Source organism: Lissotriton vulgaris, chromosome 3_1 (assembly GCF_964263255.1).
Source record: "Lissotriton vulgaris chromosome 3_1, aLisVul1.2, whole genome shotgun sequence".
Lineage (NCBI taxonomy): Eukaryota > Metazoa > Chordata > Amphibia > Caudata > Salamandridae > Lissotriton > Lissotriton vulgaris.
In genome coordinates this window covers 219,375,414-219,447,502 of record NC_141689.1, presented here as the reverse complement: position 1 = coordinate 219,447,502, position 72,089 = coordinate 219,375,414, and positions in this window count along the sequence as shown.

Sequence of the window (72,089 nt, the reverse complement as noted above, 5' to 3'; positions counted from 1 at the left end):
ATTATTTCACATCTGCTGCCCCTACTTAGTGCAGCTCAAATCATTGATCCTTTATGATTGAATCTTTGTGTCTGATCCAATGATTACTGTTGTACTTGTTGCCAGCACCAACCATTCCCGGAGGGCTGGCTTACACTCACTCCACACGCATGACAGACTTCACTGGACATGTGACCCTGGTAATAAAAAGGAGTAGAGCGCAAGTGCCCGTACCCAGTTCCACTATCTATCTGTGTCAGTGTGTTCATTATGTATGCAACATGCTGCCCCTGGGCCCTACCACATTTCATTGTGCTCTGGACAGCGTATGGAACCATCTTACCTTTGACAGAGAGGGAAAACTTTAGTTATGTAACTTTGTCTCAGTCATTGTACAAATACGTACGTAGAGACTGGATCATTAGAGTACTGCAAGGAGAGTGTATAGTGAATTTATAAGTCCAATAGTGATTGTATAAGTACATATGTTGGCGCAGCTTAACTCTGACAACAAGCTTGTCTCTAATTGGCTGCCCTCCATGTGCCAAAAACTGAAACTTGAACTTTCCATGGCCCTGTATTGCTACAGCTGCAACACTCCACTGAATGTGCAATAAACATTCATATCCACACAGATGTGTCATGTCCACCATCTTTCATGTGTTGAACTATAGATGAATGGAGGGTCAGTAAGTCCCCATACCTTCCATGTTGGCCATGTTGTAGGACTTGGCTCACAGAGTGACACATTGGGGCTTGTGACCCGGGTGACAGCAGCACTACAACACAGACATCTGTATCAGTTGATTCCTCATAACGACGGAGCCATGCCCATAGCTCCGGAGTCATTCTTCACAGCCTCATGCAGTACTGGTATACGCCTAGCCAGCCCACTCTGCTTATGCTTGCAGTGAAGGATAACAACGCTACATGGCCCAGATTTTCATTGTAGTAAGCTGCTGGTCACAGTTGTCAGTATGCCAGAGCCACTTCTTCACGGCTGGTATACACCCATACCACACCTATCCAGCACAGGTGTCACAGGACACGTGACCATCCCAATAAAAAAAACCATTTGCATGTGCTCTATGCCATTTTAGAGTTGCTCACAGGGGTTGCACTGTGGCCGGCAAAGGCACACCCCCACAGAATGGTGAATTTCGGTCCACTGAGGTAGGTGCTGAGCAGGTGTGCAGCCTGCGTTGATGGCCCTGTCAGGCTCCACCTTCCAGAATCTTCAGGATTGTGCTGATGCTCAAATGGGGTACACCTCCTGACGGCCCCAAGTCTGGAATGTGTATACACACAGACTGTTGGATAGTCAATCGAGGGTAGGAAAGGGTAGGAACAGCGGGGAGGGAGATCTGGGTGAGACAAAACAATAAAACACAAGATAAGTGTATGACCATATGCCTGTCTTTTCTTATAACCCGTGTCCCCACTTATTAAATCCTAACTATCTTGCTTCCTACATGTGAAGGAAAAAAGGTAATCTTTTGATGTCAGAAGAGAGTAGGGTGAATGCACGGTTTTCACATACTCTAATAAATGAAAAGAGAAGAGACTGGTATGGGACCCTTATTTCTACCTCTCTCCTGGAATAGAACATAAAGAACAACCAGGATAAGATAAAGTACGTAACAGGCAATGATAATGCTACTTAACAGTGCACTCTGTGACATGTTGGTTCATCCAAGTGTCCACAAAGAATTAGTGCAATCCTGATTAGGCAAATTCTCTTGGCTGTGCTGTGAGTGGATAACTCAAAAGCCATGAATCAAAATGATTCCCAAGAACTGAATACATAAAGTAATACAAAACAAAGCTCCCCGCAAGAGACCGAGTGAACACAGATCTCGTCCAACGGGAGAGCGTATTTCCACTAAATGAGGTTTAACAAAACACCTCCCCTGCACAAGACTGCACCTAGCCGGCCCCTGTCAACGGGAGAGATGAACTTCCTCCACCGGGGGAGTTCGTAGGACAGACCAGCCCTTCCCCGCAAGAGACAGCACCAGCAGTCTCACCAACAAGGAGGCTAAGAAATGAAGATGATTTTCGGCACAGGCGATATCCCATCCAGGAATCAAGGATATAGAGAATAAGGAAACCGCACTCTTACCGCTCTTTGGAAGGCTGAAAATACTGAAGGAGAATGTCTGGGCGTAATCGAACTATTCAAGGCCTGACAGGCCCATCCCGGTGGTCCGGACACCTCATGTTTTGTGTGCCCTGCCGGACCGCAATGTAGGCCTGAGCCATGGAACAGTGTACCCTCACTGAACACTGAGTTAGTGGCACCGCAAGCACTGAGCGGGTGTGCAACCTGCAATGATGATGGGTGCACTAGTATGTCCTCTGCCATGGCAAAATCAAGATGCAGCACCAAATGTAAGACTTGTTGGCTTGCGGAGCGGGGCTGCATGATGTGGAGGGAGCCCTGTTGGCGAAAAGGTGAGCAGTGAGGCCTTGGTGCGCAGCGGTGGGCATATACCTCTGGGTGGGAGTGGATGGGGTGCAGCAGCCTGGATGCATAAAGGCGGCACAGCGATTTAGTCGTACGCAGTCGTATACACTCTGCCATTATTAATTCTGTACTATGTTTCAGATGTGGAAGCTTAAGGGCTCCACTAGGTCCTGGCACATGGTTGGAGACACAGCTGTGGCTTAAAGGTGATCTCTGATGGTTTTGTCCACAGTGTGGGCACTCACTGTCCCTCCTCATCTCTTCCTTTCTCTCCCTCACACTCTTTCTCTCTCTCTTCCTCCGACGCTGTTTTCTGTTTCTCTCTATCTTCCTCTCTCTTTCTTTCTCTCTCACTCTTCCTCTGTTTCTCTCTTCTTCTTCCTCACACTCTTTCTCTCTTCCTCTCTCTCACTGTTTTTCTCTCTCTCTTTGTCTCTCTCACTCTTTCTCTCTGTCTTCCTCTCACTTTCTTTCTTTTCCTCTCTCTCTCTTCCTCTCACTCTTACTGTTTCTCTCATTGTCTCTGTCTTCCTCTCACTCTTTCTTTCTTTTTCTCTCTCTCTTCCTCTCTCTCACAATGTTTCTGTCTTTCTCTCTCTCTCTCTTCCTCTCTCTCTAACTCTTTCTATCTCTCTTTCTCGCTCTCACTCTTCCTCTGTTTCGCACACTCTCTGTTTCTCTCTCTCTTTGTCTCTCTCACTCTTTCTCTCTGTCTTCCTCTCACTCCTTCTTTCCTTGTATTCTCTCTCTCTTCCTCTCACTCTCACTGTTTCTCTCTTTCTCAGTGTCTTCTCTCACTCTTTCTTTCTCTCTCTCTCTCTTCCTCACTCCTTTGATGGATGCATGACGCACAATTTTATCTTGCTTTTTATCTAACAGGCTGTGATTCGCGAATTTATGTCCCCCCAATACGGAACTCCCGTCACTCAGTGCCACCAGAGCTGAACTCGTGTGGAACCTGCGATAATGCGAGGCCATCATGACAATGAACACCCACTCTGAATTCTGCACTCTGCTTTACCGAGAGTATGTAACGCCTCAGAAGGTTGCATCGGCACATGGTTGGCCTTCGTACACACATGCCGGTGGCGGAAGGTGAGCAGAGAGGCTTCTTTCCGCAGCAGCGGGCAGTCACCTCTGGGCAGTGGGAGTGGATGGGGTGCAGCAGCCTGAGTGAGCAGCGGTAAAACAGAGAATTAAGCGTGTGCAGTTGTATGTAATCTTCAATTACTAATTCTATACTATCTTTCAGATGACTAAACTTGAGGGTGCACTTTGTCCCAGCATGTGGTTGGAGACACACTGGTGGTGGAAAGGTGAGCTGCGAAGATTTTCTCCAGTGTCAATACTCCCTTTCCCTATCCCTCTCCCTCTCCATCTCTTCTTTTCTCTCTTATACACTTTCTCTCCTTCGCTGTCCTTTCCTATCTTTCTCATTATTTCTCTCTCTTCCTCTCTCTCCCTCTTTCTCTCTCTCTTCCTCTCTCTCACAGTTTCTCCCTCTCTTCCTCTCTCTCTCACACTGTTTCTCTCTTTAGCTCTTCCTTGTATCTCACTCTTTCTCTCTCTCACTCTCTCTTTCTTCCTCTCTCTCACACTGTTTCTCTTTCTCTCAGTCTCTCTCTCACTCTTTCTCTTTCTCTGTCTTTTCCTCTCGCTCACTCTTTCTCTTCCTCTCTCTCACTCTTTCTCTCTCTCTTCCTCTCTCTCACTCTTTCTTACTCTCTCTTCATCTTTCTCTCTCTTCCTCTCTCTCACATCGTTTCTCTCTTCCTTGAATCGCACTCTTTCTCTCCTTCTCTCTCTCACTCTTTCTCTCTTTCTCTCGCTTCCTCTCTCTCACTCTTTCTCTCTCTCTCCCCCTCTCTCTCGCTCTGTTTCTCTGTTTCTCTCTTCCTTGTATCTCACTCTTTCTCTCTTTCTCGCTCTCACTCTTCCTCTCTTTCTCTTTCTTCCTCTCTCTCTCACTCACTCTTTCTTTCTCTCTCTCTTCCTCTCTCTCTCTGTCTTGCAAGCTGCTATTCACAAATGGTCCAGTGATGACACGCCATGGCTGTAAATAGTTTTATTTGATGTGGTTTAGTTTTAATAAAATGTTGTATATGTAAATCCATACATGACTAAGATTTGTCCAACCTCACAAGCATCTTCTTATTAATAATTGTACGACATTACCCAATTTTTTATGTTCTAGATTCCCTAACGTGACTGTCACATTTCTTCGTAGGGGTGAGGGGGGATGGTGGACAAGGAGCAGCTGCTGGGGGATGTTGGAGCAGTGTTGGGTGTCCAACCTGCATGATTGTTGCCTCCATTGCTTCCGTTCTCACAGACTTGCAAGCTGGTGGCTGGTTTGTAGATGAAGGGCTGAGAGCCGACTAGCTGACTCGTAGAGGGAGAGCTGCGGCCCGTCAGTTAGCAGAGGGAGAGCTGCAGGCCAGCTAGCAGGTACAGGGAAAGGTGCGGGCCGTCGGCTTCTTAACGGATAGCTGCCTAACAGTGATGTGGGGAGAGGGAGAGTGAAGGGGGAATCTCACAGAGAGAGACCTTCAGTATATTTCCAGTCTTGGCTTCACAGATACAACTGCGGGCCAGAGAAGTCGCACCCGAAGAGCTGCGAGCCGACAAATGGTTTACAGAGGTAGACTTGCGGGACCGAGAAGGTTGTTGGGGGTATGCTGGTGATGTGGGAAGAGGGTGCGTTACCTGTTGATGTGGGGGGACACAGCGTGAAAGGGGTATCTCACACAGACAGAGCTTCGGTATGTTTTCAGAGATGCCTCGGACAGATGCCAGCTGACGGACTAAATCACAAATGGCTTTTCAATGCTCATATAGTATGACTTATTAACAGTTCGCACCTAAGCTCACAGAGGGACAACTGCGGCCCGTGGGCTCAACTCCCAGAGGGAGAGCTATGGGCCATCTGCTCCCAAAGGAACAGCTGCATAGTAGCTCACAGAGGTAGAGGCACAGCAGCGTACTAGCTAGCAAAGGTAGAGAGCTGCGAGCCGACGGACTTGCTTCTAAAGGCATAGCTGCAAAGTGGTGATGTTGGGCAGAGGGAACATGAAAGGTTTATCTCGTACAGACAGAGCTCTGGTATATTAAATTGCCCCCCGGGGCCTTTCTTTTTCATTTTCACTCGATGCGAGGCACAAGGTGGCTGCTGACACATCCTAGTTTGAAGTGTTAGCATTCAACAACAGCGACCTGGCATTGTTGGGCACTTTCAACAAATAGTGTTTATGAATACGTAGGATTACTTATAGGGCGATATATTTATCTATTCCAAAAATCAGTAGATCTATGTCAATAACTCTGACCTAATCACCCGTGCCATACTAATTTATTTTTTTTATTCCCACAGTAGGGGGAAGTACCAGTCAGCAGACAGTTCACTCAGCCAGCACCAATTAACAAATGGATATGTGTATATCACAAAGACAGAAAGGTACAGAAAAGTGTAGATAAATGGGAAAGTATCTTACACGCGCACTACCAGAGGAGCTACTGGCAGGTTCTCACCAGCTTGCCCACGTTCTTATCATCATCCATGACTTTCTGATATAAAGTAAACAAGTGTCCAGTGCGAGAAAGGTGTGAAAAAATTAAAAAGAAAATCAAGACCCCAGGAAGAGAGAGACAGAAGAAGTCTCAATTAAAAATGGGTACAAGTCACAGAGGCACTCCTAGCTTTTTATTCCACAGCGTGAGTTGGCCCAATGTTGAAAACACAGCATGTTGTTAACCACTTTGAGGATGGCCAACATGTTTCATTGCCTTTTCACGAGTAACAGCAAATTCATCAGGGCAACCGAGGGCAGGGATCACCTCCCCGGACCTTTGTACTTCAAAGTAGAGTGACTGAAAAACATACAAAGAAAAATCAACAGCGACTGGTAAATCATGAGAAACACCACCCATTTCTATCTGTTGATTCAGAACAGGTAGTCATGCAAGCATGGAATTTACTACAATATTAGCTTGCCCACGTTCTTATAATCATCCATGACTTTCTGATATAAAGTAAACAAATGTCCAGTGCGAGGAAGGTGTGAAAAAATGAAAAAAGAAAAGCAAGACCCCAGGAAGAGAGAGACACAAGAAGTCTAAAATAAAAATGGGTACAACTGTGAAGTAGTGTGGCTCACTGGTTAGAGGCGGCAGAGCCGAGAGCAGAGGACGGCCCGGGACCAGGGTTCGATTCCCGGCGCGGCAGGTTTCTGGACCAGGGTCAGCGGACTCGATAATTCTCTCGCCTCGGTGCCCACTTTGATCAGCGATCACACTCGGCAACTCTGGGCATTAGCTTGCCTCATCTTCACTAACGGCCCCACCAGACCGCTGGGGATGCCTGGTCTCACCCTGGAGATACCCATTAAGGGACCATCTCTCAGGGAAACCAGGAAGGGTTTCGCAGCGGTCGAAGCGCCTTGGGACCCTACGGGTAAGTAGTGCGCTATATAAATGCCTATACATTACATTACATTACATTACATTTACAACTCACAGACGCACTCCTAGCTTTTTATTCCACAGCGTGAGTTGGCCCAATGTTAAAAACACAGCATGTTGTTAACCACTTTGAGGATGGCCAACATATTTCATTGCCTTTTCACGAGTAACAGCAAATTCATCAGGGCAACCGAGGTCAGCGATCACCTCCCTGGACCTTTGTACATCAAAGAAGAGTGACTGACAAACATACAAAGAAAAATCTACAGCGACTGGTAAATCATGAGAAACACCACCCATTTCTATCTGTTGATTCAGAACAGGTAGTCATGCAAACATGGCATTTACTACAACATTAGCTTGCCAACGTTCTTATAATCATCCTTGACTTTCTCATATAAAGTAAACAAGTGTCCAGTGCGAGAAAGCTGTGAAAACATTGAAAAAGAAAAGCAAGACCCCAGGAAGAGAGTGACACAAGAAGTCTCAAATAAAAATGGGTACAACTCACAGACGCACTCCTAGCTTTTTATTCCACAGCGTGAGTTGGCCCAATGTTAAAAATACAGCATGTTGTTAACCACTTTGAGGATGGCCAGCATGTTTCATTGTCTTTTCACGAGCAATGGCAACGTCATCAGGGCAAGCAAGGTCAGCGATCACCTCCCTGGACCTTTGTACATCAAAAAAGAGTGACTGACAAACATACAAGGAAAAATCAACAGCGACTGGTAAATCATTAGAAACACCACCCATTTTTATCTGTTGATTCAGAACAGGTAGTCATGCAAACATGGAATTTACTACAATATTAGCTTGCCCACGTTCTTATCATCATCCATGACTTTCTCATATAAAGTAAACAAGTGTCCAGTGCAAGAAAGGTGTTAACAAATTGAAAAAGAAAAGCAAGACCCCAGGAAGAGAGAGACACAAGAAGTCTCAAATAAAAATGGGTTCAACTCACAGACGCACTCCTAGCTTTTTATTGCACAGCGTGAGTTGGCCCAATGTTAAAAACACAGCATTTTGTAAACCACTTTGAGGATGGCCAACATGTTTCATTGCCTTTTCACGAGTAACGGCAAATTCATCAGGGCAACCGAGGTCATTGATCACCTCCCTGGAACTTTGTACATAAAAGAAGAGTGACTGACAAATATACAAAGAAAAATCAACAGCAACTGGTAAATCATGAGAAACACCACCCATTTCTATCTGTTGACTCAGAACAGGTAGTCATGCAAACATGGAATTTACTACAATATTAGCCACAAGTCCAATATTTACAGTAAATATTTACCTAGTGAGAAACAATGGGCCCACATACCAGCTCTCACTTAGTTATGGGGGTGTGTGTCATCTCTACTTTTCTCCCCTTTGGTAGGCACCTCTGTTGCTCACACCTTCATCCGGTGGAAACAGACACATAAAACTCCACTCACAACTTTGTAATGTTTTGATTATCTTCATACAAGTTTGGGTTATACAGGTCTTCCCAGTCATGAATCCGTACTTCATGTCACGCACACTTAGTTTAAACAATTAATCTTCAAATGAGTTTGCCCGTAACTGAGTCTTTTATAAGCACCATCAGACTCGACACCGAAAACAATGTTATCTCTTTCATTCACGAGTAACTCTAATCCATCTCTTTTTATCTCATTGCTGTGTTCTTTGCACTACGTCTTACTGCAAAAATTCCGGATCTTTAAAAATATACCTCCCTCACTAATTAGCAAAGTCATCCTAGAAACACTTTTCACACTTACGTGTGCCGTAAGCCTTCTTTACTTCTCGTATTCATTCACCATCCAATCAAGAGCAACCAATCTCACAGCATACTCTCACCGTGTAAAATGTAACTGCACGCGGTCAATTGTAGCAGCGTTTTGCTGGGCTGCGCGTGTCCTCAATTTAAAACCGAAATCGGAACTCCTCCTTCCATACCACGTCACCGCAGCGGTCACATGACCACCGTTGAGAATTCTCACCAGTGCGTTGAATAACGCGTTGCTAACGACGCAGCCATCTTGAACTGTACAGCTACATATACCGATAAAGTATACCTGTAACACAACCCATCATTAAGTACACATTGTGCTCTTTCAAATTTAGGCATACAGTGTTTTCAAGATACACCAATTGTTATCCTCAATGTTCACCTTTCATGTCATTGCGTCAACCATCCCACACATGTCGAGGGCGCTCAAGACCATGCAGGTATGCCATGCTGCTCTCACCAGGCAATGACAATTCAACACTGATGACGTATGTTGTGAAGCTCTGGATGGCATAACTATTCATCAATGTGGCCCCCCTAAATTGCCGCCAACAGCAATATGCACAAACACTATACCTGAGGGCCCAAGGCATTTAGCTAATGTAATTGCGAACACAAAGACCCAGCCAACCAAGACCGGTGGCCAAGTTGTTTAAATATTATGACTAGTACAAAGCCTTGCATCTTCATTCGACCCGGCCAAAGTGTTCACGTTCGAGACAAGGGTGGAGTTCAAGCAGACCCAACATTATTGTCCGCAACGGAGCAACAATCTACAGGATTCCAATCACTGTCTACTTATCTTATTCCACTCAATTTGTTCAGTAATGCCAATTTGATCAGCCTTCTCGGAATAAATCCAATGTGCCTCTTTCAAAGCAAGAGTTTTTTCAATGTTGCTGGAATTACCCATTACCTTCTCCCATTTCACTGCTCTGTGGTCATGTTGTTTTTCTCGGTACTGTTGGACCAGTCCAGTGGTCAACTTTCTATTTTTAATGGTACTGAGATGCTCTTGCACCCTGACTTTAATTTTTCTAGTAGTGAGACCGATATAATGCAGCCCCCACTGGCATATTAATCTTTAGATGACGTTCACAGAGGTGCAATTGCTGAACCTATTAAGGTACCATGTTCTTCTGTTTTGCAGCTGCACACTCATGGTTTTTTCTGTCAACTCACACACAGAGCACCCCCCACATGGGTAGTGCCCTGATGGAATAGAGGTGTTCACCATCCGCTGCAAATGCCTCGTATGGACAAGCCTGTCCTTCAGATTCTGGGCATGCTTAAAAGTTAACCTAGGTTGCAGCATCCGATAATCATTGGTAGACAGCAAGGACCAATGCTTCCTTATCGCCTGGCGGATCTTCATAGACAGGGGATCATAAGTCAGTACAACTGGCAAACAGTCATTTCATTCTTTCATGTTCTTTTCAAGGAAAGCCTCCCATGGGGTGTTGTGCGCCCTCTTACGGACTCTGTTGACAACCCTCCTAGGATATGAACGCTGCACCAGTCTTTAAGTAAAACTCTCAGATTGTTGCAAGTAGTCAACATTGTAGTAACAATTCCTCCGATATCGAAGAAATTGCCCCACCAGGAGTTTGTCCCTCAAAGCTCTGGGTGAAATTATTGATAATGCAACAAAGAATTCTTGTCTGTAGGTTTCTGATGCACACTTGAAGTTAGTTTGTTGTTATTCACTCCATTTTCCAGATCAAGATATGTTGCCTTTGCATTACTTATGCTCCATATAAATTTCAAACAGTCATCACGACTGTTCAGCCACTCCAAACATCTGAGGAGATGGCTCAGAGGACCTGACCATACACACAAGACATCATCAATATACCTCTTCCAGAGGCAAATATGACTCTGGAAGGGGTTAGATGCATGGTGTAGATGATGATCTTCAAACTGGCCTACATAAATGCAGGCAAGACTGGGAGCAAAAATTGCGCCCATTGATGTACCAGATGTCTACAAAAATAGCTCATTCTTGTAGCAGAAATAATTGCAGGTCAAGGCAATCTCAATACACTGCTTCACAAAGGACTCTGGGGTGTCGTAAAACCACTCCTGGGCCCCAAGAGCATGTGCTGCTGCCACCAGCATTGCCTCTTGGGTATGCTAGTTTACAGAGATTCAATGTTGATTGTCACTAAAAACTAATGTGACGGGTCAAAGTCCATATCTTGGATAATATTCAAGATATCAGTTGTGTCCTGCACATAGGAAGGTTGTGTCAACACTGACTCTCTTAAAAAGAAATCAGCAAACTGAGAGAGCGGCTGTAACACAGAAGAGATCCCCAAAACTATTGGGCATCCAGGTGGTGGACGTTGCGCCTTATGAATTTTGGGCAGGATGTAAAATGCAGGTGTTCTAGGCTTTACTTTTATTAAAAAGTCTGCCCCTTCACTGGTTATCCATTTCTTTTCTTTGACTTGTCCAATCATAGTTGTAATTAAGCATGGGCGGAAAATCCATTCCGCTCGCGGATTTTGCGGATTTTTGGTAAATTCGCAATCCGTGAACTCTCGCGAATTTACCGAAAATCCGCAAATTTGCACGCCGCGGATTTTTTTTCTTGGTGATACAATATTGCGGCGTGCGGCATTCACTTACCGTCATTCAGCGTTTGCCAAGTTGTTTCTCTCGATATTTTGCGAGTGCTGCGCCATTTTGGATCTTGCTGCGGGATCCCACGGGAGTTTGGCGACGCATCGCGAGAGTGCGCAATTGCGAACATGTAGGTGCGGCGGCCAGCAACAAACTCGCACTTGCGAAATCACAAAATTTGCAATTCTGCACAAGAAATCCACTAGCAAGCAGCACAGACCTTCTGAAAATGATGATTTTTATCAGAATAACTCCTCAGGTTGACATTTGCCTGCACTTTTTTGGATTTGAGGCCTTTTGACTTTCTTTGGATCACTTTTGGATTAGAAATCAACTTTCACAAGTAAGTTTGTTTGGGGCATTACAGTTGCTGTTCTGCAGAAAAATGAGTTTTGAAAAACTGAAAGCACTCAGCAGGTGCAAAAGTTAACTCATCATTAGTAACCATTCCCTGTAGTACTTCCTGAGGGGTCCCTCCAGAGTTCAGTTGCCTATGTTTGATTGGGGCATTACAGTTGCTGTTCTGCAGAAAAACGAGTTTTGCAAAACTGAAAGCACTCAGCAGGTGCAAAAGTTCAAACTCATCATTAGTAACCATTCCCTGTAGTGCTTCCTGACTGGGGCCCCTCCAGAGTTCAGTTGCTAGTTGCAACAATTCTTTGACCCTGCTCTGACCCTCCCAGCAGGCTCATAGAATAGCTACAAGTAGGCCACAAAGGGCCTGGAAAAATAATTGCACTGCAACAGAAAGCAAATTACAGATAAGGAAGCAGGTGCCAGACTGGAATTTTAAAACAGTGACACATTAATAAATCAACCCCAAATTAATTCATGTCAGTTGAAGCAGGGCAGGTATGCTTGCTTTCCCCCCCATAATCTACAGTGATGAACCAGAGGGTGGCATTGATGTACCAGAGGGTGGCAAGGATGAAACAGAGGGTGGCAGTGGTGAAACAGAGGGTGCTGGGAACCTGTGATGATGAACCAGACGTAGAAACAACATAGCCGCAACCGTTGCGAGCCGACAAGTAAGTTCACAATTGCGAACTGGTACAAAACCCTCGCGAACTGGCAGAAACCCTTGCGGACACAAAAAAAAATCCGCAAATTCACGAGAATTCACGGATTATGCGGATTGCGAGTTCACAAATACACAAATTCGCGAATGCCAGATTCGCAAAATTCGCCCATGCTTAGTTGTAATCACATCAAGGAGTTCCTCAGTGGGGTCTTGCCGCAACCGTTGATAGTTTTTCTTATCCTGTAATAACCCCCTTACTTCAATATCTTAGTCCACGGTGTCATTAGGACTATCGCCCCACCTTTATCGGCTGACTTTATTGTCAGTGGGGCATTATCTTGTAGGGACTTAACCGCTTGCCATTCATTCTGACTCATGTTGGTGGAAGTATGCTGCTCCTGTGATTCTTCCAGCAGCTTTATTTCATCCAGCACTTTCCTCTCAAACTCAAAACCTTCAGGACCAACCAGGGAACTGGGTGGAAACAATCTGAAGCACGGTGAAGAGTGGTGGAAAAGATTGAGGGGGTGGGTGTCGGGTTCCTTATTGGCAAATAGCTTTTTGATTTTTATCTTCTTCATGACTTCCTGTATCTCCATTCTACATTTGAAGGGTATATGACGTGGGGTAGGGACATACCCCAGGCGTTTAGTAAGCACCCACCATTCATCCGATGTTAGTTGATGATCAGACAAGTTAACTATGATGTTGTTCAAATCAGGGTTCTGCCTCTGCTCCTGGTCAGCCGTGGTGAGAACATCTGCCATGTCTGTGCCTGATTCTGGAGGGCCCTGCCTCTGCACCTCGTTCCTCCCCCTCTGTTTCCCCTTTGGGTTGGGCTAAAAAAGAGCATAACAGCATTCCCAAATCCTGATTTGTCTGTACTTGGGGGTTAAATCTCACCCTCCCTTGGTCTGAGGCCTGCGCCCCCTCGTCTTCCTCGCTCGATGTGTTGTCAAAAGTCCAGTTTTGGAGGGTGCACCTAGCTTGTACTCGGCCACCCCGCTGATATCTATTTTGTGGTACCTGCTTGCTTCCTTTCTGGTAGTACTTATCTTCAATATAGGGAAGGGACCACTCATGTGAGTATCTTTCTAAAATTCTCCAAAGACCTTTAATCTTTTGATTTACCATGTTATCCTTGTATTCACTCAGATCATCCTGAATTCTCTGGAGCGGCTCCTTTGCATCCACAATGGCCGAGTCTGATTTTTTATTCTCCTTTAACTCCAGAATCTCTCTCAGCAGTTCCTCACTCAGTCTTTTAGCAGTCTGAATGATTAAAATCAACCAAATCCCTGGTACATTTGTTGGTAATAAAGCTCCAATCTACCCGGAACTGCTTATATTCCGGGAAAATAAACTAGTGTGGGCCGTGCCTGCTCGATAATACTCAGTCATCAAAGCCTCATGTAAGGCCACTCTCACTTTTCGCTTCTTAACATTAATTAATTTTTCTTATTCCTCTCTCGCTGAGGTGGTATTCGAGAGACCGGAATCAGGAAACAGTGAAGGCCCAGAAAGTATAGCAGCGATCTGGTCATCGGTGAATGCTAGACAACTTCTGTCCACATCATACAATTATCAGTCACATTGTTTGCTGTCGCCACAGATAATGCTATCAAACACAAAAATTCTGAGAAATAACCACACCTGTCTGAAATACAAAACTAAAAGGGGTGGGTGTTCACAAACCGTAACCTTAAAAAACCCTCACTCAAAGGTGAAGCTCTCACGGCTGATCTGCCGTTCACATACTGTAATTCAACAAGAAGCTGAAGAGGGAAACTAAATGCCAGGCCCCCCTCCAGTCAACATATGATGGGCACTTCCAACAAATAGTGTGTATGAATACCTAGGATTACTTATAGGGCAATATATTTATCTATTCCCCAAATCAGTAGTTCTATGTCATGAACTCTGACCTATTCCCCCGTGCCTTACCAAATATTTCAAACAACAATTCCAACAGTAGGGAGAAGTACCAGTCAGCCAGCACCAATCAACATATGGGTATGCATTTATCACAAAACTCTCCCTCACCATTTCTTCCTTTCTGTCACTCACACTCTTTCTCTCTCTCTCACTCTCACTCTCTATCTCTTCCTTTTTCTCTCTCACACTCTTTCTTTTTCTGTCTCTTCCTTGCTCTCTCATTCTTTCTCTTCCTCTCTTTCTTCCTTTCTGTCTCACTCTTTCTCTCTCTCTTACACTGTTTTTCTCTTTCTCTCTCTCTTCCCTGTATATCACTCTTTCTCTCTTTTATTCTGTATCTCTCTTTCCCTATCTTCCTCTCTCTCTCTCACTCTTTCTTTCTTTGTCTCTCTCGCTCTCTCTCCTTTGATGGACACATGAGGCACAATCTTATTTTGCTCTTTTGTCTTGCAGACTGTGATTCACAAATGGTCCAGGCATGACACGCCATGGCCATACCTAGTTCTTTGTGTAAATAAAATGTTTTATATGTAAATCCATACATGACTGTGATTCTTATTTGTCCAACCTCACATGCATCTTTTTAATTATAATTGTGTGCCATCAGCCAATTTGTAACATTCCAGATTTCCTAAGGTTGCTGTCACATTTGTTTGTGGGGGGTTAGAGGGAGAGTGAGTGTTGACACTGTGGAGAAAATCCTCACAACTCACCTTTCTGCCACCAGTGTGTCTCCAACCACGTGCAGGGACATAGTGCAGCCCTCAAGTTTAGCCATCTGAACATAGTATAAAATCAGTAATGGCAGAGTACATACAAGTGCAGATGCGTAATTATCTGTTTCGCCCCTGGGCACCCAGGCCGCTGCACCCCATTGACTTCCACCGCCCAAAGGTGCCTATCCACCCTGCACATTCAGGCTGCTGCACCCCATGAACTCCTGCCGCTCAAAGGTGTCTGCCTGCCTCTGCGCACCTAGGCTGCTGTACCCCGTGCCCTCCCACTGCCCAGAGGTGTCTGCCCGCTGCTGTGCACCCAGGCTGCGGTACCCCATCCACTCCCAGTGCCCAGAGGTGACTGTCCTTTCCGCGCACTCAGACTGGAGCACCCCATCCACCATACCTAGAGGTGTTTGCCCACTCCTGTGCACCCAGGCTGCTGTACCCCATCCACTGCCACTGCTCAGAGGTGTCTGCCCACTCTTGTGCACCCAGGCTGTTGCACACTATCCACTCCCACCACCCAGAGGTGACTGCCCGCTGCTGCGGAAACAAGCCTCTCTGCTCACCTTCCACCACCAGCGTATGTGTAAGAGGGAAGCCAATGCAGACATGCGGTTAAGCGGAGCTCACAATTCAGAGAGAGTGTTGATTGCCAGGATGGCAAGGCATTGTCACAGGCTGCACACCAGTCCAGCTCTGGTGGTACTAACTCAGTGGAAGTGAAGTTATCGCCTCGTGGCAAGAGGTCCGTGTTGGGGGGGGTCGTCAATCGATGAAGCACAGCCTGTTAGACAAAAAGCTAGATAAGATTGTGCGTCATGCGTCCATCAAAGGAGAGAGAGAGATAGCGAGAGAAAGAGTGAGAAAGAAGAAGAGAGAGAGAGAGAAAGGAAGAGTGTGAGAGAGAGGAAGATAGACAGAAACAGTGAGAGAGGGGAAGAGAGAGAGAAAGAGAGAAACGGAGGAACAGTGAAAGAGGGAAAAAGAGAGTGAGAAACAGTGAGAAACAGTGAGTAAGGGAGGAAGAGAGAGAGAAAGAGAGAAACAGTGTGAGAGAGAGGAAGAGAGAGAGAAAATGTGTGAAGGAGAGAAAGAAAGAGATGGAGAGAGACAGTGAGTGCCCACACTGTGGGCAAAACCCTCCCAGCTCACCTTTCTGCTACCTGTGTGTCTCCAACCACGTGCGGGGACACAGTGAAGCCCTCAAGCTCACTCATCTGAAACATCTTACAGAATCAGTAATGGCAGAGTACATACGACTGTGCACGACTAAATTGCTGTGCCGCCTTTGTGCATCCACTGCCCATAGGTGTCTGCCTGCGGCTGCGCACCCAGGCTGCTGCACCACATCCACTCCCACTGCTCAGAGGTGACTGCCCGCCACTGCGCACCCAGGCTGCTGCACCACATCCACTTCCACTGCCTGAAGGTGTCTGTCTGCCGCTGCGACCCAGGCTGCTGCACCATATCCACTCCCACTGCCCGGAGGTGACTGCCCGCCGCTGTGCAAACAAGGCTCTCTGCTCACCTTTCGCAAACTGCGTGTAGAAAAGAGGGCCTACCATCTGCCGCTGCAAGCCCCAAGCCGGGGGCCCGCAGACAGGGCACCCTGTATATCATGCAGCCCTGTTCCGCAGGCCACCAGGTCTCACATTTGGTGCTGCATCTTGATTTCACCATGGCAGAGGATATACCAGTGCACCCGCTATCATCGCAGGTTGCACATCTGCTCAGCCCTTGCTGTGGCGCTAACTCTTTGACCAGTGAGGCCACACCACGTGGTGGTAGGCCCCTGCTGTTCGATGACTCAGGCCTACACTACGGTCCAGTAGTGCACACAAAAGCTAACCTGTCTGGACCGCCTGGACGGTTCCATCACCGCAGCCTGCACACTTGCTCAGCACTTACAATGCCTCTCCTACCTCAGCACACTGAAAGTCACCATCTGGTGGCGGTGTGCCAGTGCCGGCTGCAGTGCATCCGGTGCCGCCAAGTCTAAAATGGAAATGGCGTGGAGTACGTTGTTTATGTTTATGTTTGGGAAATTTGTATTGCGCACAAATACCCTAGGGTGTCTCGGCGCATGGGACAGTAACCAGCCTAACACAACGAGGACGCTACTGATTAAATAACCAGGTCTTTAGTTGTTTCCTAAAGATTAGGAGAGTGGGGCAGCTTCTGATAGAAATGGGAAGAGAGTTCCATAATTTTGCGGTGGCCACAAGAAATCGTCTGTCTCCCCAAGATGATGTTTTTGTCCGAGGGACAGGAAGACGAAGGGCTGTAGAAGAGCAAAGAGTTCTTGTGGGGGTGTAAATGTGGAAGGCATCCACAAGAAACTGAGGTCCTGAGTTGTGAATGGCCTTGTAGGCGATGCAAAGGGCCTTGAACTTGATCCGGTTTCGGACCTTAAGCCAATGGAGATGGCGAATGGCGTTCGTGATTGATTTAAATTTGGGAATCCGGAGTAACACCCTAACTGCAGCATTCTGCACCGACTGGAGTTTATTCAGTACCTTCTCTTGGGCATTAAGAAGGAGTGCGTTGCAGTAGTTGATTCTTTTTATTGGCAAGGTCACGTGTCCTGTGATGCCTATACTTGTTGAGTGTGATGTGGGTGTAAACCAGCCGTCACGGAGTGGCTGTGGCCTACTGACAACTAGACCTGTGAGTAGCAGATCACTACAATGAAAATCTGGGCCATGTAGCGTTGTTGTTCCTCCCTGTGCACGTAAGCGGAGTTGGTTAGCCTGGCATATGCCAGTCCTGCATTAAGCTGTGAAGAATGACTCCGGAGCTCTGGGTGTGGTTCTGTCCTGGGCTGTATGAGGAATCAACTGATGCAGGTGTCTGTGTTGTAGTGCTGCCGCCACCCGGGCAGCAAACACCAATATGTCACCCTGTGACCCAAGACCCAAAACATGGCCAACATGGAAGGTAGGGGAATCACTGACCCTACATTCATCCATACTTCCACACATGAAAGATCGTGCACATGACACATCTGTGTGGATATGAATGTTTATTGCACATTCAGTGGAGTGTTGCAGCTGTAGCAATGCAGGGCCATGCAAAGCCCAAATTTCCATTTTTGGCACATGAAGGGCAGCCAATAAAGGCCAAGCTCGTGCTCGGGGTTAGGCTCCGCCAAAAGATGTACTTATCCAATAACTCCGCCAAATCCGAGGCACTCATAAATTCACAATACACTCTCCTTGCAGTACTCTAATGATCCAGTCTCTACCTATGTACTTATACAATGACCGAGACAAAGCTACATATCCAAAGTTTTCCCCACTGCCAGAGGTAACATGGTTGCGAGCACTGTGCACAGCAGAATGTAATGTGGTAGGGCCCAGGGGCAGTATCATGCATACATAAAGAACACACAGACACATGTAGATAGATAGTGGAGCTGGCTACATGCACATGTGCCCGGCCCCTTTTTTATTACCAGAGTCACATGTCCAGTGACGCCTATGCTGAATACGTGTGGGGTGAGTGTAAGCCAGCCATCAGGGAATGGTTCATGCTGGCAAAAACTACAACAGTGATCGTCAGATCACACACAGAGATTCAATCATAAAGGGTTCATGACTTGTGGTGCACTAAGGTAGGGGCACCAAATCTTAAATCCCACACAAATGATTGTATCGTAAAGGGTCTATGACTTGTGGTGCACTGAGGTAGGGGCACCAGAGATGAGCACGCTCATGTGAAGAAATTGTTAATGTCCCTTCGGGATATTCCTGCTGCCTGAGGTGACATTGTTGCGTCCAGTGTCCATGAGTTGTGATGCACAGATTTATTGGCAGCTTTTAAGCTCAGCGTGTGTGCAGCCAGCAATGATGGTGTGTCCTTGCAGGTCAGGATTGTACTGGATATGTGTGAGACCTACTGACTGAAGTGTAGGCCGGAGGCAGCGGTCAGCAAGGGTCCACAGCCACGTGGCATTGACTTGAGCTGCACAGTTAGTGGCACCTGAAGCGCTCAGCGTGTGCGCAGTGAGCGATGATGCGTTGTCCAGGCTGGCCGACCTGGATGCAATGTCTGTTGCCTAGTGGACTCTGCAATGAATGAATCAAGACTGAATTTGAATTGTGAACCCTGCTGACCACAGTGTAGGCCGAAGGCCTTAGCCAGCAAGGGCACAGAGACACATGGCGTTGACTGGAGCTGCACAGAGTTAGTGGCACCTGAAGCACTCAGTGTGTGCGCAGCCAGCGATGATGCACTGTCCGGGCGGGCCGCACTGGAAGCAGTGTCTGTTGCCTACTGGATTCTGCAATTAATGAATCAAGACAGAATTTAAATTGTGAGTCCTGCTGACCGCAGTGTAGGCAGGAGGCAGCGGTCAGCAAGGGCCCACAGCCATGTGGCAATGACATGAGCTGCACAGTTAGTGAAACCTGAAGCACTCAGTGTGTGCGCAGACAGCGATGATGCGTGGTCCGGGCGGGCCGTACTGGGAGCAATATCTTTTGCCTAATGAATTCTGCCTCACTAAGGCCATGTGGTGGTGACTTGTGGAGGGAATGGTGCGTCGTCCGGGTGGGTCGCAGTGTATGCAATGTCTTTTGCCTACTGGACTCAGCAATTAATAAATGAAGACTCAATTTTAATTGTGAGCCCTGCTGACCACAGTGCATGCCAGAGGCAGCGGTCAGCAAGGGCACACAGCCACTTGGCATTGACTTGGAGTGCACAGAGTTAGTGGCACCTGAAGCACTCAGCGTGTGCACAGCCAGCGACTCTGCAATTAATAAATCAAGACTAAACTTGAATTTTGAGCCCTGCTGACCACAGTGTAGGGGAATGGAACAAAAGATGAAATATATATGGAATACATTGTGGAAATATTGGGTCTTCTGAGTACAATCTTGTATTTAGAAATTAGCACTTAAAAATCCTTAGAATTTCACTGAAATAAGCACAAGTTTCTGGAACGTTATAGTTAGCTGCCTACTGGACTCTGCAATTAATGATACAAGACTGAATTTTAATTGCGAGCCCTGCTGACCGCAGTGTAGGCCGTAGGCAGTGGTCAGCAAGGGCCCACAGCCATGTGGCGTTCAATAGAGCTGCACAGAGTGGCACCTGAAGCACTCAGCGATCATGTGTGGCCTGGGCGGGCCACATTGGGAGCAATGTTTTTTGCCTAATGAATTCTGCCTCAATAAAGCCACGTGGTGGTGACTTGTGGTGCACTGAGTTAGTGGCACGTGAAGCACTCAGCGTGTGCACAGCCAGCGATGATGCGTGGTCCGGGCGAGCTGCACTGGTATCAATGTCTTTTGCCTACTGGACTGATTCATCTGCGATCCCGACTCAATCTGAATTGTGAGCCCTGCTGACCGCAGTGTAGGCCGGAGGCAGCAGTCAGCAAGGACACACAGCCAGGTGACAGTGACTTGAGCTGCACAGAGTTAGTGGCGCCTGAAGCATTTAGTGTGTGCACAGCCAGTGATGAAGCTTCGTCACTCTAGGTCATTGAAAACAATGGGGTGAACCCAAGAAATCAATAGGACCTGGGTAACTGTATATGTATAAGGAAAGTGGTCCTAGACACAAATTTAAAACACGGCTAGTGATGTGAGTCTTACTTTTTCACAATACACAAATAGTCAGACTGAATCTGAACATACAAACACATGGAGATGTATTATTAGCTTAATTCAGCTCAAAAAAGGCAAAAAATGCAGAAAACCCAACACAACAGTATTGTAGCAAATTCTACTGCAGTTTATTTACAAGTTCATAAAAAATTTGGCAAAAAGAGAGGAAAGAAAAGGATGGTGCTCGAGTAGAGAGAAGTGTAAGTATAGATTTACAGTGATTCAGTGCAAAAGGGAATTATTTGTACATTGCACATATGAAGCCTACCCATTCACAATTTATATACAATATTATACAGGGGGACAGGGAGGGGCAGGTGTAGGCTTAAAAAACAACGGGGGGATCGTCGACGTTTCGACCCTGGCGCAATAAGGGAAGGTCACGACCTCTGCTGCGGGTCTTCTTCAGGACGGAGGTGGGGACAGGGGGCGGGGAAGCACCAATTGTACGTGGTACAAGCCGGTCGCGAAAGACGGAAGCTACGCTCTGATTTGACTTGTGAACTACGGTCTGGCCGCCCCACGTCCTGTTAATATTGGGGATATCTCCGTGTTATTAAGGAATTAATTGAACTTAACTTAGTTCCCGCAACTGCCGGTACAATGTCCACCGTGCCACCGGACTAGGCACGATTGAATCGAATGCCCATTGTGTACATATTGGTACTCCACTGAACCCTTATTTTGTGCCAAATTTCTCAGCCAGAGGTGCATCGCCCAACTGATCTGGAATTGCGACACCTTATCATTCTCAATTGAGGACTTTAACTCCAATGACCAAAGTTCGGACAATGAATCCCTAGGCAGAGCCTCTTCAAACAATTCGATAAGTAGCTCTGAGGACCACACACCAAGAAGGGGTGGATTTAATAATCGATCACAAAGATCCAGGAGGGGCAATCGATGGCAAAGACCTTTTTACCCAAACATGAACATGCCCCATTTTCAAGCCTACATGCCACCATATGGAGGATGGATGACACCATACAACTATGGAATGCAACAGATGCCACAACTAGGCAATGAACACCATCCAGGCCAACAGGGACAACAACAACAACAACAGCCGCCTTTTTTAGGCAGGGGCCAAAACCAATTCAGAGGAAGGAAGAAATCCATAGTCTGGCAAGATCAGCAGAGGAATGTCCAAACAAGAAGCATGTCGTCTGCTCAACCGAGCACGAGCAAAACCAACACACGCTAATAGTCAACATTGCCAATATAGAGCTAACAGAAGATCAAAGGAATGTCCTGGAAAAAGGGCTGGGATTTGTCCCCACTCCACCAATTGATAACTTCAAGCTAAAATGTGAATTAGCGGAATTTTGCCGCACTTTGAAACTGAAAGCGTTTTTTGCCGACAAACCCTTCTCACCATCTGAAGGCGACACCAATTTAAGAAAGAGATCCACCTTTAACCCTCCAGCTGGCAGTATACCACCTGAAATTCACACGTTTGAACAGGCATTACTTGAAGGTATAGACGAATTGACCACAAAAAAGAAACCACACTTTCAAAACCTGAGTAAGAGTGAACGACAGGCTCTTAAAGCCCTAGAATCTAACACAGACTTTATTCTGAAACCGGCAGATAAAGGGGGAGGGATCGTGATCCTCAGCCAAGAGGGTTATGATTTGCAATGCCTCTCCCTCCTCTCAGATACCAAGTACTACGAGATAATCGAGGAGGATCCCACAGAAAGGCTCCAGAACACAATCAACATAATGATCAATGAAGCTGAAACCAACAGGTGGATCACTGGGAAGGAAGCTGACTATCTTTGTACTAAGGAACCCAAAATCCCCTTTTTTTATTCCTTACCCAAAACCCACAAAAACAGATCACCTCCACCAGGACGCCCTATCGTGGCTGGCATAGGGTCACTGCTCGAACCCCTGTCGAAATTCGCAGACGAGTTCCTTAAACCAATAGTGCAAAAGACACCCACCTACCTTAAAGATACACGCGACCTACTAGTACAAATCAAAGATATACCATTTGATCAGAATACCATGCTCCTGGTAGGTCTCGACGTAGAGTCATTGTACACCAGCCTGCCCCAAGACGACACCCTACAAATGCTGGAAGATGTCCTCTACAAGGAAGACTGGGAATACCACACTCCCAGACACTTTATCTTACAGTGTTGCCAACTTGCACTAAAAGAGAATTTCTTCGAATACAACGGCACGTTGTACCTACAAAAACATGGGACATCGATGGGCAGTGCCTTTGCCCCCTCGGTGGCAGGATTGTACGTCAGCAATTTCGAACAACAGTTTGTGCTTAATGAGGTAAATCCGTTCTCTTCCAGTATTTTATACTGGAAGAGATACATTGATGACATCCTCCTCATTTGGGACATCAAACTTGATCTTGATCCTTTTCTGAAGTGGTTAAATGCAAAAGACCCGTGGTTAAAATTTACACACATGGCTAACAACGCATCTATTGACTTCCTCGATCTCACAATCTTTGCAGAAGACAACCAATTAAAAACGAAGACATTCACCAAACCTACTGCCAAAAACAGTTTATTATCTTACAAAAGTCATCACCCCAAACCTCTTAGGGACAATTTGCCCTATAGTCAATTTCTACGTCTTAAAAGAAACTGCAAAAGACCCGTGGTTAAAATTTACACACATGGCTAACAACGCATCTATTGACTTCCTCGATCTCACAATCTTTGCAGAAGACAACCAATTAAAAACGAAGACATTCACCAAACCTACTGCCAAAAACAGTTTATTATCTTACAAAAGTCATCACCCCAAACCTCTTAGGGACAATTTGCTCTATAGTCAATTTCTACGTCTTAAAAGAAACTGCACTAAGACCGAGGACTATCAAGCACAAGCAAAAGATCTGTGTAAAAAACTGAAACAGAGAGACTACACACATAGGACCATCCAGAAATGCATGAAACGTGCCAACCATCAACCGAGGGAGTGCCTTCTTCAAACTTATCCAAAAGACCCCATCCCTGATCTAACAACATGCGTTACTACTTTTTGTCCATCTTCTTATGAAGTCCAGAAATTAGTAAACAAGAATTGGAAAATTCTTAATACTGGGAAGTTTAATTGGCCAAAACCACGTTTCGCAAATAGGAGAACAAAAAACCTGAGAGACACTCTGGTCCACACCCGGCCACGAAAAACATACAGACAAGAAACCATCAGGAACATCTCCATGTCTCCGGTCAGTGGACACTACCCCTGTGGCAACTGCACAGCCTGCCAATTCACTACCCACACTAAACAGTTACAATTATCAAAGACCTTGAATTGGACCCAGAAACAACATACCAATTGTAACTCCTCCTGTGTCATCTACCTGGTTAACTGCCCATGTAAAAAACAATACATAGGTATGACATGTCGCAAAATCAAGATCAGAATAGGGGAACACCGCAGCAATATTCGCCTGAAAAAAACTACCACAAAACTATGTGCCCACTTCCTAGAGGAAGGACATTCATGTGATGACATCAAGTGGACGGTCATAGAAATGCTGACCGAAAAAACCCCCAATGCAGAAAGAATTCTGCACGAAAAAGAACAACGGTGGGTGGACCGTTTGAAAACCAACATCACTGGGATGAATGATAATGTCCCCTGGCACCAGTTTGCGGTTCACTGAATACATCCCAGGCTTTGAGGTTACACTTTCCCCCCTCAACTCTGAGGCATGTTTATCCTACTCTGTATCCTTTTTATTCTCTGATTACGAAACAATCTCTCCTGTGAAGTGTTCCACACCGCTGTGAATGATGGCGCTGCTCCGGTTTTCTAAACTTGGGCAATTATGTAGTTTACTCACAAACAGTCCCTAACCCAGGGTAACTATACAATATACTCGCAACTTAGTCCTGAACCCATGGCAGTTGTGGAGTTTTCTAGTTCTCTAGTTTTCTTGGAAAACAGTCCATGTTGCTTTATTCATAATCATATTTTCATATTTTCTTCTTTCCCTGACGACACTGTGTACATAACAACTGATCAGGTTCTCGTGTATCACCCTAATAAAGTTTTTTCAAAAAACGCAGCCTTAAAACCCGCCCCCGGACGCTAGCCTGATGTCCGGGGGCAGAGTCAGCACAAGCGGTGCAGGATCCCAGACACGCGGGTAATGGCGGTTTGCGTGTCTCTGTCGGTATTCTTTAACTTCTTTTCCGACGAGGTAAGAGTACTCTAACCTGCTTACACCTGTTTTTCTTCAGCTCTGAACCCCGATAGAAGCAGTAATCTCCACATAAGGGGGTAAGTGCTAAACTAGAGCGTCCGTCTGACGCGTCTTTTCTACCGAAGTGTATTAGGGTCAGGGGCACCGCGTTTTCCATTAACAGCGCATATTTATCTGTAGCAACACGTACTTTTTGCCTTGGTATCAGTAGAAATAGACTCTTCACCTTTGAGTATGCATGATGGGGTATCTTTCATCGGAGGCATATATATTTATATATGTATATCCTCTACAAAATTCATATACAATATAACGCTATATAAAACACTATACACCTCAAAAGTTCTGTTTATCGCTCTCTACCTTCCGCTCTCTCCTCTACTCCACCAAAGGAGGCTCCTTTTGTTTAGAAATTAAAATGTGAAGTGTTTAGCTAATTATGCCCTGCTGTAGTAGTTAAGACAAATGCTTACTATTGTGCCTACCTCATTTGAGCATTGTGTATGAAAGTTTTTGCACAACATGTCTGTTTGTATTGTCTCTTACAGGCTTATACATACCCGAGTGGTTCAAATAATTTTCGACCCTCAATTGCACTGAACTCCACTAAACACGTGTGAGTAGAACTTCTATGTTTGTTTGTCCCTTTTTGTCCTGACGAAAGCCCCGTAGACTCCTTTGAGCCAAGGGGGGCTGAAACATGTCGACACCCACGTAAAATTATACTTCCAGATCCCTTAACTTGATCTAGGTTAAGTACCCATTGGTTTTATCATAAGATCAACACCATTTATTAAATCTCACAAGGCGCTGATCTTATTTTTAACAGCAATTTTTCGATTTTTCTTTGCACGAAAATTTTTTTCTCTGGTCACTGCAATCCAGACCAGAGGAGCATCTGGCTGAGGCAGGCACCCACACTACCTATGGTACCCAATGATAACTGCCAACGAACCACAATGTAGGGGCGGAGGAACGATATATACCGCAAAACCTATTTACATTGGGTCTTTTGAGGGTACCATAGTTTTTCCAACCAATGGTCTGGACTTGTTACAAGTGTCCATTTCTTCACTTGATTAACTCTGTGACACTGTAGTAATCAGCACCATGTACATTTGCTATGCCGATTACATACACAAGGAAATGATGAACGGAGTGCTGAAACTTTTAGGCACTCACCCTCAGTCACAGATTTGGGTTGAATCCATCATCGTTCTTTAGCTCACTTCACCACCCCATTTCAGACCCAGCTATATGTGAATCAGTCTTGACCCTGTACCTCATAATAATAATAATAATAATAAAGGATTTTATAAAGCGCCTGGTGACGCCATCTCGGCGTGTCCCCGCGCTGTGGAGAGAGTAGCAGGAGAAAGTGAGAGACCTATAGGGTAAAGAGGTGGATTTTTAAAAGTCTCCTAAATAAGGTCTCTGTCTCTGCCAGTCTGATGTACAGAGGAAGAGAGTTCCAATTTTTGGCCGCCAGCGCACGAAAGGAGCGCCCTGCCATTCTGGCTTTGTTTATCCGGGGGGCACTCAGAAGCCCGGTACCCTTGGAGCGCAATTCTCTGTTGGGCACATAGGGGATCGCAAGATCCTTCAGGTATTCAGGGGCTACCTGAGAGGTTATCCTGTAACATATTAGGAGCGCTTTGAACAGGATCCTCTTTTTTATGGGGAGCCAGTGAAGGGCATCCAGGGCGGGCTTGGAGGCAGCTCTTTTGGGTAGCCTGAGGACCAACCGGGCAGCCGTGTTCTGGAGAACCTGCAGCTTTCTGATGTTCTTCTCGGTAGTCCCTAAGAGTAGAACATTACCGTAATCGATACGGGAGGTGACTAGAGCTTAGGTCATCGTGCGTCTAGCCTCTAAAGGAAGAAGGTCCAGGGTACGGTTTAAGGTCTTCAGTACACCAAAGCATTTCCCTGCTAGCTTCTGGACGTGGCTATCAAAGGAGAGTCTGGGATCAACCCATACACCCAAGTTCTTTGCTTCCTTGCAAGGAGAAGGTATAGGGCCTAGACAAGGCGGCCACCAGTCCAGGGTCCAACTAGCCGTGTTACCCCCTATCACAAGAACCTCTGTTTTAGAGCCATTGAGCTTCAGGCAGTGTTGGTTCATCCAGCCTGCAAGCTCCTGCATGCAAGTTTTAAAATTAGCAGCAGCCAGGGTGGGTGCCTGGGATAGGGAGATGAGGAGTTGGGTATCGTCGGCATAAGATTCTAATTTTATGCCGTACGATTGAACCACCTCCGGCAGCGGGGCCATATAAAGGTTGGGAACAGTCCAGCCCGAAATGCCAAGCCAGGTCTTCTCTGGACTGGAAACAAGCATCCTGGGACCGGTATTGGGGTAACACCCCTCATCAGCCTGGCTATATTGAATCCAGGGGCAAAGTGAGCAAGGGACCCACGTCTGGGCATACCTGGTCAACTTAGGGCAAGCAAAGCAAACACGAAGAGATGATGGATGGAGCACTAAAACTTTTAGGCAACCACTGTTAGTCACAGATCTGGGTTGAATCCATCATCGTTCTTTAGCTCACTTCGCCACCCCAGTTGTGACCCAGCTTGTGAGACTTGGCCCTTTCCCCAGAAATTTTTCGCTTTTTATCCCCTTTTAATTTAGAATGCCCCTATTGAAACAACAGAGTGTAGGTCTTGTGTAGTGGAGAAGGGCCTGTGTAGTGTAAAACTAGTGTTAAAGTACAGGTACTTCCTACCCCTAACATGGCCGCCACAGACCACTGCTGCAGCAGCGTGGTTTAGAGGGCGCATTCTAGTAGCCAGGGGCAGGCTGGAACCCTCAGGCAATGTATCCATCTTAGCCTGCCAGCCTGTCCACAGGTAGAATGGTGGAACCTCCGGAAGCCTCTGGAACCTTCTGGAAGAGGTGAGGTGACACCAACTGACACCAACTGACACTATCAACTGTCAACTGGCACTATAAAAGGAAAGGGAGGGAACTTTCCTGGGGAGAAGAAGGAGAGAAGCTGAGGGGAAGACCTGGGGAAGTACCTCCGCAGGAGGATAGGCAATGGGGGTCAGGGCAGGGTCTTATGATGCTGGAATGACAGGGCCTAGTGTGCTGCTTTGCAAGTGTTGAGGTATCCTGTTCCCCCCCCACTGACCTAGCCCCGCGGCAGGGAACCCCCAGGGACCACTTGAGGGGATTGGCTGAGGAGATCCAACACCAGCCACCAACTTAACCCCCTTCAAGGAAACAAGAACCCAACTGCTATTTACAAGGGCGCGAGAAACAGCTGCGCCAAGAAGAAATTAAGGAACCAGTAACCAAGAAACTAAGGGCGCAAGAAACATCCCGCCAAGAAGAAAACCAAATCACCACAGGACTTTTGAGGAACCCAACAGGTATTGGCGCTGTGTCGCTCCCTGTGCCCCCTGACGCCACCTGGGGTTCCTGCGCTAACCTGCCACTGCTGTGTGGCTTGTCCTGTGAGCTGCCTCTATTTTAAAGCAACTGCTGATGAAGCGCCAACCTAGAAACTGCCTAAGCGCTACATTGCCCTTCAAGCGCTTGACTGGTGAAGAATTGCTGTGTCCTGTGGGAGCACTGTGAATTGCCTGCAGGGCTGTGGAAGTTGCCCCCCTGTAAAGCGCTGTGAAGTGCCCCAAGTGCTAGGACTGCCTGCTGAAGCGCTATACTGCCCGTGGAAGCGCTGTATGCCAGGAGATGGCTGGGGCTGAAGCACCGCTTGTCCCCACGAGGCTGCCCCCCTGTGGAATGTGATGAGGGAGAGAAGCGCCGTGAAGCCCCCCCCTCAAGCGCTCACCTGTGGGGTCCTGTGAAGCGCTAGCCACTGACCTGCCTGAGGAGCGCTGTGATCCTTTGATCTACTGGGGCCCGGAGACTGTTGTACCTGTGAGAGGCGCTGGCAGCAGTATCCCCGAGGCGCTACAAGTGTTAAGTGCTCACCTGCTGTGCTTTAGAGGCTCTGAAGTGGCCGAGCGCTGCACCGCCTTGTGTCCTGGAGTGGAGGCTCTGAAGCGCTGTGTTCCCAAAGGCGCTGCCTGCTGTGCCCCTGTGTCGCGGGAGCATCTGCATCGTCTTCTGCCCCCATCGGCGGCCCTCGGTGCCAGGAGAGGGCCGCGACCGCATCGCTGCACGAGGAGAACGCCGCCGCAGCCCGGGGGGCTCTTGGGGCCTTGTGCTTGCTGACGTGGCCCGGCGCTCTCTCGTTGGCGCCAGTGCCGCTTTCATTCTCCCCTCGGCGGCCCTCAGTGCCTGGAGAGGGCCGCCGTGAAAATTACCTCAGACCGTGGTAGGCCCGACGAAGCCAGCCTGCCGGCCTCACGTGACGGGGGCGTCGGAAGTGACTCCGCCCCCGCCACACTTTGATTGGCCGCTGGCGCCGTGCCCCCGCAGGCCGCGCGGCCATTGGCGGCTGCTGGAGCATCCACGTCCTCATTGGTTTTCTGCCTCAGCCCCCGCAGATCGCTACGTGATTGGCTGCAGGGGTCTAGCCCCCACCTGCCGGTGCAACTTCCCCCGGGCCCGGACCGGCTTGCATATACACCGGAGTGCTCACGAAGAAGCCGGAGTCCTCCCCTAGACGTCACCCGGGCCCGAGCGGGCTGAAAACAGACAGGTAATCCCCGGAGGAGGAGGGCGGCCTGCCGGAGAGCACGCGGGGCCTCCTAGGTGCAGAAAGGAAGCCCCGCGACCGCCCCTCCCCTCGGGAAACTGCCATTGGGCCCCGTAGGCCCCCAGTTGTATGAAAGAAGTTCCCTGGACTGGGCAAGAGCCCGAAGTAAGCATTGAGTGACTGCTTGGGAACCGAGTTAACCCTCTGGTAGGGGGTTGTTCTGTTGGCCTGCCCCCGAGCAGGAAGCCTGATTCCTGTTGTTGTGACATACGAGCAGGGGGTCAGATGCCTCAATGAGCCACTTCTACGCCTGGGTTAGGGGATAAAATACTCACTGCCTGCCTGGGGTAAGGTTCCAGGCTTATTTAGGCCTACATGTATTTAACCTGCTGAAAGAAAGGTTGTCTAAATGCCTACTGGGTTACAATGAAAGGTCCATAGCTGGGTTATGTTGATGCATACTTAATGGAAGGTTTTCCTTGTACTAGTTAAATGCACTACATTTAATGATCTGGTTAGCCCTGATTTAGTAAAGGTTCATTACCAGCGAATGAGATTATTGTAATGTTATTCCTGACTAAGGAGATGTTTCAGTCAGTCAGTCAAATAGTCTTTATTTCGAATAAAAAAATTCATAAAAGACAACAGGTAAAAACATTTTCAGTAAACAACATTATACAAAAGACCCCCATTACATTAAATATGGTATATAACATTAAAAATTGATAAAACAGTTTACAGATTCTTTACACGGATAAGCCACATCCAACCCAAAAATTTTGCTACACAAATCACAGATTTGGCAGTGCGTAGATCTCTTAGTTTAAGAAGGGCTGTGTGGCTACCCCCACAATTTAAAGTTTTGCAGATTGGTCTCAACCATTTTAGTCTGGGCTGTCGATAGGCAGGACATGCAAAAAATACATGGCCCAGGCTTTCTAATTGGTCAGGGCAAAACGGGCATTTGTCGCTAGAATTTGTTGCCCACTTTGCAGTAAAGGACCTGATCGGTAAGGTTCCCACTCGGAACTGGTGGTACAGCTTACGATCAAGCGTCTTATAAATCAAATCCCAGTATGGTTCCAAAAAAGGGGTTAATTTGTGCATAAGAAACTGTCCTGTTAGGTTGTTAGCAGCTGAAAGGGAGACCAGAGCGGATTTTTTTGCGGCCCAGAAGAGCTCTTTGAATTCCGCTTTTGATGGGAAGTTTGAGCATTCTGGATGTAGCCATAGCTCTGGGAGGCCCATCAGATACAGTATCTGCTTTACCTCCCTAAGCCAAGGAATTTTCTGAGCACCCCACAATGCTCTGACCTCACCAAGTTCTTGAGCGAATAAGCTAAGTTCTTCGGTCGTCCAAAGACGACGCCAAAGAGCGACAAGACGGTACTGGGCCATCTCACCCAACGGTTTGCAACCTAAGTCTAAAAGCAGAGGAGTAATGGGGGAAGATTGGGGGAGACCCACTAACATCCTGAGGAACTTATTCTGAGCATTGGTAAGGGCAGACAAACCTATATACCCCCAGATATCCGCACCATACAGTGTAGCCGCATTCACTTTGGCATCGTATATTTTTAAAGCAGGTGTAATAAGCTTCGTCAGTGATTTTTTCTGTTCTTTTAACAGGCACCCTGAAAGGCGAATAAACTTAAGGGCTAGCACTTCCAGCTGAGGTTTCCAAGTGAGTTGGTGGTCCAAGGTTACGCCCAGATAGGACATGACTTTAACTTGTTCTATTGGAACACCCTCTAAAGAAAATGAGCTGGTAATGGGCTTGTTTTTGTTAAAAATCATAAATTTGGTTTTGTCTGCATTAATTTGGAGGTCATTTTGTGTACAAAACTCAGAAAATCTGTTTAAGGCTGCCTGCAGGCCACTACGGGTCCTTGAGAGGAGCAGGGTGTCATCAGCAAATATTAGCAAAGGATATTTTGAGTTCCCCAGGGTGGGTGCATCTGTGTGGATTTTATTGAAGAAAGCAACCACCCGGTTAATAAACAAAAGGAACAAGGTAGGGGCTAGCACGCAGCCCTGCCGGACACCTCGTTCTACAGGGAAGCTGGCAGTCACCTGTCCCTGGTTGCCCCATCTTACACGCGCAAAGTTGTCCTCATGAAGGCGTCTGACCAGGTCTAATAGGTCTGGAGGAAATTCCATACTTTTTAGGGCATCCCAAAGTTTGGCCCTGGGAACCATATCAAATGCCGACCGAAGGTCGACGAAGGCCGCATATATGACCCCCCCCGCCCAAAAAGACCACCTTCCAGTATAACATGGTTAGCCGAAACACCTGGTATAGGGTGCTGGTGCCTGATCTGAACCCTGCCTGCAGGGGGGAGAGTATGTTGTTTTGCTCAATCCACCCCTGTATTCTAGCTAGGGCCATTCGTGCTACCACTTTTTGGATGGTGTCGATCAGGCTGATGGGGCGGTAGTTTTTTGGTAAAGATCGATCCCCTCTTTTTAAAGACCGGTATTATTTCAGCCCCTTTCCAAGACTGCGGTATTCTTTCCCCGGCTGCTATCGAGTTGGCTAATATAGTAATATAAGGGACCCACAGATCTAGGTTTAATTTGAAGAGGTCGGCTGGTACAGCGTCAATACCTGGGGCTTTCCCGGACTGGATGGATCCTAGAGCATGTTTGGTGTCAGAGCAGCTAAAGATAAGTCTATTCTCATGTGAGGCTGGATGGGTCACTGGTGGGGGCACTTCGGCCGACTGGGGAACATTCTGAATGGTAAATTGAGCAGAAAAAAATTCCACCCAATCTCCCGCTGAAACATGATTTACAGGGGATAATGTATCCGAACCCCTGCCCCGCCTGACTATCTCCCAGAATCTGATTTGGTTGGAAGACTCACATGCTTGAAGAAGGTCAAGCCAATATGAGTCATCCCAGTCCCTTTTTGCATCCCAGATAGTACGTTTGTAAATCTGCCTCGCTGTTCTAATGGCCGGGGGATTTCTAGATTTAACTGCAGCAATGAGTGTGCCGTGGGCTTCTCTGCCGTTTTTGTTGTACCAGCCTTTACCTTGCTTAGCCTTCAATTTCCGGCATGGTCTGGTAAGAAGATCTTTAATTGCCACAAAGCATGCCTCGTGAAGGTCAACGTTGTATGTCGTGGGCAGGTCGCTAGGAGAAGGTGCCAACATCTTTTCTTTAGTGATAAGGGCCAATTCTTCGATCTGACTGACAAGCTCAGGGTCAGCTATCACCTTGGACCATTTGACCCGTCTTCTGTTATCACACAAGACGAGGTCAGATGTGACACAGTCTGATTCCTCCTGAGGTAGCGCTAACCCTGGGACCTTAAGTACAAGAGAGAGGGGGTTGTGATCACTCTCCGGCCTGCTATCTATAATCATGTCAGACATAGATGCCCAGGATTCGATGTTAATGAGTATGTAATCAATGCGGCTTGCGCAAGACCCATTATCAAATGTTGGCTTCCCCTCCTTATCAGATAAGCTACGGCCATTTACGGCTCGGAGCCCTCATTCCAGACACAGCCCAAGCCAATGGAAAGCAGCCTCCGTTCCCCTCACAGCCTTGGTGATTGTTAACGGGGGGATGTTCCATGTAGAATCCTCATCTAAGCCAACATCTTCGGCAAGGTTCAAAATGGGCTCAAATGAACAGTTCAAGTCCCCAGCCACTATGGTGAGTTGGTCGCTTTTGTGCTCATTCAAGAGGGCTTCCAGATCATTAAGGATCGGTTGCTTCTTGCCGCCCTGGCAACCTCTAGCATAAATATTGATGAGGAGTATTTCTTTGCAGTTCGCCTTACTTAGGGATATGCAAAGCAGGTCAGGATTTGTCCCTGCTGTTTCTCTAATGTTGAAACCCAAACTGATTTTTAACCAGATGGAGAGACCACCCGAGGCCCTGCCCTTCATGCCCTGAGTTGCTGATTTGTAGAAGTTAAGATAACCTTGTCTAAAAAGTGGGGCTACTGACCAGGTTTCTTGGAACAGGATGACGTCATGGGAGGAAATGTAATCAGCCCAGTCGTCATTGTCCAAGCGACCCCTAAGACCCGCTATGTTCCAAGATATTATTTTAAGTTGGTTATCTCGGTTGTTAGTACAAGGGGAAACATGGTGGGCCGGGTTTCCTGTGTCGGCCTGGAAAGAATAGTGGTCAGTGGGAACACATATTTGTTCGGATGAAGGCGACATTTGGCAGCCTGTGCTATCAGCTCTTGTGGTGTGCGTACTAGGGACTATCAGCTCCCCTTTTATGTTTGCCCCCCCGAGTCAATCAACCTCCTCCAGGCAGCCAAACATATTAGACGTTGGAGCTCCCTGCCACCAACTACTCTGGCTAGGTCCCTCATACCTATAACCCCTTTTTCTAGACTTTTGGATTGTTGTCCAAGTCCCACCTGTCCTGTCCAGATTTCTAGGGGGATAAAAAAAGGTGAGGGGTCTAACGACAACTGACTGGTCATTTGTGCGAGGGGCCCATGAACAGAGGTGGTGTGCAGTATTAGGATCAGCAAACGTCACCACTATACAGTCACCCATGATGGATTTATGGCTCGGTCCAATCCACGGTACTCTTCGGACCATTAGAACCCGGCTTCTATGATGGCTAGGAAGCTGACTATTTGTGTTTAGCCAGTGTATGACCTTATTTTTGAGGACCAATGGTCCTCTTTTGTTAGTGGGTCGAGGGTCGGTACACCGGCTAAAACGATGACATATGGACTGGCTTCCGGTGGTAAGTCTATGTAGCCACCACGGAAGTTGGGTCTACTGGGTTCAAGGGGTGGCTGAGCATTGAGGGCTGGCTGAATAGTTTGCCGATCGGCTGGTGGTATAGGTTTTGATCGTGCAGTGTGTAATTCAGCCCCTGCTCGAGGGGCACTGGGCTTGGATTTGGGTGGCACCGGGGGCACATTAGAGGGGCCTGCTCTTGCAGTTGGGATGGTGGGGATACTATTTCCTATTATTGTACGTGGTTTGGGAACAGGTTTGGGTCGCTCGATAGGAGCAGCTGATGCAACTACTTCTATGCATTGTGAAGGTGAGCTCCCCCCCTGTGAAAGTCTAGATTCCATTTGCTTGAGACTAAGGCTGGCCAGTGTAACTATTGTCTTATCCATCTCAAGCAGATGGTTTTCTATTCTGGTAAGTTTGAATTCCAAGGGGGTGAGTAATTTCTTAGGAGTGACCCAAACAGTGTGTACAAATTCCTCATCACCCCTATTGTCCCTCTCCACCCCACCCCTACTACCCTCCCTTGACCCATCTACACACGAGCCAGGAGATGCTACCACCTGGGTGACATTCGAAGCTCCCTCCGGAGCATAGGTGGTAGCACAAGCGGTGCTGTCAGTGTGGGTATTGTCGTTTGGTTCACCATGTGCTGAGGCAATCAATGGGCGTCGGCAATTAAAAAACTGGGCTCTCGCAATTTTTGCCTTCTTGCGAGCAAAGGCAGATCTGGCTAAGCTCTTTTTTTGCTGGAGCGCCTTTTTATTTGCAATGGTGTTAGCCCTTTTTGCAACCCTAGGTGATTTGCTCTTCGCCTTTGAGTTTGTACTGACTACAGGTTTAACTGGCGCTACCTCCTCCGCCGGGTTAGATGGAGGTTCCCTATCCAAGTCACTTAGGGGCAGAGAGGGGCAATGATGTATATCAGCTAAAGTGAGCAAGGGGCGAGGACCTATTGTACGCTCAGGGGTAAGAGCTAGGGCAAGGTTACCAAGTGACGATTTTTTTGAGGAGGCAATATTAAGTGACAATTTACGGGCAGCATCAAGTTCAAGGGAGACTCTGTGTTGCATTTTATTAATTTCGTGGTCAATCGCCAAGTTGGTCTTAAATAAAAAGTCATCCAAGGTCCCACTAGATCCACCAAGTCCCCTTGCAGTTTTACTTCGTGTGGTGCGTGTGCACATGATGGTCAGTGGGGAGCTTGCCACAAGATGATGGGAACAGAGACTCACGTGCAATGGCTAGCCGTAGGGCCAAATAACGTGGCCCAGCCCAGGCCTCTTAGGCCTCGAACGGTCCCGCCCTTGTCCCGGGCTTCTCCCGGCCGCTCCCGCTCGCTCCCGCGAAGCGGAAATCCTGCACTCCTTATAATGCAACAGCTATGTTTTCATTTGGTGATAGGCGGGGGGGCGTGGCCAGCGGGGAGAGCAGCCCAGGTGTTGCTGGTTGGGCGCGCAGGGGCTCCTGGTCACTGGAGTCCCCTGCCTTGCTCGCAGCCCCGCTGGATCACTTGCCTGGCCCCGCGCTCCTCCTCAGCTCCTCGGTGCAGCCCCCAGGCGGACGACGCGCTGCGGGACCCGCGAAGCGGGTCCGGCGAGTCGTGGAGTTGATGACAGGAAGGAAAGGTCCGCTGGGCAGCAGGTCCGCTGTGCTCCACAAACAGGTATTCAAACTCTGTGCAAAAGGTTTTCCTTGCACTAGTTAAATGCACTACATTTAATGATCTGGTTAGCCCTGATTTAGTAAAGGTTCATTACCAGCGAATGAGATTATTGTAATGTTATTCCTGACTAAGGAGATGTTTCACTTATGCTTAGGAAGGGTATCTTCCCGCCTGATTGTAATGACCTGTTTACTCGTGGGCGATGGGATGTTGGTTCATGTCTACTGCTAGGGTTATTCTTACCTAGAGAAATGTTGATGCATTGCCTACCAGTGTATAATGAAATGTCCTACTCTGGTTTAGTGACATGCAAACTTCTGACGCAATGAAAAGTTATTAAGAAGTAATGAAAGACTATGCCTTCATTGTATGTGTTACATTAGTGAATTGCTCCCTTTTCTCTACCCCAAGGAAATGTGTTGTTGCACTGCTTATCTTTATGGCAGGAAATGTTTACTCTGGTATTGGACTGTTTTAGAGGTCCCAAGGTCCATAGTTGTTAGGCCTCAATTCCTAATAGGGGAACCCCCCCTGTTTAGGGGCTGTAAATGAAAGCCTACCGTTCCCTGACGAAGAGTGATAGCAACTGCTAGACCCAAACCCAGGGATTATCCATATTCCGCCTAGTGTCCTGTTCAGCCTAGGCCTTAAGAAAGGTTTACCTGTTATGGTAATGCGTTCTGTTATAACTTCCTAATGTATTTGATGCAGGTGCTGACCAGGAGCAAGGCGTAGGTCAGGCCTGTGTTATTCTAAAAATGTATTTAATCAATATTTAATATTTATGGAACATCTAATATTTATTATTTATTCATCCAGTATTTATTGCCAAGTGTTCTCACACATGTATTTTAGTGGAAAGCGGATAAGCTAATTTTATGATGAATTCCTAATACCCTGATCCTGCTCTATCTTAATAAAGTTAACTTGAGTTTTTACATAAGCTCACTGGAGTGGTGTCACTAATTGCGTGCCCAGGTTTCTGACTCAGTGGTTGCGTGTGCTGCATGGTTGCTTTACACATAAGCCTTCTGATGCCTACCCGCTCGTGCCATGCTACCCTAGGGGACTGGTGACCCCAGTTCCAACACAGCTGTATGAAAATCTTTCTTGATCCTGTTCCTCATGGGAACAGACCAGCCCGAAATGCCAAGCCAGGTCTTCCCTGACTGGAAACAAGCATCATGGGATCGGTTTCGGGGTAACACTCCTCATCAGCCAGGCTATCTTGAATCCAGTTGCAAAGTGAGCAAGGGCCCCACATCTGGGCATACCCTGTCAATTTAGGGCAAGAAAAGCAAATACAAGAATATGATGGATGGAGCACTGAAACTTTGAGGCTCTCACCCTCAGTTACAGACCTGGGTTATGTTATGTTATGTTAATAACCATTTGTAGAGTGCACGTACACCCGTGGGTTTCATGGCGAGTCCATCATTGTTCTTTAGCTTACTTCGCCACCCCAGTTCAGACCCAGCTATATTCAAATCAGTCTTGACCCTGTGCCTCATGGGAAGACTAGCCCGAACTCTCAAGCCCAGAACTTCCCTGGACCGGAAACAAGCATCCTGTGATCTGTTTTGGGATACCATCCCTCGTCAGCCAGGCTATTAAGAATCCAGTGGCAAAGTGAGCAAGGGACCGATGTCTGGGCATACCCTGCTAACTTAGGACGAACAAAGCAAACACAAGGAAATGATAGATGGAGCGCTGAAACTTTTCAGACACTCACCCCTAGTCACAGATTTGGGTTGAATCCATCATGGTTCTTTAGCTCACTTCACCACCACTGTTCGAACCCAGCTAAATGCAAATCAGTCTTGACCCTGTGCCTCATGCGAACAGTCCAGCTCGTACTGCCAAGGCAGGTCTTCCCCAGATGCAAAGATTACTTAAATGACAATATTAAACTTCCTATGGCGAATTCAGTTTACACATTTGCAAATAAGATTGTGTGTTTCAACTATGTAATTTAAAAGGGCAGATTTACTAACACTGTTTGGCAAGTTTGTATAGGCACAAAGAGGATCTTTGGGATTTACTTTCCAGTGCAAAACAAGTTTTGCACTGGAAAGTAGCCCTAATGTAATGCAAAGCAGCTATACACATTACTTTGCGTGAAGGAGCCATACCATCGGTGGTACATGGGTTTTCCCACACAACCCCTCATGCTTTTTGATGCAAAGCCCTACCTACTAACATTTGTAAGCGGGGTTTCCAGTTTAAATCCCTTCCTCCATTATTTTCTTTGGGGGGGAGGGTGTAGCAGTACCAGCTATTGTCCATGTGTCGTGCTGGACTTGATAATTTTATTTTTGCAGTAGGAACTTACAGTCGTAAATTTTATATCCACCCCTTTTTTGAAGGGGCAGTAAGGTGTAAGTCCACACTCGGATTTTATGAATAGCCCAAAGTAGTAAAGTTACTCAAAAACATAAGAATACATTACTGTGTAAATTACTCATGAGTGTAAGCTATCTTTTTAAAAGTATCTTTGCTAAACCCTTGATAGCCATGACACAAGCAATAGGCAATCCCCAGACAGTCAGTGTTTAAGGTAGGCAGTACCAAAAATGTTAAAGTAAAGAGCGCATCATAAGAAAAAACAATTTAGTGGAGTGACGTGGATGGAGAGAACATAGCATGTTGTTTATTTTCATTGGAACTGTTGTCATGTTGGTTGGCATCACATGGTTTTATTTAAAAATTCTTGGCACATTTGCATCAGTTTAAACACAGTTTTCACTCTTGGTTTGAGAGTGTGGACGAGACATATTATAGCAAGTATAATTCTGTATAAATTATTTTTTATGGTGGTTAGTGGGCGCACAGTTGCTTTCTAGCATGTTGCACGTTTATGTTGTAGAAGATATTTGGCCGAACACATACGTTTGGAGTTTGTTTATGGATATGAATGCAAGGGATGTGACATGATGAATAGGTTCAGGTCAGTTTGATGTCAAATGCAACACTTGGAATCAAATATTTTTATTTTTGATACACTTTGGCGGGCAGTTGACACTATTGGAGTGTTATATAATAGCGGAATATTTGATTTTCCAGTGGGATTTGTGGGATATCTTAGTGTCCATGAGGAAGGGCTGGTGTGCCCGAAATGCATTAGATCTGATAATTCGAATCCGAGTTATGAAGAACAGTAATTCTCCTTATGTTTTGTAGAAATATCTGAATGGCGCTATGGAATTTATTGTTGAAAAATGTAAAGAACGGAAGATGAATGGTTCAACTGAATTACATATAGATTAAACAAAGGTGAAATCAGAAGAATTTACTTGAACTCTGTTGACTGACAATTTATTGGCTGTGAATCCTGGGCTTGAGGGACTTGACAAGGCTCCTACTTCGACAGATACATATATGCGCATAGATGGAGCGCATTCCATGGTAGCACTGTCTTACAACACTTTTGAGCATTACAGAACATTTGTAGTTCATTTAGGGCTAGATGTAGGTAGAATAGATTTACCGATTTTAAATTACCGAATTTTACCGATTCGGTAATTGAAAATCGGTAAATCTATGTTGTCAACATGTAGGTATTCCAGATGTGCTGGAATACCGAATCGGATGATTTCGATATTTACCGATTCGGTAAATACCGAATCGGTAATGCTCATTCATTCCTATGGGCTTTGAAGCCCATAGGAATGAATGGGCATTACCGATTCGGTATTTACCGAATCGGTAAATACCGATTTACACAAGGGTGCAGGGGGTGTCACTTTGACACCCTCTGGCACCCCCAAAACAGGCTCGGTGCCATGTGGCAGGCATACATGCCCTAAGGGCAGGTCTGCCTGTCACATGGCATAGGTGTGCATGCACACATGTGCATGCACACCGGAATCGGTATTTTACCATCAAATTGAATTTGATGGTAAAATACCGATTCGTTAAGGCTCCTGGGACTCTGAAGAGTCCCACCTACATATGGGTGGATCCGAATCGGTAAATTTACCGATTTTTTATTTTACCGAATCGGTAAAATTACCGATTCGGTAATTTTACCGATTCAGTAAAATAATGCCCCCTACATATCATTCACCTATTTACCGATCGGTAACGGCCGAAAATACCGATTTTCGGCCGTTACCGACCGACCTACATCGGGCCCCTGGTGTGTATTCTACAACTTTGTTCATAAAAAAAATATATGTGTGCCAGGTGTACCACTGCACTCTGGCTGGGCTGCAGTTTAAATAAACTGCTGTGACACAGGGCAGGGAAAGGTGCCTTTGCCATGTAGAAAAATCATATTTTTATGCATTCATAAATCATCCATGAAATGTAGCTTGGAGCATGCAAAAGGACTGTGTCAAAATAGTTAGGATTGGGTTATACGATTTTCTCCAGTCACTAGCTAAAGACAGGGCGCACTGTATATTGGGGTTAGTGTGCTTTCACAGTGAAAGAAATCCAAAAGTCTTTTCACTGTAATTTATACTTTGCTACACTATTCCCTGAACATTCCCATTCTTATTTCCTATCTCTGTCAGACAAAATGTTAGAAGCCTTTTACTAATATTGGAATAGTAACTTTATAAATATTATACTTTAGGCTGTGTTAGAATAGGGGGTCTCTAGTTGGCACCTAGGGACCCTCTCCTCTAGTTAGAGTAAGGGGGATTACACGCTTAAAATAACCCCGGCTCACCCCCTTGGTAGCTTGGCACAAGCAGCAAGGCTTTATCTCAGAGGCTTTGTAAGTTAAGCATTTGTGACCACATACAGTAACCCAGTGACAACACTACAAAAGGACACCACACAAGTTTTTATAACAAAAATAGGTATATTTTATATAGAGTTACCACAAGACAAATAAACGACAAAAAGAATCCACAGTACTTCTAGATTTCAAGAGTTCTTGTAAAAATGCTTAAATCAAGGTTCTGTGTGAATCAGGAGCCCGGACGGGCTACAGCGTTGTTGAAATAACACAGAGTCTAGCGAATCCAGCGGACCGCGTTGGTACAGGCCCACTCAAATGTTGACAGACTCAGTCACAGTACCTTTTACTTGAGGCGGCCGGCACGGATGTGCGAGCCAGTTCCGGTGTTTGTCACGGTGCAGGAAGGAAGCTTTGCAGGATGCGGTGCCCCTCGATGCGGAGCAGGCAGCGGCCCGTTGATAGAGTCGGTGCATCCAAGGCTTGCGTTGAAGGGCGAGACGGTGCTTCGATGCGGTGCTTGCAGCTTGCAGTGCGGCGACAGAGCCGGAGTTCGGAGCTGGCTTCGATCAGTTTGGACAGCGGTCGGGCGGTGCGTCACAAAGCGTGTGAGGGGGTGCCCAACCCTGGTGCAGTCACAGGACTCGGAGTCAGCAGCAGGGACCTCTTCGGTCGGACCAGTACGAGTCAGTGTAGCGAGGCGTTGCACGTCGCGGTGTCCACCAGTCGCGGTGCAGGCTACGGCTCGGTGATGGCGTCAGGACGGAGTCAGTTAACGCAGATCTTGCGTTGTTCGAGGCGGACGTTACTTGATACGGTGCCTACAGGAAACCGGGTCGGTCGTGAGAGTCGGTCACAGCTCCCTGCCTCTATAGCAACTGTTTCCAGCAGCAATTCACAAAGGCTGGTGAAGTCCACTGGTCCTGGGACTTCGGTAAGGGGGCAAGCTCTCTTCCAAGCCCTTGGAGATCTTTGTACAAGTTAAAAGAAAATTCCACAAAGTTCTTTCTCCTCTTTTTGGTAGTCAGACAACCACTGCAGGCCAATCCCCCAAGCAGCACTTCAGCTTGGGAATAGTCTCTCCTCAGTTTCTTCAGGTTCCTTCTCCTCAGCAGAGGTTTTGTCTTGTAAGTCCAGAAGTGATCTAAATTCTTGGGATCAGGGTCCAATATTTATACCCCAAATTCCTTTATTCTCTTAAAGGAGAGGGGTCTGTGCCCAGTCCAAACCAGTTCTGAAGCACTCTGTTTACAAGACTTCTCCTTTCCTGTCACAGCGCAGGGCAGGCACATCAGACGCCCCACAGGAGGTGGAGCCAGCATTGTGGAAGGCAAGTACAGTTATGGAGCACTTTGTTGACAGTCTTCCTTCTCTTTTTTCAGGTCCCAGGTGCAACTCCTCCCTCCCATCTAGATGCAAATCCCTCTATTCACCACTGGGCTGACTCATTCTGTCTCCTGGAATCCCCCAGCCCTGTCAATCAAATTCCAGACAAGAAATACACAACCTCACAGGAGCAGGCTTAAATGGTTAGGCAAGCAAATACCCACTTTCTTAAAGTGGTATTTGCAAACAAAGAATATTAAAATAAACTTCACTAAAAGATGTATTTTATTATTCTGAGTCCAGGCATACTAAAGTCGAATTTCTACCATGTTCTCTGAGTCTGTGAGGATTATAAACATGTAATAATCTAGCAGCCCATTCTGGCCTATGGAGAACAGGTAGCCTTGCAATAGTGAAAAAAAGAATGGCTGTAATTCACTATTAGGACATGCCACACACATCAGGGCTTGACCTACCTTATAGTTACAATGCACCCTGCCCGTGGGCCTACCATAGGGGTTACTAATGTGAAGAAAAGGGAAGGTTTAGGGACTGACAAGTGGGTGCACTTGCCCAGTCAGCATGACAGTTCCAGACTGCATGCAGGCTCTGCAATGGCAGACCGTAGACACGTTTTACAAGGACGCTTCTGTGGGTAGCACAAACAGTGCTGCAAGCCCACTAACAACATTTGGAATTACACGCCCTGGGCACACTCAGTGCACTGTACTAGGGTCTGACAAGTAAACCAAATAATCAATCATGGAATCACCAATAATATATTCATTTACAATAGAGAGAGCATATGCACTTTAGCACTGATCAACAGTGATAAAGTGCCCAGAGTCAATAAATAGCCAACAACAGGTCAGAATAAATAATATAGGAGGAAGGCAAAAAGCTCAGGGATGACCCTGCAAAAAGGGCCAAGTCCAACAGGCTGCAAGAACCAGTACTGCTTTACAATCATATTTGCCACTGGGTCTCTTGAGAGCTGGAATACAAACGTTTGCTTGGAAGAATTTAAACCTGTGTCTCAGAAAACGGTAGCCTGCCTCTGAGCCCAGTAAGAGCAGATGTGAATTTACTGCTTACTGTTAGAGTTTATATGCCATTAACTGTAGATCTGACTGTTACTGCTTGAAAGACGACTTAGAACCCACCAGTTTTCTTCCCAATCACAAGTACCAAACGCATCAAAGAATATGCTAGTCACTGACAGCAAAGAGGGGCAAAGGGGGTAGGGAATATGAGAGAAGACACACAGGAGACATGGCCAGTTGTAGTCAGAAATGGAGACATGCTTTATTGTTCTGAACTCTCTAATGAGTGATGGCCCTTTAGTACTAAACAGGTTTCATGTCTTTGCTCCTGCATTAATTTCAATTGCATATAGTTTTCTCTTTTACGTGAATTTAAGATGATTACTAACATTCTACAGAAACAAAAAAAGATACATTTATACTAGACATTCAACATATCAATTGCACAGTACCTTTATCTTGCTAGTGCTAGGAGAATCAGCATTGAACTTTGGAACAGTGGAGAAGTGTGGCTCAGGGGTTAGGGGCGGCAGACCTGGAGCTTGAGTTCGGCCCGGGACCAGGGTTCAATTCCCCACCTCGGCGGGTCTTGGGCTCAAAAATTCCACGGACTCGTTAATTCTCGCTCCGGTGCCTTCTCGACTCACGGGTTCACACTCTGCGACTCTGGGCAATAGCTTGCTTAATCTCCACAACGGCCCCTCGCGGTGGGATGCCTGGCTTTCACCTTGTGGATACCCTGCCAGGGTATCTCACAGGGGAATACCAGGACGGGTTCCCTAAGCAAGCGCTGAGATGCCCCAGGGTAAGTCGTGCGCTATATAAGTCTCATTCATTTCATTTCATTCACTTGTCCTGTTCAGATGTTCTATATACAGGTGTTAAAGCTTCACAACTTGAGGCACCAAATAGAAACAAAGATTCACTTCAGATGTGTAAATAACTTTGTGAAGGCCGTATTTGGGTTGTGTGTAACCCCCTATCTTTGCCTTGACAGTTTTTGCTGGTTGTAGAACTCTGTGTACTTTATCCCTGCTAACCAGGGATAAGGTGCCCATGGTCCCCCTTTCAATATGATGAAACAGACATATCCTTAATTGCCATATTCCACCTACCTATAAGTCCCCACTGTATGGTACAAAGCATTCCAAGGGTCTATCATTTAAATGTCACTAGTAGACTTCAGCATCTATTTTGCCTCCCACTACAGTGCCTGCAAGTCTACCATTTGTAATCTGGCTGTTTTAAACTGCAAATTCGACAAGTTCAAATGACCTATTCTGACAGGTCAAAGCAGTCCTCTTTAATATTGTCACCTGTAAGTAAGCCGCATTGCCCATAAGACAGGGTGTATGGTATTTAATGATAGGAAATGTTAAAGTTTAATGTTAAGCATGTCCTTATATTGAAAGAAGCCCAAACAGCAGTATTCCTTGTATCAAAAATGGCTGTTCCATAGGAAAAGACTAGGTTACAATGTTACTTTTATTAATCTGGAAACAGCTAAAAATAAAATTTCAAGACCTTTTTTCATACCTATTCAAAATTCAACATAATGGTAAAATCAAATTACTAGTAGCTATCAAGGAAAAGGTCTTTTTTTAAAGTTTCCATTTCCCTGTCTGAAGCCTCCAGACAACCCTTTACATGAGGTCCAACTGTCAGCTGAATAACCCCATTGATGAGGTATGATAACTACTCTCAGAGCAGGACAAAAGCCTAGGGTGTGGGGAGTTGCTGTTGCTCCCTTTATATTATGGATAGTGGGCTGTGCCCACAAATTTGATTGACTTCAAATTGGACTACCATGTCACAGGTAAATGTTAGCTGACACCTACTCAGTGCCTTCCTTTTTCCATCTAATCAGGCGGGTACCAATCCGAGTGGGAGAGGAGTTGCCCACAAAACTGGTTAAAAGTGACAACTGAGTAGGGGCTTCTCTTTTCCACTGCCACAACTCTGTGATGGGCTCACAAGCTCTACATGGGGAAGAAAGGTTCTGCCATACTGTATTAGGTTCAGAGGGGGACATTGGGAATTCTTGCAGTAAGGCAAAGAGGGAAATCTTTAAAGGTGGGTGGGGTTACCAAAGGGTACATTTAAACTATTGGTTAGGGAGGGGTCAGGAGTCTCCTTGCCCACAGGCTGGTGTCAGATACAAAGGTGGCATCCCCAGTACCCTCATCAGATTAGACTGTAGAAGATCGGGAGCAGACTAAGCCTGGCGTCTGAGACCAGAGAAGAGCCTTGAAGGACTGAACTTGCTCTCTTTCTTGTACCCAGAACAGAGACAGAGAAGTGTACTCCAAGAGTCATTAGGCTGACCTCCTGTTCAAGCTACAGGAACACAACAAGCTATAGGAAGCCTTTTTCCTACAACTTCCCTTGTTAACCATCTCCCACTGGGCCTGTTGTTGACTCTGCATCTGGCTTCATCTGGAGTGAGCCTTAACCCCAAATTGCTGCTCATGAGGTCCTAAAACCCTGGACTTTGTCATAATGTATTCCTCCTAGCAATTCTTGAAACCTGGGACCTAGACATTATTGGGCTCCAGAGAGGTCCGGAAGAACTGTATCAACCTACGAAGCCGATCCAATGATGGTGAATTGCTGCTGGACTAAAGAATCAGGTTGCTGCTGGGCTGAAGATTCAGGTTGCCCCCACTAGAAGCTTTTCCATAAATTCAGTGGGACCACATGGAGAAGGTGTTGATAAGTGTGGCTCAAATCCACCTGAGCGACTTACCTCACTCATCTATCACTAACAATTAAATAATCCAGCCAGGCAGTGGAGAAGAATTAGACACATATTTATTTATCTAATATTAATCTGCAGATGGGCCCTGTCAGTTCTACACCCCAGAGAGTGCATTGAGAGGACTGAGGACTCTCCTCACAGCAATACATTATCACATAGCATGCTAGAGTAAAACCACGCCCAGACTGGAAAAGTACTGGGCTCAGCAGAGGGAGAACAATTACCTCATACATGAGGCATCTGCACCTGCGAAGGCAACAGTGTTATCACTCCTCAAGGCCACAGAGCCGAAGCTCTGAGGAAAGAAATGCTGAAACAGGGACTTTCTGCTCATAAGGGAGGGGGGAAAACTGTACCATGAGACATTGGAGCTGCATAGCAAATGTCAGCATTAGAAATCTGCCTGTCATAGGCAAGCTTCTTGTTATTATAAGAAAGTATACAAAAATATCCTTAATGGGAACCTAAGAGATAGAAGGCAATATACTACAGCAAGTCTTCTAACTCAGAAGGCAAAAATAAGACAAAAGCTTAACCATTACAGAAACAGTTCCATCCAAATGAAGCTTGCATATAAAGAAAAATAGCTCAGTGGGTTGCAGCACATGAATAATAGGCTGTAACTGCATATTAATTTATGACACATTAGGCTAACATATGTACAACATCATATAAAGGAAAATTACAATCTATCAGTGTCTAGACTCTTGGAGCTACAGACTGCAGTCTAACCCTGCTGGAACAATCAGAGCTCTAAAATAGTGACTAAATTCCAACATAGAAATCTTTTCCTTCTCTGGACACGAAATCAAATTGTATTTCAATTAAAACTTTCCCACAAAAAATCAACAGCTTGCCTTGCTGAGGATTTTTTACTTACAGTACAGAGACCAAGTGCAAAAGGTAAAACCTCTGACCGGGTCGCACATGGTTTCCTTATCCACCCTTGCTCCATGCCAGTCGGCCTCAAATAGCACCTAGATCCCTGTCTCCTGAGGCCAGCTGACTGTGGTTGGCACTTAACACTTACTGGTGCCATATTAAATCATTTTTTTATTAAGATTTTGAAGACTCATGAAAAGCAACAGAACAACAACAAACAGGGCATATCACCCTCAGGTACAGCAAATATGGATCAGGTTACATGGCACATCATCATGAATATAATAAAAAGAAAAATGCCACATTCATAAGACACAATCATCTGAGACATTGTATACATGGACAGCACCACTAGGCAGGTGTGGGTAACAACTTACTGTATGGTACGTACGGAAAAAGTGATGCGTGCTTGGGATGGGGCAAAGATCAATCTGGAGTCTCAGATTCCAAAGCAAGAAGGTGGTCCCTGCGTGCTTGCCAGAGATGCCTAGGCATAGAAGTGGGCGGCTAAACTGTGCCTAGTCCCTGCTAACACTGTCCTAGTGTGCCATACTCTGGGGACAGGCTGCAGTGGTGGGGACATGGCTGCTACCCCAGTTGACTTCATGTTTGTCCAGGAGAAGCACCAATGATGTAAATCTACTGATAGATATAGGAATTTCACCAGCATACCCCTGGAGAGCTATGAGAGGGTACAGTTTAACTATGACTTTGGTCATTGCGGAGATGAGAGAACATATGGAGGTCCAGTAGCCACCAATCTAGGGGCATACCCACATCAGATGTGCGAAGTTTGCATTGGGAGCGGAACATCTGGGGCATAGTGTGGGGTGTGTGTGGTCGAATTCTGCAAAGTCCAAAGGGGTAATATACACCCGATGGAAGAATTTGAAATGCAGCAGTTTATGCCTATGGTTAACCGATATAAGTCGAGTCTGAGAGCAGCAGTAGGACCACACCTCCTCTGTAAGTACGGAGCCCAAATCAGCAACCCATACCGCCCAAACCCAGGCTGTGGTGTCAGGTTTCATTGTCAGGCAGATGTGGTACAACCTTGAGACCAGCCCGTCCCCATTAGTGTCCAAAATGAAAAGTGTTAGGTGGGGAAAGACGTGGGGGGCAGGGAGTGGGAGGGTATATGGAAACACAATGTGTCATGTAGCTGTCTAAGTCTGAAGAGACATTTTGAAAGCGAGCATCATCAGCATTCATCAGGACATGGCCATCCGGGAAGATGTCCCCAATGGTAGGGAGATCATGCCATTGAAGGGTGCACTGTACCAACCTTTTGCACATAAGTAATAGCCATGGATTATTGGCTAAAGGTAAGGCAGAGTGTAGAGGAGACCACATCCTAACAACCGGCGGAGTCTCTGCCACACCCAGCACGTTGTTGAGATGGTATGGATGTCTGTAGAGTCCATTGAGATGAACCTCAGTAGTATGAATAAATGGGGAAAATCCCTTAGCAGGTTCCTCTCAGGCTTAAGGTAGGCTATACGAACATCTAGATGGTACCAACGATGTGCATAATGACATTGAACCACCAGATAGTAAAAGTGGAAGTCCGGGACTCTGAAGCAGCCAGATAGGAGCCTCAAATCCTGCTGCGGATGCTTGAATCCCAATGTAACTGTCAAAAGGATGCTCATATAAGTAGAGGTTTGGCTATGCTAAGGATGGAGGAGTTTAAAACTGGGCAGCACACTTGTGGCAGCCAAGTCTGTGGGTGCCATGACTCATGTCACACCAGCTTGGTTGACATTATTAATAAAAAATACTTTGAGCAAGAGGGGGAAGGGGCAACCAATAATGTCCATGACCAGAGTGGAAGGAAGTGGGGAAGAGCTTAATGGCAAGCCATGGCACTGACAATTTAGCAGAGATTAGCCACCTGGGAATGGACAGGAAAAGTTTACAAAACAAAGAGCAGCTTAAGTGCTGCCACTTTTGATTTAAGAAGCCAGCCAGGGGGGGCTTCTCCTATTCATTCCTAAGACATTTTAGGCCGATTGGGATCCACTCATGATAGGAGGAAGAGACCCCCTTTGAATCTTGCCTGGCAAGAGGAAAACTGTTCTGATTAGAGTTGTTTTTTACGGAGATAAAAACCGGCTTGAATGATGGAAGGAGGGATATGCTATATTGAAACAGAAGCTTCTGGGTAATTTTAAAGTAAAGCAAAGAGTGAGTGTTGCAAAAGAGACGGAGGACTGCATGAAATAGTTATGTGGGTAATAGAATTGCTCCAGGCAAAGGCCAGTGCACAGGATAAATCTGACACCCTAACCACCACCTCTTCAGTCCTGGACCTTGGAAGATTCCACCTGAATAAGAAGGATCTTGCATGAATGATAGGACCCACTCAAGGATTCAAAGACTCAAGGACTCCCTGACCCAAAGATTCAATGACTCAACAATTCCTGAATCCTGCAGCCACCAAGGGACTGGAACTGGTCAAGTAGTTTGCGTCTTGTTTGCCTTCTTTAGGGACATAAAAATCAGCGCGGCTCCTAACTCCAAGAGGGGCCAGCTGACAACAGATGACAGGGCCCTACAAGAGACTTGGCTGGGGAGAGTCATGGTGTCTAAAAGCCTGTCCTGAGGAGCTAGGGCTGTAGGACTGATCAGACTGAATTTTCCCAGCCAGACAAAGGGCAAACTACCTCACAGCTGGGATCCCACAGGAGCTCTTGTGGTAATTAGATGCAGTTATGCCACAAACAGGGTTATTTGCTTTTGAACATATCAGTACAGAACAGCTATAGTGTGTGATCAGAAACGTCAAATAAAAATAAAAAGAAACAAAGCAGTAAAGGCATTTTCAAATTCTTTTTATATTTCACCCCCAGATGTTTCAGACTAAGACGAATAGGGAAGTGGAAGTGAAATGCTTCTTTTACTTTCCACTCATGATGTACAATAATAACACAATAGGCACACATTTCAACATAATAAGTCAAGTAAAATATCATTCAATAAGCAATGTTATTCACAGACATATGTTTGTAAAAGGGTCAGTAAATATACTAGCTATTGGGGAAAAAGATGAGGAAATTGCCAATTTCCACTCTTGAGAGTATCTCACATCATTGTTCAGCGCCCATCAGGCTTCTTTCTATACACAGCAATTGCAGCACAGCCTGTTCTGTTAGTATAAATGTGAGCTGAATGTTTAATGTTGTTCACATGCATTTCTGACTCATATCATTTACTCTCAATGTTTATTTTTAGGTGCATGTTGATCTCAATAATCACTGCCTACAATGGTTGTCACAGCAACTGCAAAAACACTTGTACTATGAATTTCTATTGACTTTGACATTGTCACCTGTTTTAAAGTGTGTTTTCTATAAAATTGCAGGAAATTCTAGCAGCGTTGCTATTTTTAGGAGCCAGCTGACAATACTGCCCACCAGATTAAACTTTATCATGGCATTATCGTATTCCTGTGCTTATCATACAAGATTAACACACTGTAAAAATAATCTTATACAAAGTGGCAACAAAACAGGTCTAACACTCGACAAGATCATAAAAGTACCCTGGCAACGGAGAAATATTATGGTGAGTTACTTATCTATTTATACATTTCTGAAATATGAAAATGTGTGAAAAACTGCACATCTATGTAAGCATGAGAACAGTGGCGGGCAGTAATTTGTGCATGGGGGATACACATGCTCACGTGTACTCTTTCACACCCATGCATTCATACGCACAAACTAACACACACACACCCATTTACAGCACGTGCATTCATACATGCATGCATGCACCAAAACGATAAATAAAAAAAACTTAGCATCAGCAATGTCGTGTGTGGTAGGAGGGAAGCCTCTGAGGTTCCAGGATGGTTGGGACTGATGGCAAGAGGCTGCAGTCTGTGATTCATCAGAGCAGACTAGTATGGGGTCAGAGAAACTTCCTGACGACACCCCATGCCACTCTTTGACAACCTCTCAGTGATAATCACTGTGCCCTGGGCACTAAAGGACTTAAAATTGAAGCATCCAGGCCTGAGGCTCTTCTAATGAGGCTGTGACATCTTCACCCTAGTAAAGTTAAGTTCAGGCCGCCATGTTCCTGTGCATTTAGCGAATGCATAGTGCCTGGGATAAAGCACTCTTTTTGAAACGCCGTCACGCCTGGGCTCTTGTAAACTCTTATAAACGGCTAGCCCCGCCTCCTATCTGGCCTGTACATATTCACTCCATCTAAAGCGCAGCCGTATCGCCATTAGAATGGGTGACTGGCGATTCCTGAAAGATTTACCCTCCTGGCGACGCACCGCTGAAGATTTAACTTGTAGAGGGTGTGGCAAAACAGCTGAAACTATGTCGCATGTGATCTGCCTCTGCCCAGCTTTTAATTCAGAACGCAGGCGGAGACTAAAACCAGAATGGAATAGGCTGGGTGCCAGGACTTGCAGGCAAGCTATCATGGTAGCTTTAAATCCGGAAAACACATCCCTAAACATAAGACTCATAACCTTCATTCTGCAAGCATACCGTAATTTCAATCAAAAGAGGCCCTGCTAAAGTGCCCCTCCCACTTTCCAACCCTTAGGGAGGTTAAAATAAAATGACCAGTAACCTCAGGAATGTCGGCTGCTTCCTAAAAGTAGGATACCATTGATGCCGAGTATAATATAAAAGGGAGGAAGAGACAACTTTTTTCCCTATACATCATGCTTCAAGCTACCCTATTTTATTTAAAGAGGCTTAAGAGAAGACAATTTCCATTTTTATAATGACTGTCAACTGACCATGTTTTTATTCTTCAAGATTTTTTAATCTTATTTATTGATACACAATGTGAATTTTGTAACCTTCTTTTAAAGATATATGTGTTATATCTAAATAAAGATAATTGATTTGATTTGATTTGATTTGATTTGCATAGTGCCTGGCTGCCTGACTTGAACAAGAAGTGTGTCTTCAAGATGGGGGTGGGGTCCCTCCACACTTAGGGACAGGACACTGCTGCATGTGACATATGATACACAAAACTAGCAGGATTTCACAATGGAGAGGGCAAGGGCTGCTGGTCGGAGGGTTCTTATAAAAGGTAACTGCAGTAACATTAATGTCAGAGCTGCTGGTGAGAAAGGCGGTTAAAAGGGAATTGATGGTAGTAGAACCTCTTCAGAGGAGATGTAGAATCTGGGTAGCACAACTCTAAAGAAATGTCTGTGTATACATAAATAGGTAATATTGATGAAAAATATGGGATAAAAAATGGTAATTAAGCAGATAACAACATTTTCTTTAGGAGTTAGAACAATCTGTATAAATAAATTGTATTTTGTTCACATACAGTTTAGGCTACCCTTCTTTTGGGGTTTTGGCTAGAAACAGACTAGAAGGAAAATGGATGATGTAAGAAAGTGTATTATTAGTCGGGGTGGATGGGGGTCCACCACAAGTTATGAAGTCACAAACTTATAAGGTGCAATCAAAGGTTTTAATAATTTATACAGGAACTCAACCCCTAGTAGCTATAGCTCAGAGCAGACAGGCTTCATATAGAGAAAATTTGTAAAGCATTTAAAAGTATCAAGGGCCAGATGTATTAACATTGAATTTAGCGAGTCCCTAATATCAAATTTTACTGATTCGCTATTATGTACTCACAAAATGAAATGTATGTAGGATTCGCAAATAAATTGCGAATTCTACGCATTCCTTAGTTGCGACTCGCAAATTGTAAGTTGCAAATGAGGAATGGCTTTCAATTCATTTTTATGGGCCTAGAGGCCCATAGGAATGAATGGGAATTCCATGCGCAATTTGTGCATACCCCATAGGTAGTTGCAAATTGCGCATGCAATTTCAAGGGTACAAGGGAGCCAAACTGACACCCTGTTGCACCCCTGAAATATGCATGTTTGTGTGCCACATGACACTTAGAAAAATGCTAAATTGTGCATTTTTCTAAAGATTTACAATTTAACACCAACTTGAAGTTGGTGGTAAATTGTGATTCCTTAAAGCAGGGTCGTAATTTGGAAAGCGCTTCCTGCATTGATTTAGAGAATTGCAAATTGCGATTCTCTAAATGCATTTGCAAAATAGGTAATCGCAAAAATTGCTGTTCCCTATTTTGTGTATGCCTTTTGGGATGATACATCCCAAAAGGCTTTTTCCCGTTCGCAAACGGCCCGTTTGCAAACCAGAAAACACTTGATAGATCTGACCCCAAACCCGTTAAAAAGTTAAAGGGACAATGCAATAAAATCCCAGCCCAATTTCTATAAATAGAGAATTATTTAATAAGCAATAATACTCCAAAATAATAGAAAATCAAAAGGGGGAAGCAAAGACATGAATGTATAAAGATTTAAGTGAAAATAGCTCCAAAAAGTTCAATGCACCAGTGTTAATCATTGGTTGTGGTAGACAGGTGCGATTTGAGGCCAACTGTGATGGAGCTCAAGTCACAGGCCCAAAGTATAGAATTCCCACTAAGCCTAGAAGTAATTTTTCAGAAGAAAAACTGTTCTCCATGCAGACTTCTCCATGGTACTGAAATTTTGATACAAGAAGCGGGTAGGTCCGTTAGACACTCTTAAGGCTTTTGATGTTTTTAGTGAAAAGGTTTTTAAATACCCATGCAGAAATTAGTTTGTTGCTTTTTGGAAGTGCATAGTTCTCTATGTGGGACAAACTTGAAAGTCAATCTGATTCTGTGGAACTGCAGGTCAGATATTTTTCACAGCAGGTAACTCAAAAGCTCTAGAGGTCAGAAGCAAAAGTTTTTTATCTTAAATTTGAACATCTTGTTGGGCACAGGTTGCCAAAGGAGTACATGTGTAAGCCCCCTAGAACCTCTAGGGGCACTTAGTGACTCTCAAGAGTGCCTGGTAGAGACCACCAGTAAAGTCCAGTTCCAGTTGGCAATGGTCACCTAAGAATTTTCAGGAAAAGGCATCTTCTCAGCTTGTTGTGTCCCTACAGCTACACAGAAGCCCAGCCAACTAACCCTTGGAGCTGCTTCTTTGTCATGGATATAATAGGGAACAGGTCCATCCCTTCAGGTGAAAGAATGAAGGCCAAATCCTCTACTGTTCTTCCACAGGTCTAGAAAGCATTCTGAGGAAGGCTGTGTGAGGGTTCAGCTTTGCAGGGTTAACCTGCCTGCAAATGACACTCTTATTAACTCTCTGACCAATGGAGTAACTGTATCCAGGGCCTGGCCTTCTAACTTGTTCAGTAGTACCTGTTTGCTTTGCTGCACATAGAGCCAACATCCAATGTGAAAGGGAAAATCTGGGATGGCTAAAATCTTCAGCCACACTAAGCTTCTGCTCTGAAAGTAGGGGGTGAACTATGTAACTCACTAGAGTCCACTCGCAGCTAACACTAAAATCCAGTTTAAAGAAGGCCTTGTATCTACAAAAAATAAACAGACAGCAGTCTGCTAGGACAAAAGCAGAGTTGCTCACTAGCCAAAAAGCATATCTACAAGATTTGTCTTGATAACCTGTTCCTTCCCCTTTTGAGTATGCCTCAAGTGTTATATGGAAACCCAGAGACAGAAGACTGTTAGAAAAACATCCTTCAACAATAGACAGTGGATTCTAAAGAGTTTTCTTGTCATTGTTATTTCCTTTCATGCATGCCCCAAGTGTTTAGCTGTTGGAAATGACCATCTTTTTTTTGATGTTTCCCCCAATTTGTGCCTTCTTTTGCTGAACCCAGTTTTGCTGGACATATGACTTTGCACACATTATTTCTACTAACCAGTGGCAAAGTGCTTGTATCTCCTCTCGAAACATATTAGAATTGGAATACCCCAAAATGGCACATTTAATTTACTTGTGAGAAATGTACCCAGGGTTTGTAAAGTAAATGCTACTAGTGGGATGCAGCACTCATTTTGACATCCACTAAAGTAGCACTGTAAGTTCCACAAAGAGTTCAAGAAGAAAGCAGGAATGAATATAGCAGTGCTAATTAGACCTCCTATACAGCCATTCTACAGTCAGGGCTCAACAAAGCTACACATATGTATCCCTCCCCATTTCCTAAAGTTCCTCTGTAGATGGAATTCATAAGTCTAATTAGTCACTCACCTCAGTCCAGAATTTTGATTAACCCATAATCCACCCCTGAATAAATAAAAGTTGAAAGTATAAAACCTTCATTGTAGTACTTTCTGGTCTATGTTTGTAATTGTATTACGATGATTAATATGGCTGTATCTCTTTAAACCAGACATTGCAGCCTGGATGTATAGTTTTAAACTGACATTTAGACCTGGAAAAAACAATCTTTTGCCAGGCCTATAGCTTCCTTTTTTAATACTTATAAGTCACCCCTAGGGGCCAAAAATCCCTATAAGGCAGGGTGAATGGCGTTTTAAAAGTACAATATGTATATTTAATGTTTTACATGTCTTGGCAGTGAAAAACCTCCAAAGTCGTTTTCACTGTGGCAGTGCTGGCTCAACCATACCTTTAATAGGTGCTAAATTCCATTTGGGAGCAGCTAGAAAAATGACTCATGGACTCATTTTATTAGTAATTTAACATCCAATGTAATGGTCAAGTCTGATTTTTTATTACTATTTTAGAAGTTTCCTCTTTAGGAAAGTTTACATTTTGCTGCCAAAAACCAAAAGACCTTCCTGCCAGTGTCTGACTGTCACCAGGCCCCTGATGGCTCCCCTGTGGTGAGATGTGTATTGCTCCCAGACAGACACTCTAGTAGTGGGGAGGGGGACTCCAGCCCTGACAGAATGACATGTGAGGCTGTGCCAAGCCCATTCCAGAGGTTCAAAGGATGCCTACCTTGTCACTTCAGATGAAGCTCACACTTAGGCCTGTCTCCTCTTTGTCTCTTCAGTCAGAAGAGCATCAGCCTATCGAGGGTAGAAGAGCTAAGTAGAACTGGTGTGGGGTAGACACAGATCTGACTTCCAAAATGAATTCTAAATTTGCAGAGAGGTCTACATCGCGTCTGATGCCGAGGTAAAGCTGATCAACATCAAGTCCTTCCTGGACATGGACTTCGGGTTTCACCCACTTGGAGATTTCCACCTTTATCAATGACTGCACCAGGGCCATGGTCTTTTGCAACCCTCTGTCATCCAGCTCCGCTACACATCCTGTTTGCCCGGCTGACAACTCATTGATGATCACTTTTCCGCCATAAAAATTTCTAAATCAGATGCAAACTTCCCATCAAGACCTATGCTCTATTACGGCCGGCCTTCATTTTGTAATTTGACCCAGTCTAGCGTCAGATGATCATGCTTGGAGCTAAGTCATCCTATCCCATACAGTTTAAAATGCCAATCAGTATTTTTATTTTATTTTATTTAAAATTTTATATAGCGCGCAGTTACCCTTGGGCATCCCAGCGCTTATCCAGTGTAGTCTATTCTGTTGCTGTCGGATGGAATTTCACACCTCATTCAAGCTACAAACAGACGGACCACCTCAGGAAAAGAAAAGGTAACATTTTCATAAGATTCTTTTCTTTATTATATATTCAAATCCCACTTCACCATTGAATTGTATCTTTAATAACTATCAAAACGGTGATTTAATTATGTTTCTAGATGGTCCCATTACACAGACAGCATACTTAATATTTCAATCTGTACTCTAGTTTTATTGTAGGGCAGCCAGAGGCTTCAACAGTAAAAATAACTCGTAGGGCCTTGTTACCAAAGGGCCATCGTAATATCAAATGTGTGCATGTTCTGCTCCCAAATATCATATACCATAACCTGTGGGCTACAAGTCTTATTTGCCTCTCAAAAAGGGATCTTTTAACAAGTGCATTGCCGTTTTTAGGCTGCAGCAGCCAAGGTACAATGGAAAGCCTAAAGCCATATTTTCCTTTGACACATGAGTGGATAATGCAATAATGCTGATATTCGTGGGTGAAAGTTAACTTTTCATGCAATGGGAGTATTTTTGCACCACACACTATGGCCTTATAGAAAAGTTAAGATTGCCAATTAGTTATACAATTTTATAACGCACTAGTTCCTGTTTAGCAGTGTCCCAGTGCCAACTAAAAAAAAGAAAACAGTAGTATCAGTATGGAAACAATAGGGGTGATCATGCCAAAAATGACAATTTCTCCACAATCCAACAATTGAAGTATAACTACAATTGTAAGTGTTGCACAAGTTGTGTTTTTTTTTATTATATTTTTTTTGTATCCTTTGACCATTTATATTAGACAGTGTCTGTGAATGCTTAGGGGCATACATATCAACATATTCACGAAGTGCAGCAAGCCACCTCACTGTGCTGCATTGTGTGAAAGGGAAAAGGCAGGAATGTGCTCGAATGTGGAGAAGTGTGGCTCAGGGGTTAGAGGCGGCAGACCCGGAAGCTGAGATCGGCCCTGGACCAGGGTTCAATTCCCCGCCTCGGCGGGTCTTGGGCTAAAATTCCACGGTCCCGATAATTCTCGCTCCGGTGCCTTCTCGACTCACGGGTTCACACTCTGCGACTCTGGGCAATAGCTTGCTTAATCTCCACAACGGCCCCTCGCGGCGGGATGCCTGGCTTTCACCTTGTGGATACCCTGCCGGGATATCTCACAGGGGAATACCAGGACGGGTTCCCTAAGCAAGCGCCGGGAAACCCACTGCAGGTAGGTGTGCGCTATATAAGCTCAAATACATTTACATTTAACATTTTATGGCACATTCCTGCGATCTGTGTGCGCTAACGCACAAATTGCTGCCTAGCTCCAACATAAACACCATTGCATCACTGTGAAAGGTGACTGTGTTGTTAGTAGGATAGGTTTTGTGTTGATTTACATTACTCCACATTTATCAGACCATGCAGGGACATGAAAGGTGGACTTGTGTGGCTTGGTAAGTGTCATTTAGGGTTTTGCATCGCCCTTGTGTTTATTCCTATATTTCTAAAATATCATACGATATTTTCTGCAAAAATGGTGCCATTATATTGCATTTTAAATAGAATACGAGTATCTAGCACCAGTTGCAACATGTCTTCAAGGCAGTATTCTAATATCAGAAAGCTGGAGAATTTCCAGTTCAATATCTTTTAGTGATTGTTAGGATAGTCCACCCTTTTCAACATGTACTCTATTGAGACCATAGTGAGTCATCGTTCAAGAGTAGAGCAGACTTTGATAAACAAATATTGAGGGATGTTGTTAAATCTATCCACATCAGAACCTCAGTCCACCAGACTGTGATTTATGCCTAGGCATAAATCTCTGTATAAAGGCAATACAGTAACTCTGAGATTTACAGCAAGTGGTGGAGATAGCAATATTTGTCCGCACTCCGGTACATGTTCAACCATTATAGTATTACAAGTCATTAGCTGTATGGGCATAAATCCAGCAAATTTCATTCTACATAGTAGGGCTGAAATAACCGCCTATCCATGTAGAACCAAAAATTTAAAACAATATTCAAACAAGCCCCACCTGAGAAAATATCATACCCCTCACAGCCAAAACTGGAAGCACATAGAGTCCACAGCATGGGTTAGTCCCTCTTCTCCTTGATGCCATGGAACGCGACATCAGCTTTGCTGGTGAGAGAGAGAGAGACTGTGTGTGTGTGTGTGTGTGTGTGTGTGTGTTTCTTTGGGCTATGCAATCTCATGATTTTGTTTCCTTTAAAAGTTTATTTTATTTAGCTAGGTTTTGAGCTGGGAGAGATATTCCCACCTCCATTGAATTCTATTTAATTGTCTTAATATCTCTGAATGTGTGGTGTGTAACTTACTTCAGGGCTCCTCGTGAGTAGATTACTAAATTGCTGCCGTGCTGCGGCCTGTTACCTGTTGCCTGTTGCTGTTGCTGTGCCGCTGGATTGTCGGGTCGATCCCCCGGCCCCCCCGTTCTTTGTTGCTGCTGCTGTTGTCTCCCGACGGCTGCCGCTATCGATCCTTGCTACCTTGCTACCTTCGTATAATCAATTTGAGGGGGGGGAGAGAGATCGGATCCTTTCAGACTCCATTTAGGTATTTATGATCAAAAAGGGGAAAGGATCACTTGTCCTGCGTAAACCAAGGTCTGCAGGTAGGTAAGTGGGTGTCTCCCAATAAAAGACCCTCATACACGCGTTTTTTGATATCTCCTAGCGGTATATAATGTGTCCCCGCTCATTTAAACACATGAGTGCGTAATCCATGGGTCAATTTTTTGTTTGCCCCCTTCGCCAGGAGGCTTTACCTTTGGTTGAGGCAGTAGTGATCGTGAATTGGTGAGTGAAAAAGTGGTGATATCTTAAAAATTGTCCAAAACAACCAGTGAATTGATTTTTAATGAATCTGGAGTTTGACAAATATAACATTTAATTTGTGCAGCTAATGAATCGATTATGAATTCTAGCGCACTCCATTAGTGAGATATACATGTTTCAGCCTTGATTGCCAAATGGTCAGTAGGCTTTCTTCAGGACCAAAAAAAGGGGTGCAGTGAATAAAGGTGAAAGAATAGGTAAATTTATAACCTGATTCTTCGGGTAGTAGAAGGTCGCATTGTACCTGTAAACAGAAAAATACGTGCACACAACAACGTATAGGGAAAGGGGAATAGGAAGAGACAACTCAGTTGTGTACAATTGTACAGTTTTTTACAAGAAACTAAAAAATGGCAATACTTTGTGCAGAATCACAGTCATTTCAGGCGTCAACTTACTCATTCTCATGCCATAGTGAATAAGAGTGATTTCGCTATACTGTAGTTCAGTGCCCATAGCTGTAATTTTATCAGTGTCAGATAAGTCTTAATGGTACTGATAACTGGGGTGATGGCATGCTAAGCCGCTATCAGGTGATAATAAAGTGCTCTTTCTTTTGACTATAATGAGGCTCTATTGCGGTTCGAACGGTCTCTCTTTTTAGATTTACGAGACCAAATGGAATGACCATGGTGGAAATGTGGTCATGTAATTGTGACTTGATATTGTATGCGGCTTGTATTGTTAATGCTTATGGTTTCAATAGATTGCGCTCTATATTATAATGGCGGAACTTGTGGGCGCATAATGGTCGATTTCGGAGCCTACCTCTATGATTTGCAGAATTTGCTTCTTCGGGTAGAGGGGCATTCAGAGGGAGGTTATACTGTGGGGAGGTGGATAGAACAATCGTTAGTTTTGTTATAAACAGTGGGACTACTTGCGATTTGGATCCCCATTGTCCGGCGATGCCGCTTGTTACCTCAATCCTTCTCCTCCGGTCTCGCAGCATGTGCTATCTCTGCCACTCATCTCCCGGAACTCCTCGTGAGTTGCATCCGGTTCATTTTGTGAGAAACCACAGTGATGGAAAGAGACAAAATATTTGTTGTCGTTCTTTGTGGTTATGGATGTGAGGATATCGCATATTTACAATGTTTGTGATCAGCACTTCCCTGTTGTTGTATACAAATATTAAAAATAATGAATAATTATAATCAAGAATTTAGAACGAATTTGCTATACTCATTCAGTTCTAATGGAAATAATAAAGTCATTGTATTACTTGTGTGAAATTGTGGTTATTTGAGGGGGAGAGTGATTGGGTAGGAGTTTGTATTTTCAAGGGGCCTATTTTGTTTTTGCACTCAGTATGTGTTTGTCCACTCTTTGCGGTTATGGCTATGTTTTCTGAGGTAGCGAATTCCGTAGGTTTTTTGGGAAATGATTGGTCTGAATCATTTATTCAGAGATAGCCAGGGAATAGAATCGTTGAGTCCGCTGGTATCAGTCTTTAGTCTATGGACCCAACGTTGTTCTTTTTTCGAACAAGATTTTTGTTGCATTTCTGTCTATTGTGTCCACGGTTTCCAGGATGACCCACTGTAGGTCATTGACAGTGTGACCTAATTCTTTGTAGTGGGTGGACAGTTTGGTAGTGGTTCTTTTGCAATTCACATTGCTGCGATGCTCACATAATCGTTGTTTTGCTTTACGGCAGGTCATGCCGATGTATCTCATCTGGCACGGGCAAGTGATCATGTAAATTACATGACTTGTATTGCAATTAGTGTGGCGAATTAGTTTCCAGATGAAATTGGGAAGCAGCTGCAATTCTTTTGTAGGTTTTGTGGTCTCACAGGCTATACAGGTGCCACAAGGGTAATGTCCTGTTATTGGGGCTATATTCCATAATCCTGGTTGGTCTTTCTTTTTCTTGGGTGGTGGTCTGGTGTGTACCAAAAGGTCCTTGATATTTTGACTTCTCTTATTTGAAAAACGTGGTTTGAGCCAGTTTAGTTTGTTTGATGTTATAATCTTCCAATTTTTGTTGATTATCTTTTTTACCTGATTTGTGACAGGACTATAGGTAGTGACACACGTTGTTCTATCATCTTCTGTCTTATGGTGTGTCTCTAGTAGTGCTTCCCTTGATTGATTGCGTGCTCGTTTTTTGCAAGAGTAAATCAACTTTCTTGGGTACTCTCGGGCCGTGAGTTTTTCACATAGATCCTCAGCTTGGTTCTTATAATCACGTATTGAGCTGCAGTTCCTTCGCAGGCGGAGGAACTGGCTGTACGGAAGATTCTCTCGTAATGGACGAGGGTGGAAGCTTTTAAAAGATAATAAGCTGTTCTTGGCTGTGGATTTGAAAAAAGTCCTGGTTTCTAACGTATTGTTTTCGGCGAACAAGGTTATATCCAGGAAGTCTAAGGTTTTCTCATTGGCAACGTATGTAAATTTCAAACAATCATCTTAATTATTCAACCAGCAGTGGAAGTTCTTCAAAGTTTCAAGGTTACCTTTCCAAATGAGGAGGATGTCATCTATATACCTCTTCCAAACAATAATTTGTTCAAGAACCTTGCTACCTTGCCTTGCTGCCGGGCGCGCCACGCCGCCTTGCTATTCTGGTGCTGGCTTTCTCAGCGTTTTGGTGTCCGGCTGAATGCGGTTTGCAGAACTTGAGGCAGACAGGCTGGGAGGAGGAGACGGCATTGCTGCCTCCGGTTGTGTGCCTGTGCCTGTGCGGGCAGCGGATGGTCTCCTCAGGTGCGGGTCGACGAAGGCGGAGTCGGAGGTCTTGTATGAGCACATGATCCAACAGTGAAGTAAGTCAGCGGAGATCTATGAATACGGTATGGAGATTTCAGGTCATTGATAAAACATGTCCTGGACTCTGAAGCCGAAATAAGCCAAAATAAGCCAAACAAAAAGCTAAACTGAAATAAACTCAGCTATCTAGCTATTCACAATATAAGCAAAGCACATATAAGTATGCAAAAGTAAACACAAGTACACACAAGCTCCAGCAACCCCAAAGTGATAGTACTCTACGTAGAATTGGTGAAGGGCACACTGCTCCAGAGTTGATTCATGTACAATACTGGCTGCTCGTGACGAGGTGCAGAGTGAGCAGTTTCCATTCCATTTCCATTTCTATTCCTTTTCGGTGCCTGTTTTATCTGCTACACCCCCAGATAAGGTGAGAGGTACTGGGGAGAAGAAAAGGAGGGAAGGGTCAAGTTATAGTCCCTGGTTAACTTTGGGATACTGGAAGGAAGGAAGAGGGGGCATTGAACATATGGGCTACATGGAACTCAAGTAATGGAATTCATGATTAAACTGTGAAAACCTTGATAACCGTTTGTCCACTTAATTGGTCCACTGAATTGGTATATAGCTCTCACCCGGTTTTTCCAAACAATTTATTAAACTGCAGTTGGAGCAGCCCTGGTGTGATTTGAATACTCGCTTAGGATAAATAATCTCATTGTGCTGTCGTACTGTCGTGTTGTGTAGTGTGCTATCAGTTGATCTCAGTGTGGGTTTTTGACTGCTATCTCTTCTTTCCAGTAAATCGCCATCAAACTAATAATGGTCTCAGGAAAGGAAATGCCGCAGGGTCCTCCTGCACGACGGTCACGTAAATCTAAAGCACCAAACATATTAAAAAAAGCCAAAGCGCAACCAAAGGAATTGAATCAGATGCTTATATCTCCAATTGCGAGGATGTTTGAGAAAAGCGTAAAAATCCCTCAAAAATGCAATTTTCTAAATGATCCAATGGGGGTTTTAATGTCATTACAAAGTGACCCAGAAATAGGAAATCTACAGACACCTATCAAGCCCACTAGTACCCAGGAAGTAATGATTCGACAATTCAGACAAAATCAAGACCTTGAGGACTTTGAGGAATCAACAACTAATGGAGATATTGAGTCCAATAAACCAGAGAAGTTAACAAATCAAACACCTATGCAGACTACTAACCAGGATTTAAGGTGCACAAGTGACCACCATAAAGGGAATACTTTAAAGCACCCAAAAACAGCTAGCTTACAGGAAGAATGGACCTCGGAATTTGGAATAGTAACTAAGCCATCTAGTTTGCCAATAGAGGTAAACGTGGAAATAAGGAAAAAGACCGCTCAAAGTTTAGTATCGACAACTGAAAACCAAAATGTATCGGATGACTCTTTCCTGGAAACTCAATTTAGAAAAAACGAAACTGCCTTTCCCATGTCGGAGATAGCTATACTTTCAGTCAACAATGAAGCTGTAAGCCTACAAACTATCTCAAACGATCGGAGCACTAAGGAAAACGAACTATCGAAACTATTGCCCACCGACCTGGTTACACACCAGATAAAGCAAGTTTGGGCAAAGAAATGATACAACCTGTAGGAATCAAACTAAGACGTGATTCGGATGTAGAACAATTAGTACAATCTGATGGCTATAACAAGTCCAACCAAAAAAATTCCCCTAGTACCAAACAAGAACCACAGATGAATAAGAACACTAAATCCATAGAAAATCAGGATTTGGGTTCTATCTGGGATATTTCTTACCAAACATCATCACTTACCCTTGAAGCATTGGCACTCCAGTCAAACAAAATGGATATACAAATTGAAGTATTAGGAACAATGGCAAAAGCAGTCGCAGGTATAGATCTTAAACTAGCTGCCCTTAATTGCCCGATAACTAGAGTTCAAGCAGACCCATCAACCTCTTACATAGAATGCTCTTGTGTTCCAATAATTAATAAACTAATAACAATACCGGAAGTTATTAGTACTATACTGGAGGATGTTAAGGCAAATCTCCAAAGGGAGGAAAGTAGGAAAATAGCTGATAAAGAAGGTACATGTCTTATAACGGAAAGTAAGCACAAAATGGATTATCCACCAGATCAATGTGACTTAGATGTTAGAAATCGATCATCCACTCCATATTCGACAGGATGTCATTCCTGCCATAAAGGGGAAACCAATCAATCAAGTAGTGGAAAAGAAAAATGATGATAAGGCTGATAAGGATGATGAGGATGAAATAGATCTGGTACAGATACCCTTCATAATCACAAAAAGGCAAAGGAAAAAACTACACAAAGCACGTAATAAAGCAAAAAGACCCAGAATTATATGAGGGAACAAATCATAATATGATCAATAAGGGGAAACTACCCTCAAAGGAAATAATTGGAGAAAAAATGTATAAAGGTACTGACCCATCAATAAAACCCATTGCAACATAAACTAAGTATTTTGATATTTTTGTACAACATGGGAATCATATGAACACACAAACTAGCCTGAAAAAGAAGACCGCAAAAGATAAAGTATCTGAAAGTGACACAGTTGATCTTACACCTGATATATCTTCTGACGCCTGGAAAATGTCCTATTAAGGGAGACCCTGGGTAATAAGTCTGGAACTGGCAGCATTGAAAATATCTTCACGAAGGATAACCCTAGTGGAATACAACCAAAAAAGAGACCCTACAATTAGTTCTGTTAAACCGGAAACAACTAAAACTGAGGTAGAAAAAAATAATCCAGGTTTTCTGCATGCTGACATTGTGGAACAACAAATTACAAGACAAAACTTTAATGAGGAAATACACGCAAACCAACCCGCGAACTAGAGAAATTATCTGATGTAAAAGATGTAACAGAGTATACAACTCAAACTACAAAACAGGATCAACTAGTAATAGTCAGAAGTGGTAACAACAAACGATTGATAAATATAGATAATCAAGATCTAACCAAGAGCATCGAAATGGTCCTGGTAAATCAAAGTACGGAACAACTAAACTTCAAACCAGTATCTGAGTCTACAGGGCAACAAGATACGCTAAATAGGGGCAATCTTTTGTGCCTATTTAAATCTGTTCCATTTCTAGCAAATCTGACAACTAATGCAATTGAATGTGTTGGGTTCCTACAAAACCCAGAAGGTTTACTGCCATTAACAGTAATAACACTAACACCCCCTTCTGTAGCTGACCAAATTATGAAGGAAAAAGACATTTTTCATAGCTGGGGAATAACGATCAGTAAAGTTGCGCCAAAGGAATACCCCACACCACATATTAAAGCAGAAAATATGTCAAGTTTTGAGAAAGAAAAAAGGGGCCACAAACCTTCCCTGTACTAAAAAATCTGATACAAAAAATAGATAGAAGAGTCGCAAATCTATTGGGCGACAAAAAGGTAGAGAAGGAAAACGGGATAAATGTGACATGGATGACACTGGCTCTACATGGAAATGACTACCAATGACAAGTAAATCAAAAAACAACAGTGAAAAATTTAAATGACGGTAGCGATGCTGTAACAATTTGTTCATGGAATATAAATGGGATAGGCAAAAATCTGGATAATATAACCCACGTACATAAAAGTTATCAAATAATCCTATCGCAAGAGACCTAGGCAATATCTCCGTTCATTATTCATGGATATAAAGGATACTTCAAACCTGCAACTAAGCAAAGCAATTATGGTCGCCCGTGGGGTGGCCTTGCAATATTCATTGCAATTGATTTAAACGCAGATCACATCCAATTGGTTGAAAACAACTGTAATATCCAGACTGTACTGTTAAAAAACAAGATATATCGCTAAAACTGGTTAATATATACATTCCGGCAACATATAACTCTTGGAAGATAATGTGTGCTACTCTCTCCACTTACGTAGTTAAGCAAAGGATAGAAGACCCCTTTATGGATTTTATTATTACAGGAGACTTCAACTTAAAAATTGTTAATATCTTTTACAAGAGATGATGTGAAACAGTCACAAGATCATCAATGGCTAATTCCTGCCTAAGTAATAGAGACCATATCTAGACCGAGACAAAATCGATGAGGCCTAAACTTAGTGAAGGGTATGGAAGCTCTGGGACTACGAATACTTAATGGTAGATTCCCAACTGATTCTCCTCCAGCATGGTCCTGCTATACCCATAATGTGAAATCTCGAAATGACTATACTATGGCATCGTTGAATATTTTTAACAACTGTACCACGTATTGTCTAAAGAAGGTCCCAGAGAGTGATCATAGCCAGCAAGTAATCACCACATCATTTAAGAATATGAAACATCAATCCAATTTAACAACTCAAGGTCAAATTGAAACCATCAACTTCCGGAAATTAAATCGGAAATCAAAGAATAAACGACTGACCAGTGATTTTGCACTAAAACTGGCTAGAGAAAGTCTCCAAGAAAGGCCTGCTACATCAATAATTGACCAATGGGCAAGTTTTAAATCCAACCTACCTAACCATAATACGAACCACATTGATTCGAGAGACAGATATGTAACACGGACAGAAAAAAAGGTAACCCATATCAACCTTCCGCTTGCGGTACAGAAAATTAAATGGACTCGAAATAAACTAAGGAAAGAGCTGACAAAGTTTCTTAATAAAGAAGATACAAAAGCTGACCTAAAGGAGTTAAATCAAAACCTAAGGAAATTAATCTGGAACGAAAAAAAACCCAGCTAACAATGAACGCTGGACTCGAATTTTTTATGCCAGTAATCAAGGAAACTCAAGGGAGTTTTGGAAGATGATAAACAGCTTAACAAGACCGGATGAAACTGTAGTTTCATCAGTACTGACTGAAACGGAATGGGTGAAATTTCTGGGGCACCATTTATACCCGTATCTTATGAAAATTGGAATTAAAGTTGATTATATATGGAAAGGAACTTTAAATCTTAAGCAAGAAAATGATCTTGATATTACTGAAGAACTAATTGCCAAGCAAATAAAAAAACAGAAAGATGGAGCACCAGGCCCAAACGGTATTCCCTTTGCCCTGTATAAGGAGGACCCAGATACATGGGCAGAACATCTTGCTAGGGTTTTCAAAGAAGTAGTCCGGAAAGGGGTGATACCTGAAACCTGGAGAGGGTCCCTAATATTCCGATCTATAAAAAGGGAGATTGGGCATTGCCTGGGAACTATCGATTAATAACCCTACAGGATACGGATGCAAAACTCTTTGCAGGAATCTTGCTAACAAAATTATCTGACTGGGCAAAGGACAACTGCATACTCCCGCCTAACCAAACTGGCTTCATAAAAGGCCTAGGAACAGCTACTAACATTTTAGCCCTATCTATTCTAATCGACAAAGCAATTACAAAAAGACAACCACTATATTTATGCTTTGTTGATTTTAAATCAGCGTTCGATCGTGTGGACAGAGAACGTTTGTGGGAAAAACTACGCTTACAAGGGATTCCTCCTTTTTTATTACACCTGATTCGCCGACTACATACACATACTTGGGCTAGAGTATGTATCGGCAATGGTCAGTCACTAACTAGGGAAATACCTACGTTAGGTGGTCTGAAGCAAGGGTATGTATTGGCTCCTTTATTATTTAACTTGTTTTTAGCCGATTTGACGGAGGCCTTGAACGACACAAATGCGCACCCCCCTAAGCTTGCCGCTACATAAAGGTGGGCTTACAACGTTTAATAACTCGCACAATGGAATACACCATAGAAAACAACATGGTAATATATGAAACTAAATCTAAATTGATGGTTATTACAAAAAACTCAAGACGGAAATACAATTCCAAATGGTTTCTGGGGAAGGTGAACTTGGAAGAAGTTGAAACCCATATATATCTGGGAGTCATAGTTAATGACAACGACAACTTTACCCCCCAAAAACTTGATATTACTAGGAAAGCAAATGCTTTAACAGCTGCATTTGGGATTACCTAAAAATCAACGAGTAACCTAACCTATCAAACTCTCCTTAAGGTGATAGCGGCTAAATTATTACCATCTCTAACTTATGGCAGTGAGGCCCTAAATGGGAAAGATGCAATGATCATCAACAATGCTATTTAAAAAAAATTTAGATCCCTTTTCCACCTTCCGAAAAACACTTCACAATCCCAAATCAGGCTGGTATTCGGTTTGAATAGCCAATTGATCGCACAAAAGGGTCATGAAATCAAAGTATGGAACAGAGTGAAAAATTATAAGGAGAATTTTGCAGCTTTTATGGAAAGAAATTGAAGGAAACAATAAATCATCTGCCGGGAAATATCTGGAAATGGCTCTGGAGGAATTTGAGGTTAGAGGGATCTGGACCTCCATCATAACACAGGAATCATTTAAAAAAGTTGTGAATAAAACAACAGATTACCTATCATTGATAAGTGACAAAGCTACTGTTGTTAAAAGGAAACATGCATGGTCCATAATAAATGGCTACACAATTCAATTCAAAGAATAACTTTATTTGGTTTATCACAACCCTAAAGTGTACACAATAAGAAAGAGAAAGGCAATCTAGATTAAAAAATTAAAAATACATTTTCTTAAAATTTTGCGGTTTAAAAAAAATAAATAAAAAAAAATCATCTTTCCAGTCCCAGCTTTGACTATTCATTTTTTAAGAGTAAAGTCTCTACTAATGTCATGAATATTACACCACGGCATATTAGAATGTTCGAAAGTGGCACCCATCCAAGTTGTTACCGCCTGTCTGCAGGTACGAATTTTTAGGTTATTTAGAACTTGTTTCAGCAGTTTTCTTCTTTCCTCTTTTACTGCCTCACACGTGCACATTAGATGGAGCAAGCTTTCCGTGTGGTACCCGCATAGGCGGCATGTCTTGGCTTGCTGTTTGATATTCCAGAAAGGAATCAGGTCTTTTGAGCAGTGGTCGCCCAATCTGTATGCCATGAAATGGCTACACAAAAAAGAGGCCGCAGCAATATTTGGGCACAGCATGGTCATTGAGAAGTAAACAGATTTTCATCAAACACGATTTGGAGTATGGCCGGGTGAATCCCACGCACCACCATGGAAAAAACTTGATAATAACATAATGTGTAGGCTGTGTAAAACTGGAGAGGAAAATATTATACATCTCTTATGTCTCTGTCCAGAACTAAAAAATTAAAAATTAACATTAATAAAAAGGTTATTTAACGAAAGAGGGATAAGAACATGCAGACAAGCTTTGCTTTGATGTCTTTGCTCAGACGATCTATCCATTAACTCTGCCCTGACAATATTTTTAACAATAGTATGGAAAAAATTAGAATATGATATTTGCAATTATAATGACTATATATTTTCTCTAATTCTGAACACATGAATTCCTTTTTAAGCAGTTTTTTACGGATGTATACAATTTTAAAGGTTTACTGTTATTCAAAATGTAATTTCAACGATGTACTATTATTCAAATGTATATAATGGAGTAATTGGGTTTTTGTAAAGATTTTAGTTAATCAATCAATAAAAAGACAACAACCAACTTAATTGCAACTTACTAACCATTTATATGTGTGTATTTTTTAATGTTCCAATATGTGCTGTTTTGATTGTTCATGTACACATCTCACTGTTTAGTACATAGTGCCTAATGTCTATTCATTCCCTTTGCAATTCCCGCTTTTAAATCTAAACCTTAGAACTGAAATCTTGTAGAGACTTCAACACATAACAGAGAGTATTGCATTTATGAATACATGAAGTAGTAGTATAGGAGTGTAGTCGAAATAGACTTAAATGCATTTCTTAATTGCCCCCTGTAGATTCCTCCCATAGGAAACAGTTGGAAATGGAATGAATTTCAGCTAGGCGGCATGCTTTCTCTCTTCCAGATTAAAGCACCCACCGCTAAAAAGGCAGGTTTGACAGGCGACTGCAGACCAAAACCAAGACTTTAATGTCTCTCTGCAGCTGCTCAGTGTACTGTCATCCAAAAGTCCTGGGACAAGTCCTCTTCAACTACTTATTCAAGCTAGAATATATTGTAACTCCCCTGATGTTTTCTCCATCTGATATTCCGTCATCAGTTTCTACTCTTGATTTGTAGTACAATGAGCATTGAATGAGGTATTAAAGGGCACGTGCTAAGGTGTGCTGAATTTGAGACACGGATCAAAGCACAGTGGAGCGGATTTACAAAGCTCCTTTTGCGTAATTTTTCCAATGTTAAAAATGCCGCAAAGGTGGAGCAAGGGGCTTGTAAATCTGCCCCTAGATGTCTTACATAGGCCCCACTTTCTCTTTCCTGAAGTGTACTGTAAACTCATGCAGTTCACATATGCCTATTGGAATTTTGCAAACATTTTTGTAAAATCCAGAATTACAAAGGTGTCTTTGATGTGTCAGACTGTTGCTGGGACAAGTGAGCTCTCTAATTACCAGTCGAACCTCATTGTACAGCAAATACTTCCCTTACTTTTATGATTAAGCAAGAGACCGAGGCTTCCACAAAGAGGTCAAGAAGAAAGCAGGAATGAACATAGCTGTACTGATCGGACCTCCTTTACAGCCGTTCTACACGCAGGGCTCAATAAGGCTACACATATGTATCTCCCCCCATTTCCCAAAGTTCCTTTCTAGATGGAATTAATTGGTCTAATTAGTTTCCCACCTCAGTTAAAAATAGTTTTTAGCTCATAATCTACCCCTGAATAACTACTAGTTTAAAGTATAAAACCTCTCTTGTAGTACTTTTTGGTCTATGCTTTTATTTGTATTACAATGATTAACACAGCTATAAGTCTTTTGGGCCTGTCCTCTATAAACAGTCTCGGTGTTTAAATGTTTCATTGTATACAAAGATAACAATAAAGATTCATTATAAAAGAAATACCGTTAATATAAAGTACTTTGTCAGACTCACACAGAAATAAATACAATAAAGGAAAAAATTACACTATGTTTGTTTTTGCCTTCCATATTTTATAAGCTATTCTTATAGTCCATATTTATATGAAACACTAAGCAATACAGTATTTTGTCTGAGTAGTTTTTAATTCTCATCTCAATTGTTTCTATGAGAAGGATTTCAGTGTAAGTCTAGCAATATGTTAGAGTATTGGAAATTGTCTGGTACAATGCACAGTTAACATTGTTGTATGATCCTAGTGTCAATGGAAGTAAGTAAAGTTTCAACCTTATGATCAAGGGTACAAAATAATTAGCGCCTGTTGGTAAGCAACATTGGAAAGAATAGGTCTGCAGGTCTACAGATTAGTCACATGAAAAGGATGGATTAAATGAGCTAGACTACTACTAGTACGAGGACACCAAGAAGATATAAAAATCACACTGAGAAGGTACATGAATTGTGTAAAAATATCACAATTAGGGGTGTGTGAAATATTCTGTTCTGCCAGCGGAATTGGAGGACTTTTGGCACCTCTGTGTTACTCCTGTAATGCGGAGTTCTGGCCAAACTCCACCAATCGCTGTGTGGCTGATTTTTTCTTGCTTGCACCAAAACGGTAAGTGGGTGAACACAAATTGGGGACCACTAGTTAAATGTATCTGGATATCTGGCGACATTTTTCCGACGTGGCCGGCTGCAGGCAGTCGCGACTAATCATGGTTAGAAGGTTGCTGTTTGAATCAAAAATCTACTGGAGTGGCAGTAAAATCAACTCAACCAGCTATGCGCTCTGATGTGTGCCACATGGGGCAGTGTGCCCTGATTTTTCAGCTTGTTATGAGCTTCCAGCGCTAAATCATAGCATCAGCAGCACATCATGCCTATTTCTGCCCGTTGTTGGAACTCCTTGGAATCTCATTGAGTTTTTTTGTAACTTTGTGGAATTCCATGGAGTCAAATTCCCCAAATTCTGCCTACCTCTAACCATAATGCCAGACATGGGGGAGTGATGCTGAAGTGAAATTCGGTCAGAGGGTAGTCAAGAAGCATGGCCATTAAGCTGCTAAAGTTGAACGTGTCTAGTGAACCAAAAAGGACAGTACAAGCTTTGAATAATGATGGAAGAGTCAAAGATGGGAAAGTGTAGCATGAGTTACTTGCTTTAAACTAAGGAACGTGAGGATTCAAAAATGACAAGAGCAACAGTGGGAGATATGGTCAATGTTACTGGTGGTTGTATGAAGAAGACGGGAAACTATTCATTCTTTGATTTTAGATTGTGAGGGTGGTAAACTTTCACTTTTGTGTAAATGTACAATCTTTTAGATATTCCCTTAAAGCTGAATTTTTCTAATAGTAATTATATGGCTTTTGAGACTTTGCAAATTTGCACTCATGAAGAAGACTCAGAACACAAAAAAATAGCCTGTCATCTTTTTAAGTGTTGGGTTGTTCTCCAACTTCAGAATCTCCACAGTCGTAAAATTACTAATAGTAATTTGTGAACACCCCAAAAGTTGTAAACATAGACAAAAGTGTATGTTTACCTTTGTGAATCAGACTTTTAAGGCCTGATTATGATCTCGGGTGGAGTTGCCTTCGAACGGCATCTCTGCTGTTTTGGAACCATCTGACTGTGGGTCGGCGGTCCAAAACCACAATTACAGTATGGTTGCAAACTACCATTTCCCTATGGGATCTTGTGCGCCGGTCAGCG